This window comes from Rhinolophus ferrumequinum, chromosome 2 (genome assembly GCF_004115265.2).
Source record: "Rhinolophus ferrumequinum isolate MPI-CBG mRhiFer1 chromosome 2, mRhiFer1_v1.p, whole genome shotgun sequence".
Taxonomy (NCBI): Eukaryota; Metazoa; Chordata; class Mammalia; order Chiroptera; family Rhinolophidae; genus Rhinolophus; species Rhinolophus ferrumequinum.
Window position 1 is genome coordinate 94,188,098 of NC_046285.1, and position 72,089 is coordinate 94,260,186.

The following is a 72,089-nucleotide window of genomic DNA, read 5'->3' on the forward strand; positions in this document are numbered from 1 at the left end:
AATCACTACATGTCTCCTTCCTTCTTGGAAATGTTCCTTTTCTGTAATGGGGATGTTCTAAAATGCTCCGCGGAGATCCGTATCCATACTAGCTCGTAAGAGCCAAACAGCAAATGAGATAAGCAGGAATGGTGTATGATCGAAGATGATTTCTTTGCCCCATTTTGTTTTGGAGTGCATTGTTATTCCAAGATTGTCTGAGTTCAGACTCACAGAGAGCAGTAAATCAGGACAAGGGCCATGACCTAGGGCCAGTGCCCCAAGAAGCTGACTGGACTCTGGTCATGGTCACAGAACCCAAAAAGCCACCTCAGCACCTAGCATTCCCAACCAAAAAGTAAGTAAAAGTGTGTTCCTGGACTGCTTTCTCCTGAATGCCCTTGCCCTCGGGTGCTTCATCTGTATAATGAAGAGGGCGGATGATATGATTTAAAGCTTCCTTAATTCTCTAATCTATACGTTATATTATTATTATTATTATTATTATTATTATTATTATTCAGTAACAGGATTCCATTAGCATTGGGGACAACAAATAAAAAAAAAAAAGTACGTTCTACTAAATTTTCAGCAGTTACTTTAGACATCATGGATATCCCAACTCCAGATTTACAAGGAGGTACGTGAGGAACTTGCCTGCAGCATCAACTTTAAAGAGTGGGAGGTGCCATAAGACCCCACAATTTATTTGTTTAATTAAAGTTGGTTGGGGCGACAATTGTTAGTAAAGTTACAAGACTCCGGAATTAAGAAAGAAAAAAAAAATCTAGTGTCACACGTTATTTATTTATTTATTTATTTAGATTTTTATTAATAATATAGCTAATATACAACATTATATCAATTTCAGGTGTACACCATAGTTGTTCAACATTTATAGACCTAAGTGATCACCGTAAATCCAGCGACCAGCTGACACCATCCCACGCTATCACAATATTATTGACTCCATTTCCCATGCTGTACATTATGTCCCTATGACTGACTTGTTTTAGTGTCACATTTAAAAAGATCAAAATCCGTGCAAAATATCGATGATGAACAAAATATCTATAATGTAAATAAAGTTAGGGATTTGATGTTAGGGCGTTTGTCCAAGCTAATATTCTAATACACGTTTATGCAATCCTTCATCCAATGAACCTGTGGTTACTGCAAATATAAGGGTGTTGACAACATGGGCTTTGCCTTGAAAGGGCTTATAATTCAATGTTGAGTGGTGAAGACCGTCCGGTAGGGGAAGAAGCAGACGTGTGCAGTTAATTTTAAGACTCAGCAAAAGTAGGAGAGTATAAAAATATAGGTACCTGTGGGTACTCAGAAGACAAGGTAACTGATTTTGACTGGGAGTGTGTGTGTGTGTAATAGTAGTAGATGGATCTGGGCAGTCTTCACAAAAAATGTGACTTTTTAACTGTGTCAGATTTTGTTAGGAGAGTTGATAGAAAGGCAACCCAGGCTGAAGGCACAGAGACTTGGGGATACAGAGGAAATGCAAGAAGGAAGGCATCTTTCATGGCAGAATCATAGTGTGTATGATCAGAGATGAGAGTTGGACCGTGGCTAGAAAAGTTGGTTGGAATTTGAATGTTCTGAGTACTTATAATTTACTGGATCCAGTCTGACCCTCTAGGGCATAGAATAAAGCTGTGAGTACTCTTTCAAGTGGGCAGTCCTCACAAATGAGAACCCACGGGGTTTCTAAATGAAACTGCAAGTATTCTGGAAGTTGGTAGCTCTGACCTAGTAAACTTAGCCAAGAAGATTTAATTAAACATCCAGGAAAATAGGCTGCCTCCAGAATTTAGCTTTGAACTGACAAAAGTAATTTTTCACTCTCCCACCTATATCACATGCATAGTGAACCAGGACCAAGGTAACACGTTTTTAGAGATTGTCCTCAGTTTTGATGGCTCATGAGTGATATCACTCACTGTGTATCAGGGTTTGAAAGAAGCCAAGATTGACTTATGGTTGAAAAATCATTTTTATGAGAGAAAAGAAAAGTACATCAAAGAATCATCATTGTTTTAAGTTGTACACTCGCTTCTAGAGATGTAGCTAGCGTCTTTGGCCTTGACTTAAAAGCTGTGTTGCTGAGTCTTTTAGGAGGTGGAAGTTAATGGCTTTAGACAGCAGAAATAAATGAGAACCTCAGGAATCCTTCTGGTTTGGCACGATGGAATCCAGTGGCAAGTATCTAAAATGAGCAATAACCTCATGAAAATGCAAGCAAGATTTCACAGTATGTCCTTCCCTGATCTTACCTGATCTTAAGCATAACCATAATGCTTGTGATCTCTCTCTCTCTCTCCGTCTCTCTCTCTCTCTCTTTGTCTCTCTCTCTCCCTCCTTCTCTCTCTGTCTCTCTGTCTCTCTCTCTCTCCCTTTCTCTCTCTTACACACACACACATACAAATTCTTCTTCATCTCTAAGATACTGTGTATTGTGGTTCCTTTTCGGTTTTGATGAAATTTCCAGCCATTGTATTATTGGTGATTTCCTTTCTACATTAGGATATTTGTGGTTAGAAAAAAAAGAAAGAAAGAAAAATTCCTTGTTTTCCCTTCAGTCAATTAGAATAGAATTAGGGCTATTTAAAAGGCCACACTGAGAATGTATGTTTTGTCTATATAAAGCCTTTATATACTCTTATTGTTAAACAAAGAAGATTTTTAAAGAAAACAAAATGAAGAAACCCAATATCTATAGCTAGTGACTCATACTGAAAACTGAATTGGGATTATCTGTTGTATTGCTGTGTTCTTGTATTTCCTAGAGTGATTATATTTCTAGAATTCCCTAGAAACTGAAACATGCTCACTTATAGCACTTACTATTAAAAAATAAATGCTATTTGCACCTCAAATAAGATATTGTTTAAAAATGCCCTCGAAGAAACAAAACTTTCATTCTTCTCAATTCTTTTCATTTGGCTATATGGAAAACATTCCACTTAGCTCATTCAGAAAGTGTGCAAACCTGGCTTTGGGCACAATACTAATTTTCTGAAATGGATGGGCTGGTTTCCGTACATTTCTTGCAATCACTTGCATGTGGTTGGAAGACTAACAGTGATTTATAGTAATGGCCTGTCATCAGTCTATGTCATGTTCACCTGGACAAGCCATCAATTGTCCCAAAAATGCCCCCGGCTCATAGCCTACCTGAGGTTATGTGGTTCTTATGTGAGGAAACATACACCAACTGCCAATGCCCGCCCTTCCTCCCCCCACCCCCACCAGTGCCTGCTGCTCCCACTTCCGTAGCAGCAAGGAGAAAAGAGTCGCAGGCACGTTGACTCATGTCTAATTGGAAGGTAAGAAGTAGTCCCTTCACAATGTATGTCACACAGGCAGAGCAGGCAGGCGTGGTCTAATAAATTAGGGTTCTTCAACCACAGCACTACTGACATTTTGGACAGGGTACCATTCTTTGTCTGTTGTAGGGGCTGTCCTGTGCAAAGCAGCATCCTTTAATTCTACCAATTAAATGACAGTCGTATGCCTCCTTCCTGCATTGTGACAATAAAAAAATCCCCAAACATTGCCAAATATCCCCAGGGGGGCAAAATTTCCCCTGAATGAGAACTACTGTACTAGGGAAAAAGTACAAGTAAGCTTGCATAATTGACCTACATTGCATACTGAATGCATGAAGTATATAGCAGTCTATAGCATGACAGGGGATAATAAGACAAGAATTTATTAATATACTTAAAAGTAATGTATATACACACAAAGCATAGACTGACACTTTTAGAAAAATTTCACTGGAGCAGTGAAGTGGTAAAAATAAAGCTCCCTGGTTTTGGTACTTCTGAAACACCTCTGTTGGAAGAAAAGTTAGAGAGTGAGATTGGTAGAAACTTTTTTCTACATTGGTCCCTATTTTGACCAACTCTTTGGTTTTAATTCTACCCCTTTGGTTATGTTAAATAAATATAATTTTTCTTCCCCATGACAGCTTATTAACTATTTGAAAACCTAAACACAATATCATTCTAAAGCCACATTCCAATCTTTTTATCATACAAAATAGGACACAGTTTTAAGTTCCTTCATATTTCCAACTCTTTTCCCTAAAGGAGCTTCAGTCTATTTATATTATTCCTAACTTAGTATTCCCGGGATTGAAATGAGAACTTGAATCAATTAGAAATGCTTTTGTCTACAAGAAAGAGAAAATCCAGTAGGGATTTAAACCTTTTTTTTTTTAAAATAAAAAACATTCTCACAAAACAAGAATTTCACAGATGATTGTTGTAGCATTGGATCAGCTACTCAGGGACCTCGTGTCTAGCTCATCATCCACCTTACCACTGCTAATAGAGAGCAAGGAGGGAGGGTGGAATGGATGTCAGCATCAGCAGTGTCTGCAACATAAGCTATCAGTGCTGAATAGCCAGAGAATCACTGTATATATATGCAGAGTGTATGTAACTCTCAATATACTGGAAGAGCCTTGCTTCTTCTTTGGCAGCTATGTTACATGACTGACACTGTATTTAACTGCCTTATAGAAAAGCATTCTATCACAATGTAATTTCTTTGTCACCTGTGTGTGCATCTCCCTGGCCTTAAATTTCTGATTACCGGGACTATGTATTATTTGCTATTGCATCCTAAGATTATTACAGGCCATATTCATAGGTGATCAGTAAATATATCTGTAAATTATCAATGTATATGAATATGTTCTAATCTTAACAGCAAAATCGTCACTTGCAAGAAGTTGTTTATTGGAAAATTTCCATTTACAATATATTTATTTTTCTTTCTGTTACATTGGAAATTCTTCTGGAAGCCTATTAATTCTCTAGAAATTGATTATAGTATTTCGTGTGCATTTATTAAGTGAACCCAGCTTTAATTGGATTCTTAAAGTGGTAGTTGGCCCAAGAAATTTTAAGTTTTCATACAAAATAGATTTTTCTAAAAAAGATAAATGGAAGATCAAAGGAAAAGTACTCTAGAGAAGAAATGTTCTCAGGATAGCCAGGAAAAATCTATTTTGGAGAGATTCTGTTTTTTCCAATGACCCCAAAATTTAAAAAAAAGAAATCTTCAATGACAGTCCTGGATTTCATATCAAATTCTGTCACTGAGCTCATATAATAAGTTTAAAAAAAACGGACTCCAGAAACACTACTGATATTAAAATGTTTTTAGTTTTTCAATAGGAGAAAGATGCAACCCGTAAGCTGTCTTTTCTATCGGGTCTAGGCCCATTTTCAGCAGATGCCTTTTAAAGTCTGTGTTGACGGATTTATACTGATTCATTGAGAATTTCTGGCTGGCCCTCTGCAGAACCAATAGCAGAGGAATGAGTAGGATGTAGGAGTGAGGTTTATCACTTTAAAAGAGCTGGAAGTTGATCGTGGCTACATTAAAACAAGCCAAACTAAGGAGCTGGACACATTTACTAAACAGCACATTTCCGAAGTTGTCATCTTCCTAATTAGAGGGGTTTTAGCTGCTGATGAAATGACCTGCAGATGACTGAACAATTTATTATGCTATGTACACCAGATTTAGCTTAACAGATTTTGGAAAATAAATATGTCCAACTCCACGTGTACAACTGATACAGAACACTTTCTCTACAATATTACATTTGTTTCCTTAAGTTAGACACCCCTGGCCCACAGAATGACAACAATGACTTTTTAGACATGTTGAAATGTTTTTCCAGGGAAAGGCATACAATTGGGGAAACAAAACAAAACAAAAATCAATAAAAATCCATTCATCTTTCCCACCCAACGAGAAAGATTCCCCAGAGTCAAGGCTGGTGAGCCAAGTTAATTAGGATTGTGTGACTTATGCTTGTTTTATACTCAAATAAATATCAAGGGTAATGATTTCCACTTGATTGTTAACTGTTATGCCTTTATGTTTCTAAACATTGTTGTTTTTGAAATGAAAACCTCAATTTATTTGCATGTAGAAATGGCATGGGTTGCAAAAAAAAAAAAATAATAACTTTACAATGTTGATAACCAAACTACAAAGAATGGCATTCTATATAATCTTTTAGCTTCTGGAAGAATCAAGGAAGGATCTTTGAGCGTTGCTGATTCTCACATTCTGAAAATTTTAATTTGTTGTGTTAAAAAAGGGATGTTCTGGGACTTCCAAGTCTCAGCCAGAAGTAACCTTGCAGATTCCACTTGGTTCTCTGGAAACACCTACTCTTGGAACTCAGAGCTACCTCGTATAATAAGAAGACTGACTACGTCTTCCTGAAGAGACCATAGGAAAAGGCTTGAGACTACATGAAAAGGGAGGGGCGCACCTAGACTGACGCTCGAGCTGTCCCTGCCAAGACACTAGACATGGGAGTGAATCTGTCTCGGATCCTTACTCAGGCCAGCCACCGGATGAAACTCACCAAATGACCCCAGTCAATGTGTGGAGCAGGCATACAAGGTTGGACAATCAAGTTCGCGAATACATCCTGAAAAAGTGCTACATACCTCATCGCTGAATATCACTACAGTCACCTTCAAAGTACTCCCCTTAGGAAGCTAAGCACCGATACCAGCGCCTAGTCCACCCTTCAAAGCAATTTTGGAATTCTTTTTCTGGAATAGTCATCAGAGCTGTGGTCGTATTACCTTTGATGTCCTGAATGTCATCCAAATGTCTTCCTTTCACCATTTCCTGTATCTTCGGGTAAAGAAAGAAGTCATTGGGGGCCAGATCAGGTGAGTAGGGAGGGTATTCCAATACACTTATTTGTTTACTAGCTAAAAACTGCCTTACAGGACAGTGCCATGTGAGCTGGTGCATTGTTGTGATGCAAGAGCCATGGATTGTTAGTGAAAAGTTCAGGTTGTTTTTGTTTAACTTTTTCACGCAGCCTTTTCAGCACTTCCAAATAGTAAACTTGGTTATCTGTTTGTCCAGTTGGTACAAATTCATAATGAATAATCCTTTTGATATAAAAAAAGTTTAGCAACATCACTGCAACAAGTTCACGAACTTAATTGTAAACATCGTATGGTCCAAATGAGCCCTGACTCCTGCAATCACGAGGTTCAATAAACTGTCACCTTAAACCGCTAACTTTTGGGATGCTTTGTTAAGAGCAATGCGTAACCAGAACACCTTTGTTAAATGTTTAACTTATTTGACCAAAATCTATATTCATTTATTTATTGCCAATGAAGGATTTCTTCGCTGCATTTTGGAAAACATTGTTCCAGGAAATAGATTCTCCCACCCAGCAACTCCTATCCCTTTGGTCCCTGTTTTCAACCTTGTTTTTACTTACTCTTATCACAGTGGCTACAGATTCTCACTTCACACCAAGCTTTTGGCTAATCCTGTCTTTGAGTCAAAGTGTATATATGGACCTCTTCTCAGGCAGCCCAAGTGACTCCCTATCCAAGCTAGCTTAGATGAGGATCTTATTTCAAGCCTTTTTGTCAGTTCTAGTAACTCTGATTCTGTGTTTTTCTTATGCCTGACCCCCCCATTGTACTGTAGCCCCAATAACTGGATCTTAACCTGGTTCATTCTGCTTAAGGGTCTAACTTGATAACCTTTTTAATGTTCCACTGGGGATTGAGATCCTCCCTTGTTTTCATTTTCTGTATGCACTGTAACACGTTGCCACGCATTTGTCAACTTAAAACAACACCAAATTATTACCTCACAGTTCTATAGATGTCTAGGCTCAGCCTGGCTCAGCTGGGCCTCTGCTCTGAGTATCACCAGGTTGGAATCAAGGTGTCAACAGGGCTGCATCCCTTTCTGGAGGCTGTGAGGATGATCTGATTCCAAGTCTTCACGTTGTTGCCAGAATCCAGATTCTTACAGTTGGAGAATTCAGGTCTGTTTTCTTGCTGGCTGTTGGCTGGGGATTGCTCTCAGATTCTAGACAGTGCCTGCATTTTTTGATTTGTGGCTCCATTTCTCCATCTGCAAAGCCAGCAGTGGAGTACAGTTTCATGCTTGGAACTGCTCTGACTTCCCCTTCTGCCTTTCTCTTCTGTTTTAAGAGATTATGTGATTCCATTGCTCCCACCCCTCCGCAGTTAATCCAGGATAATACACCTTCACACACAGACACACACAGACACGAACACAGCTGTGAGAGACTGATATACCACGGTTTTGAAACCTTACTGAGCTGTTTGAACAGTACTGCTGATGTAAGCCCATGGTGGCAAGTTCGTGAACTTAATTGTCAGACCTCGTATTCCTATTTTAAGGTTTATTGGTTAGTGACATTAATTCCCTTTGCAAAATACTTTCATAGCAGCACCTGGATTATCATTTGAGTGAATAATGAAGGGATGAGAATTATGGAGGGACATCTTTAGAATTCTGCCTTCCACAACATGTCATCCCAGGAACTGAAGGTCTGTCTTGGAATGAAGGAGCTGAGTTCTCATTACCACCCATCTATCCTAGTTTCCCTGCTTTCCTGGCCTAACCCTGGCTTGTGCTTTGTCTCAAATGTCAGTGTTATGTGTTTAAAATATTCTGGGAAATTTATAATGGGAAATAAAGTTCTTACCCAACAGAACCAGTATTGACTGATGTCAGCAGGGTCTAGAATTACCCTGTACATTCTCCATTCTTGGCCACACAATGGAGGGTGAGCCCTGATGGAACCACTGCACTTATCGGCCTGCCTTTCTTTATATGTCCCCTATTGATCATGTAGGAGTATGTTAGTCTTTGTGATGAAGTGGCATGCAATTTAGTCATTTGTGTAAATTATGATGAAAATATATTCTGTGTAGCTATTAGATTTATTGGTTTTGAATCTCTTGGTTGACAAACATCGAAAAGGGCAAATGGATTTAAATGACAGTAGAAAACTTGCTTTTCCTTGCTGTAACTGCAGTTCAGAAGGTAGTTTAATGTCCAGATTTGTAAACAGACCACTAGGAAGGCCGTATGTCTCCTTTTCAGTGATGGCGCATAAGCATGTAGGCAGTGACTTGCTTAAGTTCTGTCATCAAATTATAGGCAGAATTAAGGGTATAAATGCAAACACCAAGGTACTCTATTTAGTTTTTATTTTCATACTTCTATGTCTCATTTATCAATAAAGTTCCTAATTTACGTAATTTCTCTCCACTTTGAATCTCATAGCCCTTTGCCCAGACCTTCCTTTTCTATGCTGCTTTTCATAAAGTTATATCTTAATGTCTTCTGGACCAGTATCCCACTGTTACCCCAAATAAAGACTGAGCTCTGTTTCCCTGGAGAGTTTAACAAAGTAGTTCCTGGAAGTTAGCATGGATTCAGTAAATAATTATAGGCTTGATCTATCTTAGGTATCTTTTCCTTTCTTGTGTGTTTTGACTGAAGTTTCTTTACAGTTACATTCTCAGAAAAGTCCAGCTCTTTCAGAATTGCTGAAATACAAAAGTTGAATTCCCCATTATGGCTAAGACCTTTATTAACAGGTAACTAAAATATTTCCATTACCACATTAGTCCCCTTGCAAAGACACCATTGACCATTTTCTGAACCCCTTAATGACGATTATCTGTCTGGATTGCCATCAATTCATTCATTCATTCATTCATTCAACAAGTTCTAACTGAGTACTTATTATTTGCCATTTCCTAGCAGCCAGTAATATGGCAATGGAAAAAAGAGAGTGTGCCCTCAAAATGTGTCCATTTGTATCCATATATTCATATATGTATATGATAATAGATATATACAAATGAGTATATAATGAAATTTCAAGTGTTGATAAGTGCCATGAGGAGCAGTGGAGGAGGAATGGTTCTATTTGATTCGGGGTAGTTAGAGATGGCCTCTCTGAGAGATAACATTTAAGCAGAGGCTTGAAGGGAGAGAAGAAGAAAATGTCTATCTGGGGAAGAATGTTCCAGGCAAAGGGTTTGTGCTTAGCGCAGTGAAGAAGAGCAGGGAGATAAAGCAGCTGAAGCAGTGGACCAGAGGAAGGGAAACAGGAGAGGAAGCTGGAGAAGGGGTGGGATCCTGATTCCAGGGGGCTTGGAAGGCCATGGAAAAAACACTCTGTTTTATTTAAGATAGGAAGGCATCGGAGAAATTTTCACAAAGGAGTTCGATGATCTGACGTTTCCCTGAGCAGTCTGACTGCTGAAGACACCGGAGGAGCTATTAGAAGGCATTTGCTGTTGTCCAGGGTAGAAAGGTCGGTGGCTTGGGCTAGGGTGGTAGCAGTGTAGGAACTAAGAACGGTTGTTCTTAGCATAATCTTGAAGGAGGGGATGTCTATTGCTTGTTCCTGAATGCTAACATTCTGTCTGACCTGCCCACCGTGGGTTCTGGCTCCAGGTACTTGCGGGATCCACCTATGTCGGTTCTTTTGTCTTTCTTATCTTCTGCCTGATCCTAGTCTGCTCTAAAGTCTAACCTCCCATCTTCAAATCTGCATAAAACTATACAACTAAGACCCAGGGAATAAGAGAAAACACCTGTGAACAGACAAAGAGATAGCAAAAGGGTTGGAGAGTAAAGAAACAATCTGAGTACATTCTTTGCAATGTCCAGTCGGTACCGGATTTATTTAAAGGATAAATACTTAAGTGGTTCTCAACACTTTGGCAGATGAAGAATTCTTTTAACCTAAAACTAGTTTAGCTACTGTTTCTGGAATGAGTCTACTTATAAGCAATTAAGAAACACACTTTCCTACTTTCCAAGATTTAGATGCGCTTAATGATAAATAACAACAGTAAAATGTCTATAACTCCAAGTCAACGTAATCTCCAATGAAAGCCGAAATAGAAAGACAAAACGCTGGGCATCTAGAATTGGAAAGATCAAATAGTATGACTTCATGTTAAAATGGGGTCCTAGGACTGCTTATCTTCCTCCATCCTGGGAACTACCCCAGAGGGTTAATTATTCTGGGATTTGCTTCTCTACCTATGAAATGGCCATAGAGGAAAGCTGAGAAAAACAACCCCTTCACTTGTGTCTATATTAAGATCCATAATCATTCATCTGTGGGAAAACATGAATTTAATTGAACAGATAAAACAATAATATATTAAGAAACACCCCACAGGATCTAGGAATTAAAGACAGTTCGGACTTTTCAAACATCTATACCTCCATTTCTAACCATCTTTGTTCATTCTATGTCTAAACTAAAAGCTCCCCCCAACACCCCAAGATAATTTTTATGTCTTTGACCTTGTCTGAACCAGCTCATTATTAGCCGTGAAGGAGTTTGTAAGGTTAAATACCATAGGTTTTTTTTTCCTTTTTTTTATCCTCTCAAGAAATTTACTAGTTTTCTAAATCAAATTCTTTCTCCTTAAACAACAGTCCTTTGTATACTTTCAGTGCTTGCCTGATTCTCCAGAGTTTCCTTGCCATTTTTATTGGAATTTAAGGACGTCTCTTGCTTTTACACAGGGGGCCCACACATTAAGGCACCTAAACACTTCCCCTCATTTCTCCAATCTCACAGGCCTCCATCCACTCTACAGTGCTTCCCTCAGACTCATGGTCCATAAGAATTTAAGGCTCAGTGTTTAAAGAAGCCAATAATTGATAATAAATATCTAAAGTGCTTATAACAGTGCCTGGCACTTGGCCACCTCTAGGTGACCGTTAACAGTTATTACGATGTGACAGTCACCTGTAATACTGGAATCTCAAGACCAAGGTCGAAAGGATTATGGAGAGAAACATGTGGGAGAAAGTTTGTGAGGTGTTTACCACAGGTACTGACCCAGAGAGATGTTTGACAAATCTTAGCCATGTATGATGGCTTTTTATATACAATGTTTTTAAAAGTATATGTGTTGCAAATTATTTCTTTGAAAAGTAAACATCCTACTAAGAAGAACATTTAAAGTACACAACTATGAAATATTACTTGATACGAAAGACAAATTCAATGTTTGCAATGTATGCTAACCAGTAATGATTTCAGGTTTAGAAGGAATTGATATCTTATGAACCTTAATACCATAAATTTGTTAGCAAATAAATAGGCTTTTGCTAGTGAATGTCAATTCTTTTTGAATTTCCATGCATTATCATCTTAACTCTTTAATGTTATATCTAAAAAAAACATGTATCTTTAGAAAAGTAAACATGAAACAGGTAGATTATGTTGCTTGCTGTTTCTAATTTAATACCAGAATTTTGACACTAGACAGACTTAGGGGTAGCAATCTGCTAAGAAAACTTGAAGCAGTAGTTCCATGGTACTCTAAGACAGAGAAAGCATTAATTGTTTATGCCAAAGTGGATGAAGGATGGTAGAAATTACATGGAGCTTCGAGTTTCCTTAAAACCTGATTTGGTCCTACTGCTGTTATGAGAATATTTAAATTAAGTGGACAATAGTTTTCAACTCTAAAACATATTATATGCAGTACATACTTTAACCTAGTTTACAATTACATTTATTATGCCCACTGAAACCACAAAGCCAATGTTTAATTTTACAGTTTAAAGTCACACATAGGGAAATGCTTTACAAAATAGGATATTGTTTCTCAATGAAAAATATTACAATAAAGATCCCAAATGACTCAGTTCAAGTGGTTTACCTGAATAACAGAACTATTGTGGAATGCAGGCAAGAAAACACACTAACACTTTCAATCGTTGATTCAGGTTTGAAATTTGCCAAAGCTGAAGAGACATTTTAAACGAGACCCATCTTAGTCTTCCAAGATTTTTGGTTTTTCAACTGCATTATTTTTACTGAAAAAATATCATCACTTCTGGAAAATTGAGAGTAGAAAGAAGCTTACGAGTACATTTTACATCTTGCATTATAAGCAACATGTAAATCTTTAATATTTTACTCAACCTTGAAAGCCAATTTGCTTAGTTTGCTGCAATCTATTTACAAAGCATGTGCATGATTTTCTCTGACAAATATGTCGTACTAAAATGTAAGCAGTATTTGTCACTTCCTACATTTATGTCATGCCTAAGTGTGTAATGCATAACCACCATCCGGAAACAGTAATATATTTCTTAATCAAAAGTCTAACCTCACAAAGTCACACGCAGTGTAATCTTCTATTCTCAATATGCTCTCAGTATGGGGTGAAGTGCTTCTAATACATTGTGAATTGTTAAAGCAAAGGCAGATATAGAAGCCAAATGTTTACTAAGGACATAAAATATAGCAAAGCGTAAACAAAGTCAGGCCAAATACACACAAAATTTTGTTTGTATGTAAGAACCAAACAAGTGTGTTTGAAAGGAATGTTTGAAAGGAATGCTGATGTCTTAGTAAGTGATGAAACGTGACTCATATAAAAATATGCTACTCCAGCCTGACACTCTTCAAGTTTTGATGTCACCTTAAATATCCTCGATGTACATACAGCTTATGTCACCGAACACTACTGATCAAAATGACCATTAGATGCTATTTCCCTAACCTTGAGTATCAAGTCGTGCCCAGCCTTGACAAAAAACAAAACAAACCAAACAAGAAAAGAAGAAAACAACTTGAGTTTTTTCTTGCAAATTGAAAAATCATGTAGAATAAAATAGTAACTCAGAAATACCACATTTGACAGTTGATCACTGAAGATGATAGCACCTCAATAAAAATTAGTTGTTCATTGGATGTACCAAAGGAAAATGAAAAAAAAAAAAGAATGCTCTGTTTTATTTACAAATCACAGTTTTCCTCACAGTGTTAGACTTGAGGGCACTCTGATGTGGCAGTGCCTTGTAGGATAATGAGCCATTATTGTTTTTTCCATTTGATCTATGGCCATCCACGTGGACCAGCTGGTGATGCTAGGGGGGTGAGGACCACAGAGAGCAGACTTATTGCTAAAGTGCTAATATATTAGGAGTGTGCAATTAACTGGATTGACTAATACATACATTTCAGTCCTATTCGCTCTTAAAATCAACATCTTCTAACAACATATTCCTTTATTTTTTCCACAAACTCTACATTGCAAGTTATAGTATCATGGCACCAGAAAGACATTTGTCAGATTAAGTGCTTTTCTGATCTGAATACCATGTCTATTTCCATTTTTTGTTTCACTAATGCACCGATATTGTTTCAATATGTCCCCATACATTAATTGACTAGAACACAATTATTAGAACACAAGCATTATTGATTGATGTGTTTCATAAAACTGTAACTTGAGAAGTCTTTTCTGTAGTTCATGCTAGCAGGGTAGGCTATTAGGAAGATTGCTTTTTTTCCAGTGGACTAGTGAGTTAAATTGATGTACTTGTTTGACAACCTAAAACTACAGATTATTGGCAAATGAGAAAAATAAGAGAAAACATACAAGTTCCTTTTCTGTGTATAAATAATACATCTCCTTGACCCTCTAATTGGTTCTATTACAGTTTTGGATGACCATTTCTGTACTCATGGTTATTCATTTATTTTGTAGCTTTGAAATGTTAAAAAATATCAGACATTTTTATGGCCTCAAGTTTAATTATAAATAGATTGATAATAATTACCAATTGTGCCAATGAGATTTCACACTCAGCCGTAAACTCTTGGCATGATTTGGTCATCATTAATTCAATCTTATTTTACAAACAGTGAACACTAAGTCATGGCACAAGTCCTGTGCTTCTTTGAATCTGGGCTGCTGTTCTCACCTAAACCAGGATAATGACCTTCTTAATAAGGGAGGGATCAATGGGAGAAACATCAGAGCCAGAGATTGATCTGGTCAATTGTGTGTCCTGGGGTGACCAGATGGAAATCTGTCAGAGGCAAGCTAATATGATCAGAGGTGTCCCTGCTAACCCCAAATCCTATTATGATTCCATGAGATTCATTAGTAGTAGTAAAAGGTCACACTTTACCAATGGAGTAAAAGGTCACACTTTATCAATGGAGGTGGCACATTTGTAGAAAGTTATGACTAACATTTGAGTCCTTTAAATCCAACATGTGTACTCTTCTCTGTAGATTCCTATAGACACTAAAGACTACATGATGTTAATTTTTAAAGAGTGTTTCTAAAGCAGCGAAAGACAAAATTTGGTTTTATTGTCATTGATAGCACTTGGAAGTTATGTGTACACGACTTTGATATAATCCATCAACAACTCTTTGTCCAAGTTTATCAGTGAAATGAATGGACCTGATTCTCAACTGTGTCTTAGCTTCAATGGGAAGCTTCCAGGCTATCCATGTACCAAGTTTAAAATGTGGACCTTAGTTGCTTGAATAAGTGTTTTTCTTATTTGTGACTTGGAAAACGTAGTATTAATGGAAACTAAAAGACCTATTAATATAACTACAAATAATGGGCACTACTGATCATGAAAGACTAAATTTAAAATTTCCTTAGAAAGGAAAACTATAGTATCAGAATAAGGATACATGAGGAATATATACATAAACACCTGTTTCACACACAAAGCTTTCTGTAAAAAAATACAAAAGCAACCAGTGCTGCATATTATGTAAACTCACAAAGTGTAATTTATACACAAACATGAAGCATAAATTAAAAAGTAGGACAACAGCAAAACATTTTAAATATAGAATTTGCACATATTTTTGTTAAATAAAGAATAAATAATTTTATCACACAAATTCACATACCTGTTGCAAAAACAATAAATTACTTTTTTTCAGTGCTGCAACTTTTTTGTTTGTTTGTGATTAATCCCTTAATTTTTAGTTTGAAGGGATAAAACTGTTTCCACAGGAAGGCAAAGTAAATTGAATTTGTTGAATAAATTAAAGCTATGCCCTTAAATCTCTAAACAACAAGGCAGGGCTTAATTTGACCTTGTCTGTTCTAGAAGAAATAAATGTTATTTTCTTCTGGATTCTCTGTGTACTTAACGAAACTTAATCTAGAGTGTTTAGTTTTGTGAGTGAGATTAGATTCTTACTAACCTGAGCATTTTCAGAAAATCTCTTTTTTGAGAAAGTAGGACCTAGCATCATGAATCCTAGGCTCTTTATTCAAGATGCCACTATGGGAAGGTGAAAGGAATAGTTCAAAGTCAAACTGGACTGAATTAGATTGTATTATAGAGGATTTTCCCTTTGCTTATCATTCTTTATATCTACCAAACACTCCATTTCTCTAATTTTAGTTTCCAGTCTAAATCATTTTTCTCAAGAGTTTAGACATATATTCCTTACTCAATCTATTGATATGCAGGGGAAAAAAATCCAAAAAACACTAAAGAAAACTCCTTAAAGGCATGGAATAGTGGTTTATTTGTTCTAAGCTCTCTAGGATTGTTTCAATGAAAAGTGTAAAACTTCATTATTTGGGGGAACAATGAATCATTGATAAATCATATTTTAAAAAAATCTATGAATACAGTATAGAGAAGCAGAGTAGGAGACAATCCTGTTCACTCTTCAATTATCTTTTAATGTTGCCGTCAATATACCCACAAAAGATAAAAATAAAGTTTGTCATAATTGAATTAGTTGATTAAAATTATTTTGAAAATTGGAAAAAGTAATGTTGGACTCTCTATTAATTTTCTCTGCATAGTCAAATTCTGAGCGTGATTTAAATTTTGTTTTTCTGACTCATTTGAATGACCTTATTGCCTGCTCTGATATCTAGTTGACCTCCATCACATGCAGGGTACCAACCAGTCTTGTATAGGCCTCATCTGTCTAACTGACCATTTATTAAGAAAAAATGACCACGTTTCAAGCAAAGTCAGTCTATGAAAATCTGAAAGATGATTATCAGTTTTGTAAAATCATTATTTTATCAAATAATTTCTTAAGAAAGTACTTAAAGCAGTGAGACACCCATTCTCCTGGTCCACTGAAATGAATGTGATATAGCAAGATCAATTACATAATTCTTTTATATTAAAAATATCTTATAATAAAAATAAACTCTCATGAGCTTAAGGGGACTCAAACAATGGTCCCCTAACATCCTCATATGCAATTCTTCACCATAGGCACATTTGGTATGATTATTATACAATTTTATAAAGATAAGTGGCTTTGTGATACTTCACAAAGAAAAAGAAATCCCAATGCAATGAAACACCTTGGATTTTTCTGGGGTGGAGGGATACAGTTTACTGTCTAAAAAGCAATTTTTATGCATATGATTATAAATATTTTTCATGTCTAACTATTCAATCTTATAACCTACCTAGACAGGCTATGGAAATAAAAGCAACAAACCTCAAAAATCATCACATTTCATCACTCAAACACTTACTGATACAACCAAATGCTTTCCAATTGGGAAAAATCTTAAGTGCAGTATTCATTTACTTGGATTTTAAAAAATACAAGGAATTATTGCCTATATGATGTGGAAACAGTCTTATTGATATTAACCACTTTTTTTTTTGCACTAGCCACATTAATGATAATCACTTCTAGATGTGGCTAACTACTAAGTGATCTTTAATATTCTTATTAAACTAAGTCGACAAGAAGTACAAAACATTATAGGTTTTACAGAACCCTTCAACAAAACAAACAAGCAAAAACAAACATTTTAGAGGCTTGCTGGTAAGAGGTATACCAGTTTTGAAAGTGTTGAATGTGATTAGAAAACTCTTTGCTGTGTGTATTGCATGTATATTACACATTGTGAGATATAAGATGAGAGCCATAGAAAGGGAAAGCAATTGTGAAAATATAAATTGAAAATATGGTGAAGTATGCTTTTTTCCTTTTAAATTTTAACATGAGGAAACTAATTCTTAGACTCTTGAATACCGATCACACACACACACAGACACACACACACACACACACACACACGCAAACACTACTTCTACAACCTAATTATGCATTAATTTGGCTGGCTGCCTGAAAAAATACAGGCCGTCAAAGGTTTAAGAAGATGGATCTGTGTATGTATTTAAATGACTAAATACGCTGAGATCCTTTTTCTTTTCAGAATTTCTCAGAAGATGCTGGCTGTCAAAATGGTTTTTGACTAAAATTTTATCTCCGTTGTCTGAAAGTATATTAAATCTTCTTAAAACAGCAGCAAGTTCGTAATTTCCAGTAAAATATCCACAGCTTTTTCTGGAAACTGGAAGAAGCTGAAATAGCTGCAGACCTACTTTGGTCAAACACATTTTTTTTATATAGAAATATATATGTATATACACACATATACATATATATATACATATATTTTTTTTAATAGAACCAAGTGATATAAAGTGACATACCAAGTGAGAATATATCTACAAACAGTAAAAATAAGCTACTGTGTATTATGGGTAAAAATGATTATGATGCCTTTGAAGACATTCTGTAAGAGGTAGGTGACAAGGGTGGGGGCTGTTCTGCCATCTTCAAATGTCGCCTGATTCTACATTCATCAGGGTTTTTTCATTCTGCTAGGCCTAGGGGGTGTTCACTAACTGCCAAGTTTTTCTATATTCCAAGGTCACCACTGTCACATGAAATAGTGCACATCTTCCTTTGGTCACGGAGAGCAGATTCTGCCCATAATCGGACTCCTGTCGACGACAACACCGAAGCGTGACTTTCTATGCTTTAGGTAGACCTCTTGTTCACCACAACCAATCAGTGATGAATCATCCAGTTGATCTTTGCATAAGACCAAAACCACAGGCTAACATTTCTTTAGCAAGCATTGCTTAAATGCAGAAGGCCTCTGAGAGAGAAGACATCCCTTCGCTAACTTCCGGTTTCCATCCTGGCACTGCACCGTCCGGGTGTGCCAGCCCGTGTCACAGGTCCTAGAACAGGCGAGCCATGGGCCCGTCACCCACTGCGGCTGTGGCGTGTGTGATCCCACTTTATTGCTAGTGACAGAGTTTCCTTTCTGAGTGGACTTCTTGGGAACAAAAAAACTGTAACGGACATCTAATGCTTTCGTTGGGTCTGTTGCAAGAATCTGCACTATTAGAATTTCCTTCGTGGCTGAATAGCCCATTCCATGCAGGAAGTCATCCCTATGGCTCCAGCCGCTGTAGTTCATGACTGTTCCATTGATGTCGATGATTGTTTCTGAAGTGGAGATCATGTACTTTCCATTGATAAGGTACTCACCATTTTTCTTCTTTAGGGCTAAGTAGGCAGTGAATCTAGTCTGGTCTTTGGCTTTAAACTGTCGGACTTTTATGTGGGTTGCCCCTTCGGGGATCCTCACAACATCAGTGTAACCCTTACTGGAAGCAGGAATTCCCATAGGGGACAAAGGGGAAGAGAGAGAGAGAGAGAGAGACATAGACGTAGGGAAAGAGAGAAGAAAAAATAAGTAAACACTTAATAAATAGGTAAACAAATATAAATTCTTTAAAAATCTTACCTTAGTTTAATACAAAGTTTTAATGTATTTAGGAAATTAGCTCAAAATTGGCTTCAAAAATTAATTTTCTTAAAGCAAAATAGGATTCTGGGTACATTATCATTGTATGCATTTTTATTATGATGTTCAAAATTTGGATGATAGTAGCACCCCACCTTTATTTAAAATTTTATACTAACTTATTTCAAGATTTACAAAAACATTATGCATCAAATCCTATCATCTTTACAAAGCTATTTTATGTTCTGGCACAAAATGGGATATATGTCAACACAAACTAACATAAATCTGCCCTCAATTTCATAAAATGTCTTTACATTAATGTTTCTCAGACTTGTTCTAGTATTAGAATCACTTGGAAATCTTTAAAAAATTTTAATCCCAAGACCCCAGACCAATTAAATCCCCATCTTTCAGGATGGGGCATAGGCCGCACAGCACTTCTGGAGCTCTTCATGTTGTTTCCAACACATAGACTAGTTGGAGGATCACAGATTTAACTATTTGTGGAACTTGAGACAGAGTAGGGCCTCTGCTTCCATTTATACTAGAATGCTGGATTAACTCAGCAGGACAGAAAATGGAGCATAAAGTTCTGATCTGGGTAACCACAGCTTACTATTATCATCAAAGGAAAAAAAAATCTTTAATGCCTTAGCAAATTTCCTGAATGCTTCATATCCACAAAGCATTAGGATAGATTGACTGAGGCTGTATGGTGGGTGTAAAAATAAGATAGGTCTCTCATGATCCATCATTGACTCCGGAAAATGGCAAAGGCATAAATATCTGTAATACCCATAAACCTCCAGAAAATGCAAGGACAGAAATGCTAATTAAGCAGCAGGGGACTATGCCAGGGAGAAGGAGTTATCTTTTGCCAAGATATTTGCCTCTGTAAGTAATTTCATAGTAAGGTCTCCATAATTTTTCCCATCCTCATTATTTAAAAGAAAAAAATAACTTGCTCGTGCAGTTTGACTGATGTGTGTCATCTGTAATTATTTACTTTCAAATTCTTACTCAGGTTTACAGGTTTGGGGCAACTGATTCATATACTGAAAATACAAGTGTGTTTTTCCCACTCAAGCACTTCTTCTGACTTGGAGAGGAGGCTCCTCCCCAGGGAAGCCCCTGTCTATTGGGCATCTGATCTAAACTGACTGCCAGACAAATGTCAGAGCTTCCCACTGTGCTGAAGAGAGAAGATGCACCGCTGGTGATGTTGCTTATCTGTGCAACTTGATCCATTATTTTGACTTTCTATAATGCACTTTGGATTAGACTTCATTACAGGACTTTTCTTTTTCTTTTCTTTTTTTTTTTTTAATATCCAATATCAAACCTACAGTGGCTTCAAACAGAGCCAGGAGGAGTGTTGGAGATGATACTTTATCTTACATAAAAAGCATATAAAGTGGGGGTATATTAAAGTATCTGAACAAGTTTACTCCAGAGCTAATGTAATCGCAGTGCCAGGCTTAAAACACAGGCCTCCTGACATGTCTACACTGTCCATTACCCTGGCAGTCCCCAGCCATGTAAAACTGGGTAAGTTCTGAACATTCAGAGTCCCCATTCCCTCATATATAAAACAAAAGGTTAGAGTTGATCATTTCTAAGGTGTCTTTGAAATATATATAAAATGAAGAATATAATTGGACTTGTAGGGCTTTTGACCTAGATGGTCCAACACAATTAGATGAATAATTATTACATCACTAGCAAATAGAAGTAGCAATGCCTATTTTTATCCACAATGAATTCTTCCGCCATACAATTTTTATCATATCAAAGATACTTTTTACATTAACATGGCATGTAATTAGTTTAATAAATCCTCACTGTTAACTTGGTTCTCGATTACTCTCCAATTAAAGACAACACAGCCCATACATCAAGACTGCAGGTGTGCTGGCCCGATACCACTCAGCTTAAGAGTGTTCTGGTGAAGAAGGAAAACAACACTGCATCCAGCAGACTCTTTTGCTGACTTGGCCACCCTTGCTGATAACATAATATCTTATGCCAGAAATTGGGACTTCATAAACTTACATATTTAAAGCAAGAATATAATAAAGGACTATGAGAAGAAGCAGAAAACAGACTTTATTCTTTATAGAATAGATTTAAACCAGGATAGTAAAAATGGAATTGTTGTCTATACTACAGCAATTAACTTACATTTTGCAATGAGAAACATTTTTTTTTAAGAATAGAGCCCAATGAGAATTTGCTTATTAAATATATATATTTAATATGTTTATTAAATATATATATTTAATATATTTATTAAATATATATATTTAATATATTAATTAAATATATATTTAATATATTTATATATATATTATATAATATATAAATCTATATAATATATAAATCTATATAATATATAATATATATTATATAATATATATATTAATATATATTATATAATATATATTATATAATATTAATATTATTTATATATTATTTAAATATATAATATATAAATATATAATATATAAATATAATATAAATTTATATAACATATATAAATATATATATATATATTTAAGATGGAAATCAGCCATCCTTTCATAAATTATGTTGCAGGAATGATAGATCTGCAAGTCAGTTGACTTTCACCGACTTCTTTTCAGGTTTCATACTAGAAGACCTTGACCTCACGGCCACTGCACTTTACCTGCTGCCAGAGGCTCCATGAGTTTCCACTCGATGACCAGAGCTTTCTTTATCTCCTCTCCTTCTCATATTCGTAATGTGCTACTAGAACCCTGCTAGCCCTCCTCCCACAGATGGCTTGTGATGTAACATGAGTCCTTCTTTATCAATTTTGCAAGTGTCTAAAGCTTTGTTCAGTTTGTATACGGCCAACTGTTCTATCACATTACCTTTTTTTATTGAAGGTTCCAACAATCTTTGTGCAACTGGAGTTGTCTCCTCCACATACTCCACACTTGTCATACTGCAGCTTTGAGCCAATGATGCTATCACAGCCAGTTCGCACACACCTTCCCCGGACGCAGACGGAATTACTATATGGCCTACATTCAGTTCCATCAGTCACCTGAACATGAGAAACATATTAGCAGTGGGAAATACTTGTGCCCAGGTACTTGGCTTCCTAGGTAAAAGAACAAGTTATGATTTGTGAGTTTTGAGTGTGATTGCAATAGATAATACATTGAAAAATAAACAAAGAACCAAAAATAGTTTCCAGGAGTATCTAATTGAAAAATCCTTGACATCTTGGCAGAAATAAGATCTGGGACAAATCTGGGTTATGTACTTTCTCTCTTGAACTTAATTCTGTATGTGTTAGGACACCCAGGGTATTCATTTCCGTATGCATAACATGTTCCCATTGTATAGTCTCGCCTTTTTACACAGATAGAAGTGATCTTTTCACTTAGCGTGTGAGACTGTGTATCACTGTGTGGAGAGCAGAATAAGAGCAAGCTCAAGAGCACAGAGATCTTTCTTTGTTGCATAATTGTTATTATAGCAATAAATTTGAAAATCTAAACCTGACATCCAAAACCTTGTAATGGTTGGAAAGCATTCCCTATTGTGTCGAACCATCAGATGCTGAAATTGAGACAAACAGATTAGTGTAGGAAAAGGAGTCTGGGGAAGTTAGTGAGAAATGCTTGCTGGAAGAGACTGAATATGTCTGAATGAAAGAATTAGTGTATATTCATAAAGCTCGCTATAAAATAGTATGTATATGGAGTATTTGTGGTTTGTGCATGTAAGTGTACATAGAAAACATGTCATATATATAAATAAACAGACGTATTTTGTACTTGCATGTATACAAAACTCTTCATTTATGTGTGTGACTGTGTGTGTGTGTGAGTTAAAGTAGAGTGCACTTCAACAGGTTAACAGCTCTGCAAAGAGTTATATTCCCAGGTGATGTTTTAGTTTTTATTTCTCTGTAACATTTAAAATGAAAATGTATTATTTTGCATTAAAAAATAAAACACTGAAAAAATTACATTAGTTAGACATTAACTTATTTTTTATTAGTGTCATAAATATCTGGAGGCCAGTTACAGAGGTGGTTTTAAATGTAGCCCTTGTTTGCAAATTACATAAACAGTATTTTAAATTGCTGCCTAACATTGATTGTGAGAAATAAAACTGCAATTATATAAAAAAAAATTCTGTGAAAAATAAGGGATAATTTCACACGTGCATAATGTGTACAGCTAGAGGGACACCGATTCACATCAAGGGCGCATCACCATGCTCAACTATCTTCCAAAATGATGTTTAAAGGCTATACAGTTTTCAAATGCATACTGTGCATGATTTATTAAACCAATCATTTATTGTTACACACCTAGATTCTTTCTGATTGTTGCTCTTATCAGCACTACTGGTAAATGAATATTTGGATCCCTCTGCCCCCCCAAAAAGAAAAAAAAATCTTGGTCAGAAACGACCATCTTGAAATATCTCTTCATGAGTCACCTAAGGAGTTCTTTAGTAAACGAGAGAAAAACAGAAAGCTTTCTTGCTTTATAGTCCCCTTTACAAATGTGCCCAAGAAATACTAGCTGTTTTCATGGCTATTTTGAAGTTAAGGTCACATCTCACCTTCCTTGACAGAGAGTTGAACTTTTCAAAACTAGCTTTTGAAACATTTACTTGTTCTGTTTACAAAATCAGTTTTATGCATTGTATAAAGTTTGAAAATATAGAAATGATAGAGATAAAAATAAAACCCTTCCAAATCCAGCCACCGCCAAATAATGACTGTTTGCATTTGGTATCTGCAGGCTTCATTCTACCAAATACTTGCCACAGAGGTTGCCGACTGTTTCCGGACAGAGAGTGTGCACTTACCTTTGGAGAAAACACCACATAGTAGCCGGTGCCCTTAGCTCTGCAGGTCAGTTTGCACACATCCCCTGGCAGGACGCCAGCGTATTTGGGAACCCATTCCACAAATGTTTTAACTCCTTTTGCATCAGACTGATATCCATTTTTGGCCTCACATTGCTCATGACGAAAAGATTTACCTAAAAAACAAACATATCACATTATTACTCTACTGTTCTGAAACTTACATATATTCTTGTGCCTTTAAATAATTCATTTGAAGGAGAAGATGCTACCTTTTCTTTCCAGAGCCTCTTTACACACTACTGTTGAAGGTTTTTTACTATATACGGAATTGAAACCAGCAATGATTTTCTTCCTAGTCCCTGAATACTCACTTGTGTATAGTAATCATTTAAAATCACTCATGCATTTGTTGTTGATTTGCACATTGGTGGAATTGTGCAGTACAAGATTAATAGCTATTTCTCCAACCTTCCCTATTTGTTACTGCCAGAATACAAATTACACGGGACACGCGGTGGTTGCCGACACCTGGGAGCAGCGTACCGTTAGCTGGGCAGGGCATAACACTACAGGAACGATAGATGGCCCTCTTTCCTGTGCAGTAGCGGCCATTGTTTCTGGGGGCTGGGTTATTGCAGTGGCGATAGGCAAACTGTACTCCTCCTCCACATGAGCGAGAACATTGGCCCCAGGACCCCCAGGACCCCCAGTTGCCATGGCTTGATGTCTGAAATAGACAAATAGAAAATATTCTAACTCAGAGGAAAGAAAACATTCAAAATATACATTTGGAAATCACTTGCATTCAGTGACTGGAAACATCATCACAGATATAGAGTTAAATTTTCAACGAATGTAACGTGGTCATAGGTATTGAATGTTCTGGAATGATAATACGTTTCCAATTCTAAGCAATTCATCTTTGCTGCTTCCCCCACCCCTCAACTCCTGCACTAGAGGCTCTAAACGCTTCACCCTATATACTCAGCACGCTGCAAGGATTAACTCCTCATTTCTCTGGACCATTTTAACTTAAATTCTGCCTTCTGATATTGTACTATTCTGTTAACCACTGAGCCATGGTTAGCATTTTGTCCACCCTGATCCTGCATCTTTAACAAAATGTATGATGCTAAAGGATTTGCATGACACCAGGCATTAGTGGGTTATGCTTGTATCTTTTCTCCCTCTTTAACACTAAAGTTCTGTAGTGCCATTGTTAACATCACACATCCTGTCTGTGACAGGCCCTCGGCCAATTTGACCTGGGTTTGGCTTAATTCCTAATGAAATTAGAATCTTCCTCCTCACCCTAGAGGAGATGTGACAGGTACTGAACTGCACACACACGACAGGAATTGAAGAACCCTGCTATGACACCCCAGATGTGTTACTCTGGAGACCCTGCAGTAGGAAGCTGAGAGACTCCAAAAGGAAGACACTTATAAACTCCTTTGCTGGGGGGAATGTGTGAAAGACGTTCTCTGACTGCCTGCGTCAGGGTATCTGAGAAGGCTGGGTTGTGCGATGGCTTAGAAGACACAGGGGACATGCATGTGTCCATGATCTTCTAGCGACTTTTAAAATCTTGTGAGAGTGAACAGAGGCCTCGCTTGGGCCTTAAACATTAAGGTGCAGCTGCTGACCTGCAAGTGGGCTCTAGGGGGAGGGTGAAAGGTTTTCCTTGGAGCAAGTGCAGGTTACTTTAGCTCCTAAAGATAATTAACTTGCTGTGAGGGAGAAAACAGGACCATTGTGGAGCGCACCAAGTATGTAGGGAGACCACACGACAATTCTACCACTTTTGTCTTACTGCATTTAAATATATGTATTCTGGTAGCTTTAGTAAGAGAAGTATGACGGTCAAGTTCCAAAGGGTGGGACCTCCTTGGAGTGTCAAGTAGACAGAACCTGGGCGATATACTTTTTTGTTACAGGACATAACTGGGAGGAGGAACTCTGACCTGCATTTTCTCCAGTTTTTGATGACTGGGAATGGCTCTTGGGGTTAGAGGAGGAAGCAGTAAAATGACCTCTCAAGAAAAAAAAATTTTAACTAGGAAATAAAGCCTTCCACTGACAGTCCCCACACGTGACAGGAATGTACTTCAGGTCTTGGGTCTCCAGGCATTGCGTGACAAGAAAATCACTTACTGAATAATATTTTTTCTTGGTTTTGTCCACACACTTGCCCTGCAGGCAAATCCTTCCTTTCCCACAGGGTGTCCCCTCCACGGCTGGCAGCTTCTTGGTCAGACACACCATCTGGCCCTGGCGTACCACCGCGCACCACAGGCGAGCACAAACGTCCATGCCAGGGCACACTGAGTACTCAGGCCCGAAGGTCAGGTTGCACTGCTGGGTGGCATCGTAGGTCTGTCCTGGGAGTTCTTCAGGGCCCAGGATCTGCTTGCGAGGTAGGTCTAGCAAACAGTTACCTAAAGAAAATAACCAAGATTGACCCCTGTTCTGGGTTTAGGTTGCAAAGTACTAAAACCATGGATCTAAAAATGAAACGCTCCAGCTGGTGTTGAAGCGTGATGCACCCCCAGACCTGCAGTGTGATGCCCTAAAGAAGGGGCTCTGTGGGGGACGAGGCTGGGTGCCTCCTCGTGCTCCCCAACACTCTCCAGGATTTCCAGTGGGTAATGTGCTCTGGGGTATCCATAATGATGGCAGTGGTATGAATAAATAAAAGTATTTTGTAATAATCAGTTGTGAAAATGACCATTGTGCTGAACGATTAAAAGAACCTGGGATAGATCGAGAGGAAATAGATAATGGACATAAAACAACAACAATAAATAAGCATTTACAACATTAAGGAACAGAATTGGAACTCTGTTGATAACCCATTCTCTATTTCAAACTTACCTCTTCCTCATGTGCCCATTGAGGTCCCCTGTCCATTAATTCCACAAATAATAAACAATGATAGTTGCTATTACGCCCAACATATTTGGTTAGTACCTGTAACATTCTAGCAAACGTTGGGGAAAAAAAATGAGTCTGATCAACTCCTCAAGATCTCCCAATAAAGTAAAGGAATAGACTAACTAAATTGCTTTTCTCAGTCTAACAAGAATTTTAATAATGACTTTTCAAGAGTCACAGAATAAAGGAGCTGTAGGAGAAGAAAATTAATCATTGATAATTTGAATCGAGGCCCATCTGTTCCTCTTCTCTTTTTCTACCCTTTGGGTCAGTTACTTATTGCCATTAGTATTTATTGGGTGTCTGGAGTGTGTCTGCCACCAACAAGTTGATGCTCTCATTGCAGAGTAATATGGGGAGTATATAGTGAGGTGGGGATCCATAGAGACGGCACACGCACTGAGGATGCAAATTCAGAACTGGAAACGTGGCTCACCTCCCCGCAAAAAGCTTTCCTAAGAATCCCTGCTCAGTGAGTTAATACCATTAATTTTCACCCAGAATATGGGAGCATGCATATTGTCCATGTGTTTCTGTATTTTTTACTTGATTTTAGGATTTACCTGCTGATTATTAATAGTACTAAAAATAACAAACATTTGTTAGACACTGACACTATTCTCAGTTCTTTAAACGTACTAGCTTATCTAATCCTCACAAGAACTCTACAAAGCAGATTCTATTGTTTGCTTTATTTTACAGGTAAGAAAACTGAGGAACATAAAGATAGCTCACGTAGCTATTTGGGTTTCATGCTCAGAGCTTACCAACCTCATCATATATCATCTTGCCTCTGTTTACCATGCAGATGGATTTCTTGTTTTATTGCTGAAGGGCAAGTGTGTGTAGGAATTTTTTAAATGGTGGATATCATGTCTAAGGGTAGAAACACCCGGTCTAAACTTTAATTCTGGCGAAACTCTAAATGGTTGAGTGTTCTTGGCTAAGTTAGTTAACCTCTCCCTAATTTACTTTCAAGCTCTGAAATGTTATTCTTCTCACTGTGACATCGTAAGGGTAAAATTAGCTAACAAAGATCTAAGAGGCGACCAGAAAAATCCAAAACAATGATAGTTGCTATTATGCCCAACATATGTAACAACCATTTAGATGTATTTGAGTTATTCTTTTATTCAACAAAAGAAAATCATATTTAAATCCTACTTTCCACTGAGAAATTAAATATTCAGCATATTTTAAAATACTGCAAATGTTTTTACAACTACAAAGTTCAACTTTCTTCAAAGTGAATATCTTAGAATTTGTCAATCTGTGATGGAGGCATTATATGAAAATGAATAAAGAGCAAAGTTCCTATTTAACTTCTGAGCCAGAACGTTTGAAGAGGTAAAGCTTCTTAAGGAAAGCCAGGAAAAGCATTAAAAGTAAGTATCCAGCCAAAGAGAACTTTGGGAGAAAAACATCAAGTTAAAAGAAAAACATCAACATCAAGTCAATAGGAAAGAATGATAGTAAAACCTCACACCAAGCTTTGTTTAGAAAACAGAGTAAGATTAGGCACTTCAGAACTCCATGGAAAGAGTTATCTTATTTGCTATATAAAAAAGAGCATTGTGTAAACCAGGGAACACTCAACAGACTGCTCATGTTAGAAGACTGTCAACAATTCTCTGAGACAGCAAGAATGTGTTCCAATTCTTCAAAAGTGCTGTTTTAAGACACTTTTTTATTTTTTTTAAAATGTTACTGAAAAGCACAGACCATAAGACTGAGAAACGAAATATTAGCTGGAAAGTCTTTTCATGTTTGGGTGCATGTGGAATAGGTCTACCTGGTTTATCTCCAGCCAAAATAAGTCACCACCTCTCTATGGATGCAAAGCCACCGACATCCTACTTCACTAGTAGATGATAAGCAAAAAGAAATGTGTAATACAAATAATTTGAAATCAGTTTTGAAAAGGAGATTTCAATAGGTGGACTATCTTTACGAAGCTTAATGCCAAAGCACAAGGTTTTCTTTCTTTTTTTTTTTTAAATAATGAATTTGTTTTGTTATTAAAAATACAGTATCTCAGCTATCTGGTTTTCCCTTAGAGGTCATCTGGAGATGACCTGTTCTTAAAATAAAATGATTTATTTCAGAATTGCCATTAATGTATTACTCCAATGCTCTCAAGGATTTGTTGCTGCATGCGTTTCTTTTTACCGTGAAATATATAGTCTATCGATTTCATCTCTATTTGAATTATGTCCTTTTGCTATAAAATAGATACAGACATCTCTACAAATGGCAGTCTTGTACCACAGAATAACAATTTAAAAAAATCAATAAAGAGCCTTATTCTGAATCTTGCAGTATAAAATATTTAAAATCTAAGTAATAGTGGATTGGATATAGATTTTCCATTTAAAAAATATGTATTTGGGGGGAGGGGTAAAAGAGGAAATTGATCAATCTTTTGTTGTCATTGATGTTGACCTCTAAAAGCATCTGGTCTACTGCTGACTTTTCTTAATCTGTTTTACTTTTATTCTCAACCACTTCTTCATATCAACTTCACATGTTTTTTAATTCACCCTAGTCTGAAATCCTATCTGGGCCTTGCTGCCAACATTTTGTCTGTTTGTTCTGTTCCATCAACTGCCAAGTTGCATTTTCCTTTCTCTCTTTCTTCTCTTTCCCTCCTTTCCTTCCTTCCTTTTGTTTTAACATTTGGTGCATATAAATGGATGGTTTCTAAAAGAAAGACAATACCAATGTGTATATATTGCATGTTTGTTTTTACTGTCCATATTAAGCTAAATGGTACAAGCAAGGTGAAAAATTAAAAAGTAAGATGCAGTGATTTGCGATGGACAAATAAAGGAAAAGATGGTCTTTCCACTGACACAAGGTACACTAAAGGGTGATGGAAAGTATGCCATGCCTCCAGGAAATGGGACTGATAAAACTTTGGTTATTTATATCTGACTACCAGCACTGTTTGCCTTTCATATTAATGATTAATGAAATTATCATGATTGAGGTTGGTTGTTCTTTATTCTTTTAATTTTTTCCCACTATTCCTAGCACTGTAGCTATTTATTTCTGTCTTTCTTCCTTTTCAGTATACAGGTAGGAAATTAAATGTTGGCCCAAATATCCATGGTCTAGGAGAAATCAGTTAATGTTTCTCATGAAACTCATTCAAAGTAGCCTAACCACACTGCAAACTCTCCCCTTTTACATCCTATCATCATCTCCCTGGCTCTGCAACTCTTATTTTAGTCTTTATCTGAATGCCTAACATTAAAAGAGAAACTGATGATGCTAGATATGGAGAACAAACTGACGGTTGCCAGATGGGAGGTGGGGTTGGCAGTTTGGATGAAAAAGGTGAAAGGATTAAGATGTGCAAATTGGCAGTTACAAAATAGTCATGGGGACGTAGGGTATAGCATAACAAATATAGTCGATAATATTGTGATAACTGTGGATGTTTCCAGGTGGATACTAGACTTATGGGACAGGGGGTCACTGCATAAATTATAGAAATGACTAACCACTATGCTATATACCTGAAACTAATATAAAATAATACTGAATGTCAACTATAATTAAATAATTAAAATTTTTTAAAAAAGAGAGAGGAACTGATGCATTATGCGCCCACTGCCAAATAAACTAATGGGGGCATTGACGAAGGCACAATCATTCCTGACCAAAAACAATTCAAGGGGTCTGTTTGTGAAACTGTTAGAAGCATTAGGTCCACTGTTTAGTGGATGTGGTGCCAAGAGGATTAACAGGTTACCATGGACTTAAAAATATGTCTTATTTGCAGACTGTGTTAAAGAGCATATTTATGGTGAAAATCAAGATACTACAATAATGAGCTTTGAATTTGATGAGGACTATCTTAAAACCTGAATGTTAACTCTTGTAGACTTAGTGGGGTGTTCACACTGTAAGGTATATTAGTATCAAATCATTATATTATACATCTGAAACTAATGTAAGTATACCAAGTATACGTAAGTAAAAAAAGAACCTTAAAAATTAAAGAAAGAAAGAAATGAGTAAATAACAGGATATAACTATAGATGCACTAGATATTAAAAACATAATCTGGATTTTATGAACAACCTTATGCCAATACATTTTGATCAAGATTCAGAAAAAAACAACCTGAATGTTCAGATCACATGACCAGCTTTATAGTCTATACTTACAAGAGATTCAAAGACCTGACTTTCTAATACAATTTCATCTCCAAAGTTCTTTGTTCCGTAAGTGGCTGTAAACTCAGATCTTGAAATATACTACGTGTTAATTTTTCAAAGCTGTCCATAGATTTTCCTCAGCAGGCTGTGTCACAGGTATTCTTAAATTGTATCTCCTTAGGTGGTGGCCTTTCTCATCCCCTGGCACTGTCAACTTAGGGATACAGCAGACACAGCTATCGTTTTTGGCTTCACAGTTATTAAGCATTTGAGACAAGAAATTCAATAGCCTGCTTTCACTGCACAATTTTTCTGCCAGTGCTTACCTTTATTTTTGAGGATCATACTCCTAGCCAGCTTGCCTAGAGCTAACTTGAATAAACACTGCAGAATGTCTTCAAGTATCTTGGCCAGGCTGGCAGGGGCTGAGGGTCCCCATGAGACATGGCTTCTCCTTTTCTGAATCACAAATCTGCAGGCACAGTTATTTTAGAGAGTGCACACTGACTTTTCAGCCATAACCTAATTGCTCCATATTTCTTGTTGGAACTAAATCAGGAAACACTCAGTATTAATGGATTTAAATTTGGCACTGGTTGAGTGCTGCAAATGTCGGGCTACTTATGGCTAATAATTTTAAAAACAAATCAAATGATTTGAATTTAATTGTACTCTAAGACCTCATTTCTCCAGCATTGCTGGAGGTGGGAGAGAGATGGATGAGCTATTATCCATAAATAGGTTTTTCCAGATAATGAATTCTTTAGGTACCATCTAAAAATTGTATAAATTTTGTGAGATTATCTACTTAAAAATAGCAATTACTTTATTGGCTTTATATTAGTATCACAATTTAATCTTCCTAAATGAAGCAAAATCACTTTTTTGTGAGCATTGATTTTTGTATCATGCTGAATTATAGAGGTACCTTCACGAATCATGCTGGTGTGATAGGTTTTTTTACCTTTTGGAAAATGGTGTCAGACCTCTGAGCTTTTAATGTTTTAAGGTTACCTCTTACAGTTTTTCTGGTTTCTCCCTTATTGTCAATTGATATCATTTTTTTTTCTCCCATTTCACCTGTCTAATGAAAGGTACCCCCTCCATAACTATATTATTGTTTGAAATTGTTAATGGCCTAGAAAATTAGAAGAGAATGATAGTAGAACTGTTTCTACTAAATATGAATAAGTGGGCTATGAATGGAAGCCTGTGTCGCTCCCTATGAGTAATGTGAAAGGTTTTTATGACATGGTTTCATGATATCAGTTTAGTTTTCTAACAAACGTGTATTTTTTGTTTGTTTTTCCATTGTCTGGGACTTTGACTTTCTTCTTGAGCTTCTCTTAAGTTCTGAAGTGGAAATGTCAGAACCTCAACCATCTCAAAACACTTAAACTGACTTAAGTCAGTTTCTCTGATGGCAATTTAAAAGTTATTAAATTATTTGAATTCACATTTAAGTGACAGAGAGCACTGCTGTTTCCACTGTTCTAATCCTGTACCTGCGCATGCTATTTTGAAATGAACATACTAAGTTTTGCCCTTGTATCATAGGATCTTCTTTCTTTGGTTCTCCTCATTCTGAAGTTATTTTATTCAGTGTAGGATAAAATCAAACTTTTTTTGTTTGGTTAAAACACAAGACTCCCTATCTAACATATTCAAAAGTGAAAAAGTTTAGGTTTGATGAAATGGATTTATTAATGGATAAACTATGAAAATGAGCTGTCCAAAGAATTTTGATAATTGAATTTATTTATTTAATATATAGAAATGGGAAATTCAGATAAGATTTTATCAGTGTATGTGAATAGGATCTATTTCTATTAGAAGTATGTTCTTAGGATTGTTGCCATTGGGGAGGGGGTTTGGGGAGAAGAGTGACAAAGGGAAGGCATTCAGATGTGCAAATCGGCAACTATAAAAACAGTCATGGGAATATAAAGTGCAGCATAGAGACTACAGTCAACAATATTGTAATAACTATGTACGGTGTCAGATGGTAAGTAGACGTAGCTGAGGATCACGTTGTAAGTTACATACATGTCTCATCACTTTGTTGTATAGCAGAAACTGATATAACACTGTATGTCAACTGCGATTGAAAAAAAAATTTAAAGCATGATCTTGGTTGTCATCTACCATGAGGTCTTTTGGAAAAGACAGAGAAATTTATAAAATATGTAAATAGGTTGCAAAAAATTTTAAAAACTGAGCATGGACTCTTTTAAATACAGAAATAATGTTAAGAAATGAAAACAATACTGAGAGTATATTTACTGCACAGAAAGTAAGATCATGAATTCCATAAACATGAAATAAATGAATCATTCTAAAATTATGGCAAAAAGAAATAAAATTCTGCACAGCATTGTAATTAACTGACCTAATACTAGCACAGGAAAAAAAATTGGTCCCATTTTAGCCATAAGCATTTGCTGCCTTAGCAACTAAATCCATTCATTTAGTGATTCAAAGTTGAGCTCAACCTTTTGGAATGTGTAACGTGTGATGCTGAAATAAAATGTTAATGTGATTTCATTTTCAGAAAGCCTGCACAACAACAAAAAAAAGCAAAACAAAAACCAGTAGAAGTAATATCGTGGAATGGAGATTAAGATTCCACCCAAGAGGAACTTTATTCGATATCGACTTGACCAGTGTAGACAGGCAAATGATTCAGTAAACATTCATTTGGGGATTTGGTCAGCATTGAATCCACATTGTAAACTAAGCTGAATAGAAAATTACTACTTTATTGTTAGTCTAAAGGAAAAGCTTAATACATTGATTCTTAGTCTTATTTCTAAATCTTTGAGATATCAGGATGTCCTTTTAATCAATGAAGAACATGCCTTTTGTATTAAGGGAAATTTTAAACCAAACTAGGACTATTTTTAGGAATAGGACATTTTAAAAATCCCAGTTAGATAACACATTACCACTAACAGACCAAAAAAATGTGTTACTGAACAGATTCTGCCTACAAGATCCCAAAAAACTATGTAGCAGAATTTCTTTTTGTGTGAAATGAATTGAACTTTTCAATTGTTTTAATATTATGTAGCCAAAGTTCAAGATGGGCAGTTCACTGAGAAATTACAAAAATATCAAGCCATAAACTTTGTGGAAGAAAAAAACGGTTATCACACATTCTCTTGATCCAACTTTGAACCGTATATCATGAGATCAATGTATGGACAATTATGATCAAGAATTTCTGTCGTATTCAATTCAACCAAATTGTAAGAGAAAGAAAAACAAGAAACGAGAATATGTCCATTTTTGTAATATGAGAAACTTGAGCTAAGTGGTTTCTGAAGTTCTCTTCCAAGTCTAATGAGTCTATTCTCCTGTGTTTCTAGTATTTTAAAGTAATAAGAAGTGCGAGGAAATTTGCAACTGCTTGTTTCAAAGATTACTACTTCAGGGTGAGAATTTATTATTTCTAACAACTGTGACTCCCTTAGTATTTTTATATAATCACAGCACTCATCCAGGGTTTAATAAAATATGCTGCGCTCTTGAACTGTATTTAAATGAGAAAGCCAAAGATTTTCTTTTGAAGTTCTTAAAGTGTTTGCTCATCATTCTGATTGATTTTCTATTTTAGTTCTGCAGTTTTTACTCCTCTTTCAGGAGAATCTGCTGTCAGGATGACTTCTTCATGTGAATGCAAATCTCAAGAGCTTCCTTTCCTGGCTTTATGTTGCCATAAAGAGAATCTGACAGAATTGTCACCTACATCTTAACCACACCCCTATCATAGGCATGTAACAAATAATGCTGAGAGTCATATTAATAGCAGGGAAACAAGATGTCTGCCAGCATTCTCACAGGAAGCTAGTGGTGAAAGAGAGAATAAAAGCCAGGCTTTCAGGGCACTAGCTAGGCATTCTGTGTGGTCTCCCACACTGTTTCTCTTTTGAACTTCTCAATTCAAAAGCAAAAATACCATAGCTATAATGCCACCAAGGATGTTGGCATTACACAACAACAGAAAGTCTACTTGCTCCTTTTCTTCCTTCCTTTTCTTTCTTCCTCTCTTTCTTTCTTTCTTTCTTTCTTTCTTTCTTTCTTTCTTTCTTTCTTTCTTTCTTTCTTTCTTCTTTCTTTCTTTCTTTCTCTCTCTTTCTCTCTCTCTCTCTCTCTCTCTCTCTCTCTCTCTCTCTCTCTCTCTCTCCCTTTCTCTCTCTCTCCATCCCTCTCTCCTTCTTTCTTTTTTTTTACACTATCTAAATAACCATTGTCTTAGAAAGCAAGGTGAATGGCATGAGGATATAACGAAATCAAACTTGTACTAATCACACATTTTCTTTCTGAGCCTATGTTGTCCTTAAAAACACATACCATGGCCATCATCCAGGAATTCTGTGATGGTGGCTGAAGCACATTTGGACCAGGGCTTGGACGCATCAATGCTGGTCAGGATGGAAGACATTAAGCGCTTATCTTCTGTGGAACCAAAATTCTCTTCACAGAACTTGGAATCATCATGAGACAGGCCAAGTAGATGTCCTAAGGGAGAAGGTATAGGAAGTGCAAATAATGAGTGGTTTTGCATTTCCACTTTTCTGTGACAATCATACTAGCACTTGTTTTTTTTTTCATTCAATAGTATATGAGTTTATTTTAACTGTCTTCTCACGCAGAGACTAGGCCCCCAGGGAAATTAAAGCTGCATGTAGTTGGAAGAGGTCCCTTTTGGTGAACATTTAGAGGAAACCTGAAAAATTACACTAAGGAGTGGATGTTCCCATAATCCATCTGGATCACATATGCTCAATGATATGTAGAAACAAGGCCTTATTTAGAATCTAGAATTTGCAAGGCAGCTATAGGGTTATGTCATAGCTCTCACTACATAGTCTTATGATTACTTGTCTAATTTTCCACTTTATCTGATCAACCATAATCCCCATGAGATCAGAGAACATTTCGCCCCATTGATGGTTGAAACTTCTGTGTTTAACTCAATGTTCTACAGATTGCAAATACTTAGTAGCTAACTTCTATTTTCTTGGCTAAGTAAATAGGTAGCTATAGAAGAGATGACTGGGGGTTAGGGTGGGAAAGAAAAAGGAGGCAATTTAGTAACTTGCCGGTTCCATGCAAATGTAAGCTTGTTTCTTCCTTTCATTTCTTTTTGTTATTTAGTCAGTTGTGAATGTTACTACGCTAACAAATGAATGGCAGACTTTAAAAATATACCCATTTCCATTTTAAAAATGTCTAAAATACCAAGATGCCCATCATGGAATGTTAGAGCTTGAAGAGAATGCAAAAAAAGTAGGAAGGTAAGTGAGTGTCCAAAACCACTCAGCTAGATGGTGTTCGTGCTTACCCCCCAACCACGTTCTCTGCGATCCCTGCCACTGCCATCTGCATTCTACAACGTAGATACTACATCCCAGAGTACAGAGCAACATTCTCATAAATCAACTAAAATCGTTTTTATTACGTAAGATTAATTTTCACATAGTCAACGAAAAAAAATGACATTTTCCAACAAATCTAAAATGCTATTAAAAATAACTCTAGGATAGCAGTTTGTAGAAACTCCAAAAGGTAGGCAAGAAATTCTGCTAGTAGTACCTTTTTTTGCAAAACTTTATAGACTCATACACACATCACTACAAAAGAATGTAGAAAATCCTACAGAAAAGTGATCACAGCATTCTCTATGGGTTTCTGAAGGCCAAAGGCAGGAACTTTTGCCATTCTGCCAAAAAAGTCCACTGTGCATCAGTAAAACCCAACAGAGATGAAATCTTTCACACTGTATTCCAACTGCTTTTGGCCAACTTGTTAAATCACCAACACCTCATAACAAAATTGTGCGTTGAGCAGCTGGTTGCTGTTGTGGCTGAAATGAGGTGGCTAAGGCTTGGTGACCGTCAAAGTCTCCACGTTTTATGCTATTTAGGCAGTTACTTACTTCAACAGCATTTACTAGGCTAGTACGTTTTCTTTGGGAAAGACCCCCCCACCAGCACTCACACTTTATTTGGTCAGTAGCATAAATGTGCATCACAGTCTGTAAAGTATGTCCCAGATCACATGCAAAGGGATATTGGCAGGGGCTCACCCACTTTCGGAGTGGTATGTTGAGTTTTTCAGGGAACCAGAGAGCTCACAGAAAAACTGAGCCTTTCATACATGTCCTATTCAAAATGGCTTAAAGTTACTTAGTCCATCAAACACGTGTTGAGAATGCACTCTGTGCTTCTTGCACTTTTCCAAGGTAGAATCTTGATCAGCTGATATTGGGATTTGTGTGGAAATTTCACACTTGAGTTTTTTCCACTGGCATAGAAGAGCGCGAGGGAAAGTGGCCTAAGGTGACCTCTGCAGCATCATATTTATTTGCATCCAAGTTTTATATTTAAAAACATGTGATTTGTGCATTCTATTCCATAAGATAAGTCTTATTTATTTAATGGACTAATAGTCTTTTTCCTCCAAATCTATATAAATACTGCTTTTCATATGAATTTTTATTATTGCATTAAGGAATTGTCACTTCATTTGGAGGGTAGATTTTAGATATCTGATTTGAAATTCAGGTCATGTGGCAAACACCAAATTCACTTGGAGAGGCCCAAGAGAATACCTCACTTTTTCTTTCATACAGCCTCGTGTGGCATATAGTTTTCAAGATTTCAATTATATAAGCAAAGCAGTTTACCTAAAAATAGTTTGGTATAATTTTATGAATTTTTCGGCATGCTCTTTGACATAATAGTGTGAATTTTATGTTCCCTAAACTTACTGATTTATCAGTGTAACTTAATTTCTGCTGAAGATACATGTAAGACATTCTTATGTGGCCATCAGAAAAGATTACCATTCTGAGCATGAATGACTTTTGCTTCCACTTCAGCAAGAGCTAAAAGGGGATGTGAATTTTGTAAGATTGCCAAGAGTCAGTCAGGAGTGGACTTCTGGAGGGCCCACTGAGAGAGACGAACCCTTCAGTGTACAGGTGAATGTTCTTCTGTCCTCCATGGAAGAAGTCTGTCAGCTGGCTGGAACAGGTATGCTCTCTCAAGAGCAATGAGAGTCACAGGCAATGTGAAAAACATTTAGGCACCCAACGAAACAGGCAGGCACTTCCACAGAAGCTGGAACCAGGGCACTGAAAGAGACCCATGTGACTTCCCTGAAGGAGCCAGACAGGAATTGAAATGGGACATCAATGTGAGGGATGCTTGGATGCTCTTCAGGAAAGACGTGACACACATAGTAAAGGCCGTGAGCAGGAAAAGAAGTGGTATTTGCAAATGTGATTCCCCAATCACTATGCTAAGACATCTAACGTCATCTGAAATTTGCCATTATCTTTGAGCCCTGAAATGATAAGGTACATATAAAATCATAAGCTATTTTAAAGGGACACTCATAGTAAAGACTACACACTAGAACATTAAAAGCTGATTAACAGAGACAAATCCAGAATATAGGAAATTTAAAATGTAATGTCCCATCTGACAACAATATATTTCATGTTGTAAAGGAGAATCAGAATTTATCACATCCTCCTTTTCCAGTGAAAGTTTGTTCATAAATCACCCACAGAGAGCCTTAAAATTACAGGTGTGGATTGGACATTAAGCATTTATCCCACAAATTGCCCTTAGCAGGATTAGCGCAACTAGGATTTACACATGTGCCCCAGAGAACAAAATATCAAATGAAGAATATAAAAAAAAGTTGGAGAAAATGTTTACAACTCCTAAAGAAACTCATTGCTGTTTTCATCAAAAATGTATATCATGATGAGTTTTTAGAGCAATGCAGAGCCATGTTATTTGAGGGGCGAAGTCTTGAAGGAGGCCAGGGGATGGAAGCCAGAAACCCATCAAAAGGGAATTCTTACTCTCGGAAAGACAGAGATACTCCTTTCTCCAATCAAAGCATAGGGGGAAAAATAAAAGGTGAAGAAGTTTCAAAGCAATTTTGAAGAGTAAAATAGGCGCTCTGAGGAAGCTCAACTAAGCTCCAATAAAACAGAACATGATAACTCCTAGTGAGAGACCCAAGGCAGAAGTAGATTCAGGGTGACAATTCACTGTCAGGGTTTCAAGTAGAGGTCCCTAAGTCTTGATTTAAGGAAGAATTAGTGTTTGTATTTGCAACCACTTATAATCAGAAGACATGCGACAGACTGAAGAGCAGTTTGTTTGCTTTAACTAAGTTAAGCAATCTTATTTACATTCATTACTAGTTTTCTTAGTGAATCTTTAGTTCTTGATTGATGTAACTGGCAACTTCTCACCTAAAATCCCATGTCAATTAAGGACCAAATACACTTGTGTTGTGGGTGTGCTTGTTAATGCACTTCTATATACTAAATAAGAGAAAAACAAAGAAGTCAGTGAAATTTAGAAAACATAACTGTCTAATTCAGTTTTTTCCCAGGTAATGTGGACCTCAGAACTGTATCTTGCTATTTAAAGTCATTAGTAAAAATCAAGGTGTAAATTGTAAGTGCTTTTGTAGAAATTACTGATTTCTTCTTAATAGATGGTAATTCATATTATAAATGCAACAGTCCATGCTAGTGAGTGCCCATAACGCAAAGCAACATGAGGAAGGAGTTTATTTCAATTAGGTTGAGGAAATGAATTTCGTGATAAATTATATCACAGCAAAGTCTACAGGGTAAGAGTCCAAGTTATATTTTTAGATTAGAAATAATCTGATTATTTTTCTAGTATAATAATCGTCTTTTTAAATTGGCAAATGGGTGTCATTTTATTAAATAAGTCTCACCTTTAATATTCACAATATAGATTTAAAATCATCTTGCCTCCCTAAATTCACAAATGCAGCTGTTATTTGAAAATCTGAGATAATGTACACCCGGGTGAAGACATATTACTTTAAAGGAAAATGTTGGTTCAGCTTCTTATTAAACTCAGGTATTACTGTACAACCAGGGCTGACTTACAACATTAACCTCGGGAAGGAAATTGGTTGTTTTTCTAAACTTTGGTCTGCAAATTAAACAGAATTTCAAGCTCTTGTCTCCTGACCCCATACTGACCAATGGACAAGGGGACACAACACCACATCCTGAAAAAAAAATGTCACAAGAAGCTCTGTAATGTGTTTACTTAAGAAAGCATGTCTCAGATGAAGCATCTGTTTCTTAATGAGGTCATGTTTTTATTTTACCTAATTTTCCAGCTGGGATTATTGAGGTGCAAGAAAGTCTTGCCGGGGGGGTGAAAAAGTAAGTCAGTAGCTCACATTGAAGATCCCAGGGTTTGAAAAGTGAGTCAATAGCTCACATGGGGTCAGAATCTAGAATTCTTGAAGAAAGGAACCAGAAGCTCCAATAACTGGTCCATTCCTGCCTATTCAAAGACAAATTCTTGTGTAAAAGTGATAAAACTCTTAAACTTCCAGTTCAATACATCGAAGATAAATGGTAAATGTTGTATCAATTATGGGATTTGGATGGAAGAAAAGTTAATTTTTTTCACCTTATAACTCGCTGTGTCACTATCCTTTTGAATCAAATTCAAGATATCGCCTTCAAATGGAACACTGGTGGTTGCCAGATGAGAGGGAGACTGGGGGCTTGGTGAAGGGGGTGAAGGGATTAGGAAGTATAACTTGGTGGTTGTAAAGTAGCCATGGGGATATGGAGGGCAGCATGGGAGAGCATGGTTAATGGTGGGTGCTGGACTTGTAGGGGGCACTGCTTTGTGGATTGTATAGATGTGTGACCACTGTACTGTGCACCTAAAACTAGTATAAAATAATGTTGAATGTCAGCGGTGGTTGAAAAAAAAAAATGGAATACTAACAAGCCATTAGAGGATAGCATCAGAATCTTGGGCTCTGGAGCCAAATGAATTGGGTTCGAATGTTAGCCCAGCAGTATCCTAGTTGAACTTTGACATGTTTAGAAATTTCTCTGTGTGTCAATTTCCTCCTTTCTTGGGTGATGCATTAAAAGTACTTATCTCATGACATTTTGTGAGGATTAAATGGTATAAAAGAGGCAAGCTTAGAATATAAGCTTGCCAAATAGCCAATGCCCAGGGATTGTTAGCTAACTTTGTTGCTCTCACTGATATCCCAGATTTGTTGTACTTTTACTTACAGGTATTCTTTTCTTCAGTAGTTTTGAAACATTTCAATATTCCTAGACACTCTTGGTTTGGGAGAAAAGGGGGACTCTTCTAATCATAAGAAGAAAAAAAATCATGCATTAAAGGGTGTTATATATTTACTTTTTATGACACCTTCAACTGGTTGGGTTGCCATGCATGTGACAGATGAGGTATAGGCCTCCCCTAAAGAAATATGCATTGGGATTTGATTACAAACAATCAAACAAACAAACACCTGACACTCAACACTCAAGCTCTCAATTCTGCTAGACATCTAGCCAAGGCCTATCCCCACCTTTCATCTGGGGCCCAACAAAGACATAGTGTGGCGTTGCTCCAAACGAGATAGAAAAAATGCTCAGTTTATGTTGATTAAAGCTATGGGTGTGGAAGTCAATCCCAAGTTTAATCCTAGCTTTCTTTCACTTCACATCTCACAGCCAGTCCTGACATCTGATTCTGTGCACTTGGCTTTGGTCTCTGGTGTTTCCAGGGCCTCTGCAGCTTTTCAAAACAGGGCCTTGTTTAATCTAATCATCCATGGGAACATGGTCACACATACATCAGCACAACCAGAGAACCTGCTCTAACCACAGCAAAACACAGGCGGTCAGCCGTAGTGTCTCAACCACTTCCTAAGTCTCCAGCTGAATATTTGGCTTTGACTTTTTCAGTTGCCTGACTTTAGCTTAGGAAGCATTTTGGAATCTGTTCATGGTGAAGAGATTCACTTAGCACGTTTTATAATTAACTACCATACAGCAAAGCTTCGGCAAGTTTGCAAATCATGGATTTCATTAGTCTAAATAAAATCAGATTGCTCCCCCTGGCATGTTAGAAGCTGGCCCAACATCAATAAAATTATTATTTTGAAGAGCCATGTGTGCAGCAGGTGAAATCTTTATTATTTCAAGCCAATAATCAAAGTTTGACAAGTTAAAAACGTAAACTCAAAATGTCAACTTACATTCACTTGAAACTTTCTACCGTTCACATTTTGATTATAAAGTGGCATAAACCCATTCTTGCCTCCACTCAAGGCACAGGGATGGCACCCGTATTCTTGATAGTTTGAAGCAACTTTCATAAACATCCTCACAATTTAGTCAATGTTTATGTGCACATAACATAGAAAGGAGGACAAGAAATGATTACTGCCTATGGAGTGGCTATATGTATCAAAATCTGTTTTCCAGAAGCCCGTTTTGGCATCAGTTGCCTATGTATCTAGCTCTTTTTTAGAACAAAGTAGCAAGAAAAGAGAAATGTTCCAGTTTATATGTGGTACAGGACAAGAGTCACGTTCTGAATGGTTCCCTTAACCCACTTCATTCTGATTTGAACACCATGGATAGAAAAGGTGCCAGATGGGACTTTTTCTTATTTGTTAATTCTCAGTACAGGACATTTATGAGATGGAGGAGGTAGAAGAACAAAGGAAATGTTGATTCAAATACAAGGACTGTGTTTTCACTATGTATAAAAAGAGGAAGCACAGGGACATCCCCAGAGAAACTTTAAGTGGCTTAATGGAAGTGTGATTCTTGACCAAATATATTCTTTACAGTTTATAGAAGAAATGAAGTAGAAAAATTATGGAAACAGCCTGGAAATTTTCTCCACAACTTAGGTTTTGAGCACAGAAACATATGTACGGTCTGTGTGCATGAAGCAAATTGTACATTTTGGAAAGGGCTCAAACAAATTCAAAACCCTCCAGGAAAACCGAGGTTTCACGGCATCATATTCATCACCATACATGGCCTGGATATATCACCTCCAAATCTGGAAAGTAGGAAGCATCTAATAAAGGGGAGGGGAGGAAACCGCATGAGAAGAATGGAGCAGAATTAGAATCTGGGGCATGGTTAACTTGCTTTACAGCTTCACGCAACAATCTAAAAATAAAGCACTGGAAACAGCTCTTCAAGAGGCATTACCAAGAATACAATGGCTGCAGAGGCCAGACTCTAATCATACACAGATGATTCGGAAATATTTTGTGAGGTTATCTTCTCTAAACTTTGTAAGGCTCATACTTTATAACACGTGTTCACAATTTTTAGGCAAAAAGGAAAATTAAAGAATAATAAAGCAATTAGAAAATAAAGTGAATGAAAGCCAGATCCATTTACGAGGGGAATTAAATCCATCTTCCTCTATCCACAGACCTCAAATTTCTCAGATTAGGCCATATGTAATGCAAAAAGGAAAATTAAATAGGCAGACTTTGAATGGAGAATGAATTATAGAGGCTTCTAAAGAAGGAAATAGATATGACTCAATCAAGAAATTAAAGGGGACTCAAGGTTGTAGTCATATAACAAAGATTCAGTTTTGATTTTTCACACAGAAACCCATATTTCTCCTATACTGTTGATTTGTAAAACTATGTCCAGTTTCCTTGCACTATTAAGACAAGTTCTTATGCTACGTGCATATCTAGTTTTAATAAAACATTTGTCATCAGCATCTGTCTTCTTGCCTCTCTGACTGCTGCATCTGCCTGTGTAATCCAACCCTTGGTTTAGGGATTCAGGAGGGCTGGGAAGGTGATGCTGAAAGGTTTTTCATTCCAGCCCAGTTGGGAGTCAACGTAGCCCCTAAATAGCTGCGTTTACTGCCACAGTGGTTCACTGTACATGGCAGCCTCCCACAGGCTATCGATGTGCGAAAATGGACCACTGCCAGGATTGAAGGAAGAAATAGCCCTTCTTCCAAGGAATTTGTAAACTCTTCAATTGAAGATCAGGATTTTAGGACTCATAAGATTATGGATGGGTGATGCCACAATTCAGCTCTGTTCCTCATTTCTCACCATTTCTCTACCTAGTCTAAGATGAACCAGCCGCTGCCTTCTCAGGGATTTAGAATCTTTTAGGACTTCTCTCTGAATAGTCGTGATTGATTACTGGTGTACTTTTAAAATATTCTCTGTTTAATTGTCATCCTTTTCAGTATTTGGACTCATCTCTCTTAGTTTCAGCTGCAGAATTGGAAGGTTGCCTTGGGCAGTTCTCACATTTCTCCAGCTTAGTCATTCATGAATATACATAGATAGGTAATAAATATTGATTAAGGATCTATATTAGGCTATAGTTTCAATTGGTTACTTTAACAGGAGTGAATGAGAGACAAATGAAGACACAACCACATCCCTGAAGATGAAATGACATATGGGTCTTCAAAACACTTTCAACTTTTCTACAGTAGCACATCAGAGAGCCATGCCTCATTATCAGTCCACCTTACAGGGAAGAAAAGGATTCTTAGAGCATCTAAATCATTTGTCTGATGTAAAACACAGAATATGGAGACACAGCTGGGACTTCATCTCCGATCTGTGGCTCCTTAAGCTAATAATGCTCAATTAATGAGGTGTTAAATTGAATTTTTATCAGAGATGCTGTTGAATAATTAGTTATATAACATAAATACTTTGTGTTTTTCTGCTTAGATAGTAAGAAAGACATCAGTTAAGAAAATTAATTTCATGATTAATACCTAAGAATTAAAATTTAACTACAATGTAACTACTGATTTCTATTTTACTGCTGTAATATACTAATTTACGCAATTACACCTTTGATTTGAACTCCACAAAGAAAACATAGCAGGTAGAAATTGGCACCTTGTGAAATCTGCTCTGCCTACTAGGAATGTGAAAAAAGTGTTTTAATGTCTATTTAAAAATTAGGGTTTTAGCTTAAAAAATGAAATCTATTAATAAAATACAGCAAATAATGATCAAAACACAATAATTATCAAACCACACTTTGCCCCCCTAAAGATGATGCGAATAGGTGATACATACATTTAAAACGTAAATGAACTATTTAATTAAAAAGCAAAACAGATGTCTAGGTGAATTTAACAGATGGTATCTATAATCTCCTCCATTTGGCTCTAAAAATAACTCCACGAAATAGGCATTGTTATTCCTATATTTCATATATGAAAACTGAAGCTTAGAGAGTTTAAGTATTAAGACCAATGTGACACAGGTAGGAAGTACTTCAGCAAGAATCGAGCCCAGACACGTCTAATTCTAACATCTAATCCTAAATATTAAACTAACTTCTCATCTACCTAGTGGTCTACCTAGGTCACTTATTAGGAAACACGTATTCCTAATTGCTGGGATATTTCAACAATTAACTCAGTCCTAAACTTCTAATGTTAGGATTTAGATGGGTTTCTTATGAGAAACACATCAGTTAAGTAACAGTTTCAAACAAACCCTGTTGACTGCGAGGCCTGGTTTCATTTGCTTTGCTATTAAAAACTAGACAGGCATGTTGACCGTAAGCTATTGATTACTGATGACAGGAGCCAGCAGTGTATCACTCCCATGAAATACAACATGATAAATTCCTGTGCAAACTGCTTAGCCCTGGATGAGTCAATAGAGCCTTGAGTAACTTCTAAGAGGAACATCTCTGCATTCCAGAGTCAACTGTGAGAATTTTCCCCTAAGAGTCATTTAAGGATGCTTAAAAGACAGCCGCAGGAGCGAATTTTTTGTAGGCTTTTAAAGGACACTGTCATAAAGGAAACATCTACTAGACGCCTGACTTTGCCGTCCCTCTCCTTTAATTAGTTAAGCTTAAAAGGGCAAATATTAGGTTGGTGCAAAAGTAATTGCAGTTTACAAGGTTAAAAATAATGGCAAAAACTGCAATTACTTTTGCACCAACCTAATATAAACACATTCACTCCCCAACGGTGTATCTGAACCGGGAGGAATCTGGAATTAATTGCCAAATGCTTTGGTTCCTGTTGCAGCTGTTACAAGTGTTTGATTTGGCGAGGGAAGAGAAAAGGCACTGCGTACCAATTTCGTGAGCCACAGTGAAAGCTGCGTGGAGGCCATCGTCTTCAATCACAGCACAGCTGCGCTCCGGAGAACATATGGTCCCAACGTCTGCCATTCCCAGGGTGTCACATGAATGATGCCCACATAAATCCTTCCCGGGAGAAAGAAAGAAATCATTAAAATCAATTGAAAACCAGAAGGAGCCACCTTGTAGAGCCACTTGCTCACTGCAAAAGGCAACACGGGGGTATGTTTATGGTATCACCTGTTCAGCTCTGGAAATGTTCCAAAGACAAATTAATGGCATCAACTTTTCTAAGCTTCTCTGCATCCCAGAAGCATAGAAGGATGATGGGACTCGATTACATTTAAAAAGATGCCATAGGATTGTAGCTTGTTCACTACAATAGCCTCAGAGCCTGAACAAAGCTGTATGTATCCCATATATGCAGGCACATATGTCAGCATCACTTTCACATATGGTCCGGCTTAGGAAAGTCTTAACATTCTGACCTAAATTCATGCTAACTTTATCAGAAGGCCAGACTAATCTATTTTCCATCACAGGGGCAAACCGAAACCACGTATTTGTGGCAGAAAATGAATGTATCAGTAATTTGGATAGGAAACTAAAATTAAACCCAGGGTAATTCCTCAAAAGATCATCCCTTAATTGTCAAATTGAGTTGTAATTTCATAGGTTGTGTCTTCCTAAATTTATGCACCCCTATCGATAGGATTTAATGTAGTATTTCTCAACCTGATCGATCCTTAGAAAATACACGTAATATATTGTGTTTATATAATTGAGTGTAGGTATTTTTCTGGTGAGAAGTTTTATTTTAAGGGATACTAAAAGAGGAACATGATCATGCCCCACTAATGGTTAAAAATTATAGGTTTACATGAAAGAGATATCAACAAAACAATTTAAAATTGTGAAGCATAAAGAGAAGACATAAGCCACAATTTTTGAAATGGTAGGTTTGTAATGCTGCGATTCGGGTCCCACTCCCCACACAAGAACGCAGGATATGGTGAGGTCAAAAAGGAACAACGGAGCCATAGATAGGGGAGTCATACCACTATATTCTCGATGGCGGCTGGTCAAGACACAAACGCAAACATCCGCCACTACCCCAATGAGGGACGGTCTTCCTGCATCCCAATCTCACTGGCGGCAGGGCGAGATACAGGAAGTAGGATCCACAGGATCCATAATTCGCCATCCGCTCTTGCTAACCTCACTTGCTGGCCGCAATCTGCCATCCGCTTATCTGCCCACCAAACAACCCACTAGCGTAGCCACGGCTGTTACATTAGTGGCTAATGGCTCACTGGTTACAGCTGATGGCCAACTAGCTACAGCTGATGGCCATCTACTACCCGAGCCAGCACCTTTCCACGGGAGGCCAAAGAGCCTGGAAACTGCTCTCTGGGACTCTGTCCCCACAAGGTTTATAATGATAAACTTTCCCTTAAATGCTATTTGAGTATTAATGGACATTAGAATTTCTGGTGTTTAACAACTATTTTCAATGAAAATTGACAGTGTGCACATTTATATCCAAAAAAAGCAAGATGCCATAGTATTCTAGTAAGCCATAAGTGAATAATTGTAGAATGAAAAGATTTTTAAAAAATAATAATTACTATAAAAGATGATGATTTACTAATTGAAATAATATGTGTTTTGTCTATTGAAGCTGGCATCTTTGTATCCCCAACTACACAATGTCTGGCTTATGATAGGAACTTAACAAACATCTGCTTAGTAGAGGTGAATTGTGACATACAGTCAGACGCAGTGTAGACCTCACACACCTTTAATATTCTGTATACTAGCAAGACCTCAACAGACTTCAGGAAACCAGCATAAGATATTATTACCGCATAACCAATTGCACCTACTCATTGTCAAGATCCTTTTCTAACTCTTCCTTATTTTGCTGCATAAAAATTAAACCAAGGGGAAAAATATTTAAAAGATATACCCTATGATCTTTTAAGTACATTTTCAGATCCTTATTGTGTTCTGTGTAGTATGAGACCCCAGCTGTGAAGAATTACACTCTGGCTGCCATATTATTATAGCCTCAGACAGTGGAAATCTCAGCCAAGTAGTCTTGGTGAATCAAGTCACCAAACCAACAATAGCCTACCAAAGTTTCCTGTGTATCCTTATATGTCATCCCGTGGGATCTCAAATTACAGCTGTTGAGAACAAATTAGTAGTTTTTAAAATTGAAATTGGAACACACTTCTGCATAATAATCAGTCTTTGAGATAATAATATAGTACAATACATTTTTTAATCCATTTCCCCCCAATCATTTTAGTAGCTTTAAGACCAAAGACCCAGGTCATGATTTAAGTGAATTGCTAGACACTCTAAGTTATTTCTGCACACACATATTTTTTAAACGAAGATTTATGTTCATCTTCACAATTTGGGGTTTGTTATCTCTGAATAATAAAATCCAGGAATTGTTTCCCTTTCTTACTCCTTACTTTATTAATAAACTTGGATAAAGAGCCACAGTAAATGGAAATGGCCCTCCTGTTCTGAATGAAGTTGAAACTGGATTTTCACCGTGGCTGTATTTACAGTAATCAATTGCTCATTAGAGGCCATGGATCCTCCTTGTCATCCTTGAATTGCATTAAATGCATTTGGCCCTTTGCCATGCAAATGTGCACGTGTGACAAAATTATGCACAAAGCATTATGGTTTTTAACACACTGATTAAACCCCTTGACTACATAGCCACACTGTATATTTCTGTGACTATAATTATATAAACTGGCAACCTTTCCATTGAATTCACACAATTTCAAACACTGCGGCCCAGTTATAGTTTCATCCCCAGGATTAACAATAAATGCCTGTATTTCTTTGCAATCCAATGTTCATTCTGGTGTATTAAACTCAACTTGTGTAACAAATTAAGAATATGGCACATGATAATGATACTCATGTCTATTTTGTGCTGGTGATTTATAACATTTACAGATGCAAGCCTTATTTGAAATTTACAGGAATTATTATTATTATTAATATCATTATTATTTAGAGTAGGATTAAGAATACTATTGGGGCAATAGCATCTATCTATCACCTATCTATCTATCTATCTATCTATCTATCTATCTATCATCATCATCCATCTGGATCTGGAGACAGGGGATACTAAAGAAATGTGAATCACATACAGTATCCACATAAGAGGTAAATAAATTAAAAGTGCTGACAAGAGTTTTTATGCTGGGTAACTGTAAATCTGCAGTATAAGTTACATCTTCGTTATGTTAAAGATGGTTCTTTTCATGCAGGATCAATATCTTACCACTGTGGCGTAGACAGTAATGCAATAGAAGATTTAGTAAAATGTGAAAGTTGCAAGAACATGCAGAGATTTAACCAGTGGTCTTGTGGTGTGGTGGTGGCCAGGAGACATGACTGGGACATTGTATCTAACTTCAAAGTAGAGCCGAGATGGTCGTCAAGAACGATGAAGATTTGACAGAGAAGTCAGTGACATGTGAACATTGACCAAGTTTGGCCATTTAAAGGAATATGAATGTGGCAATACCTGTGATTTATCATGGAATTTGGAAAGACTAATTGTATTCTCGACCTCTTCTTGCAGTTGGAGTTGGGGACAGGGAGCCAGCAAAGTATGCTACCTTGAGAAGCAGATGCCAAGAAAACAGTCTAACTGGGGAATCCTAGGGGTCAATTCTGGGTGGGGAAATGGGCCAAGCAGATGTGAATGTGCAAAGAGGACTGAATGACAGGAGTTGTAGGATTTCTAGCCTTGCCTGGGAGACAGATCTCTGATGCAGCATATATGTGCTGTGGGGAAGGGCTAAAAGGAAACACATGCTGATAAGAGCAGATATTGTGACAACTGTAGTAACAGTAGTCAAGATTAAGAAAGAATACCTCATACAGGAGAATCTGGAGTTAAATAACAGCAACTTCTGTTTCTATAGGTATTCCCACCTGGTAAGGGCAAGCATGAAGCTCAAGGGAAGAGCACAAAAGAGGGTTTAACTAGCCTTGAATGTCTACCTATCTGTCCATCTAATTCTTATGAAGAGTGATTAGTGATAGAAGAATTAATCTGGTGTGGAACATATTTTAGTCATAAGTATTGTACAAACATACATTTACACACTATAATTCATATTTGTCCTGTGGTCCTGATTATTGAGGTGTCATTTGGCTTTCTGGCTTCCTATACAGCAACCCCAGTACTAAAGGTCTTGATCTGGATCTCAGTAGAGACTATAGTAATTGGATCTGTTAGTCCGACGATTACAATAACCTATTTTATACAATCTCTACCCATGCTTCTGGATACAACTAAATAATACCAAGCATACAGAGGCCAGCTGGATTAGGGGCCAAGAGCTCCAAGTGCATTTATTCCTGAAACAATTATTGTGTGCCCACAATCTGCCACACACTGTGCTAAGTACTGTCACTGTGGTAAATAAATAAAATAAGATCCAATCCCGACCCTTAAGAAACATCAGGCTCTACTGAGCAAAACACATATGCTATGAGGGGAGCAGATTGCGATGTGCTGTCATGAACAGATTGTGGAGGGAATGCAGAAGAGGAATGGATGAGCTCTCCTTGGGAAATCAACAGAGGTGGCTGGAAGGAGGTAATTGGATCTTGACGGATGAATAGAAGTCTGACAGTCTTAGAAAAGGGGTATTCTAACAAGGAAAGACTGGTGAATACATAAGAGGGGTGTGTTTGGGGAATGACAAGAAGTTTGTTGTGGCAGTATACAGGATTTGTTAGGTGCAGGCAATCAGGGGAAGCTGGAAAGATACTCTGGGCTCAGAGTTCCAAGACAGGAATTTTTCTCTGAATGTGAGGGAAGAAGAAGGGGGAAAAAAGAGGTGGAGCAAGTTGGAGATTTAGGAGAGTAGATGCTTGGAAGAGGCATTTTGGAAAATGGGAATGGAAACTAATTAGAGATAACAAATGGAAGGTAGATTGCTCTTTAATTCTAATGCCATTCGTAAAAATCATTATGTAAATAAATGATATGCTTTGAGACAAAGTTCCCTCATCATTAACGTCAGGAGTTTGGACCAGGTGATCCCAATAGCTTTCCAACTATTAAATGAAAACACTCCAATTTATAGATGGAGAAACTAAAGCTCAGGGGCAATAAGTGTCCAAAGTCACAAGTTTGAGACTGGGGGCCTGAAATTCCAACCTATATCTAAAAACTCCAGTTCCTGAACTTACTTCACCATGGTACTGTTAAATCATCACCTCTGTTATTCTCGACATTACTCTTATCTTTTACATCCATAAACTGTGCCAGGTTAAGCAAATTCCTTTTTTGCTACAAATATTAATAATACAGCATAGTGTTTATCTCTATGGTGTGCTTGGGATAACTCACTAATTTAGAGGCATACCAAATATACAAAATGCACTAAGAAAGATGTTCCAGAAAACAAGAAAATGGAAGTGCTGGATAGGAAAACGGGTGACATCATTCACTTGCCTCTTTCACGTACCACATCTGATTAGCCACTGTAAGTCACTGACTCCATCTCCCAAATGTCTCATGTAGCTTTCCTCTATTTCTTATTCATTCTATTATTTCTTCCTAACTGGAATGTCACCTGAGGCTTCTAACTGGTCCCTTTGTGTCCTATAACTTCCCTAATTATATGCTGCAATTGGTTACCTTCTTAGAGCCCAGATCTTTTAAGATCCCTCAATTCCTTTATAATTTAAAAGACACACTAACCTTAGCCTGGCATTCAACCTTGTACAATTCAACCAAAGCTTCTTGTTGGCCTCTACTGAACTACCATGGTCCATCCTGTCCATTATTTCCTGTATAGCTCATCAACATTTCTGGCCCCAACCTTAGCCCAAATATTCCTTCTGCTGGAAAGGATTAATTAACTCACATCGATCTCATTTTAACATTTCTTGACTCAGTCCCTGCTTCTCAATTTCTAATTCTAGTGCTTTCCTTGAGACCAACCCAAGTCTCCTCTTGAAGATGACTGAAATAGTTGGCAAAGGCTCCTCCTGGATCCAGGACAACTACTTAGGCCAGCATGCTCATTTCAGAACACACCTCTGGCCACTGCTGTTTTCTTTCAATAGATTCCCACTGAATTTATTTTATAATTTAAACGTTTTAGTATGGCACTATGGACTGACTTGGGTTCTCCACAAAATTCATATGTTGAAGCCTTAATCCCCAAAGTGACTGTATATAGAGATAGGGCCCGTATCTCCATTAAGAAAGGAGGTAATTAAGAATCAAGGTTAAATGATATCATAAGGGTGGGGCCCTGATCTATAAGGTTAGTGTCCTAAAGGAAGAGACACCAGAGCTCTTTCTCACTCTTCCTCTCTCTTTTTCTCAACCTCTCTCTCCAACCATCCCTTCATCCCCGAGTCCACCGAGAAAAGGCCATGTGAGCACACAGCGAGAAGGTGGCAGTCTACAAGCCAGGAAGAGAGTTCTCACCAGAAAGTGAATAGGCTGGAACCTTGATCTGGACTTTCCAGCCTCCAGAACTGTGAGCAAATATATTTCTCTCGTTTAAGCCAACCAGTCTATGGTAGTTTGTTTCGGCAGCCCAAGCAGACTGATACACATGACGTAAAATTTCTTCTCTAATTTGGTTGTTATTATCTTCTCTAGACTAATCTATCATTCTGGCACTCTGGTATTGTCTGTCGTATCTCATCTACCCCCCTCCATTTCACAGAATCCGCATGCTGCCTCTGGACCATTGCACATGATAGCTTGGTGGCTCTGCAAAACCTGTCTTCTCCTTATGGGTCTGACTATCCTACTCTTTCTTCCAAAATGAACTTAAATGGTTTAGACAACCTTCTTATGTACTTGAATGATAACTAATGACCACATCCATCATAAAAGTCATGCTGTACAGCAATTACCCGTTTCCTTGCCTGTTTCTTGGAACAGATTCTTAGAAAAGGGGCCACTTTTTTAAACCCCTGAATCCCTCGCTGCCTATTAGAAACATATTGAATGAGTAAATTAATTATAATTTTAGAGAGCACTAGACTTAGACCAGACCACTTTCTCTCTCTGCCATTTGTCAGCGGTTACTCTGAGAAGATTATCTCTATTTCTCTTTGAATGAATGTCCTTACCTGTCAAATTATGACAAAGGTAATATAGCTGCAGATTGTTGAAAGGATTCACTGTAAAATGGCTTATGATGAGAGATAGTACATTAAAAATGCTCAATAATAATGCTGGTTGATTCCAAATAAAATCTACCCATCCTTCAAGGGCCAATTCAATTCGACATCTGCAGTGAAGCCTGTATAAAGATCCATAGGCGGAATTGGTTGTTCCCTCCCCTGTCCTTTGGCAGACTTTGTTTATAGCTGAGTTACATCATTTATCAGAGTTTCCCTAACATTAGCGTGACTTACACATGTATGAGCTTCCTCTCCCCTGGTGATAAGTCTTGGTGGGCAGGGGCCAAGTATTCTCAGACACCTCAATGAGTGCCACACACATAGAAGGCAAGTGCTGAATGCGAGAAAGACAATAATGAAACGGGTTCTGAGTATTGTGCTATATTGTATCCAGTAGACTTTAGAGTTTTCAGAACATTCCTCACAGTTTCTTTATTTTTAAAATTGCGGTATAATTAATGGACTTATAGCATTATCTGAGTTTCAGGTGTATAACGTAATGATTCGATATATGTATACATCCTGAAATGATTACCAATAGTAAGTCTAGTTAACATAGGTACAGATTTTTTGTCTCGTAATAAAAGCTTTGAGAATCTACGCTCAGCAACTTTCAATTCACCAATCATTGTTTTCAATGTCAACTAGAACTGATTAATCGGCTTCCAGTCTTCCCATTTCTGAGTTATTTCGCCTTTTATTGATTGCAGTTGACCTACAGGATATGAATCCTTGCTAAAGTTCCACTTCTGACTTTAAATGGGATTTGAACTCAAATAAGCAATCAAATTTGTCAATCCAGTCAGCAAGCAAAAAAGAAAAAGCACATCCTTCTCCCTCCTCCAAGCTTCTGATCTCCCTCTAGGGCTCCGTATTGTTGGAACCTAACAAAGAGCCAGCTTCTAAAGGAGAAATGCTATCTGTGGAGTCCCCAAAATGGTAAGGCAGAACTTAACGCGCGGTGTTAGCTGAGAGATGATCGCCTATTAACTGGCACACTGGTAATTAATGTAACGGAATGAGCCTTTTCTATTGCATAGTCTCGTAGCTGGTTCAGTTTCAATCCAATGCTTTCATCCATGAAGGAGTGAAGCTTTTGGTGTTGTGTAGAGTTAAGATGTCGGGATGTTAATCATTGACAATTTTGTTATCAAGCTGGTCGGGCTTTTGTTTCTAAAAGAGCACATGGTCTCCAAAATGCGTGTAAGAGTTTGTCTTTAAAGAAACTACTTTAAAATAAAAGAGCATGCCAGGAACAAGGAAGGAATTCTGGAAAGCAAAATTAAATCCTGGGGAGATTGGATTTCTACTGTTTGATGGCAAAAGTGGTGTGAATTCTAGCATTAAGTGCCATTCCAGAATAAAAATGGCTCTTGTGCCAGAAAACTGACTGGTGCTAAAGTTTCTCTAATTAGAACAGTACTGAGTGCTGAGGTACAGTCCTGACAGTGAAGTGTGTTAGTTTGATAAATGAATTACTAGTATTATTCTGCTGACTCCCAGACACAACGTTCAAGGTGGCCTCAACTAGTAAACAGGAGTGGAAAACATATCCTCACACATTTGCTTCATGCCTGAAAAACAAGCATTGTAGGAGAAAACATCTGGACACACAATTTGAACAGTTCTCAGAGCCCATCAAAACATGGATTTCATGGCTTAGCGTCTGGCTGCTAAGCAACGTATTTCTTACATCAAAACAGAGTTGTAAAAGTAGGATCCTGGTGCCAACTTTGGGTATTTCCCATTGAAAAAAAATAGCCATGAAAGTTTCTCTTTAGGGCTTACAATATCCAATTTCCATGGGACAGAAGAGCTCAGATCATTTCTCGTCTAGCCCTCTTGTTTTCCACATTCTGAAGAATTAGGTGGAGATTAACTTTACATGTTGAAGTAGTCTCAAATGAACACTGCATAAAGTCTTTTAATATTTTTCTCAGCCCTTTAATTAATAGCATTCTTTTAAATTAGGTGCATATATTCATCATACACATGCTTTTCAAATATTTGGTTCTCATCAAGTCCGATGTACATACCAGAGGGCCAGCCACAAACCAAATGAGAATTGCTTTACAAAAAGTGTGCTTCTGCTTGGCGAGGAGACCAGGGAGGAACCATGTAAAATACTTTCCATGTGCACAATAGTTTGAAAAATGGATGTTATTATAATATTTACTAAAATTAAGATAGATTGTTAATGTGTTTCTCCCTTGCTTTTATCTATTTAAAATACACTGATATGGTTCAGAGCTTGGAAACTAGGAATTGTTACCCATCAAAACAAAGAACAAGTCTAGAAAAAACAACAGGCAGATCATTTAGAATCATTGACCAGTTTTCCTTTTTTCTGGGAAGCAACTAGGAAAATTGTGGGGCAGGAGGTAAGAAGCAATGGAGTCTTCTATTAGTTTTTATCTATCTTAAAAATTATGGAATGTGCATTTGTATTCAAAAATGGAAGTGCACTATTAAAATGTACTCTTTGGAGCAGTAAGCCTACAAAAGTATTTTTTCCTCTGTCGTTGGAATAACTTCCTTCCATAAACTCTGTGAAGCCTCCTTCTTGGCAGCCTCTTGTGATGTAGCAAAGCAAGAAATCCAGACATGGAAAATTGCACCCCCCCACCCACCCCCCCCAAAAAAAAAAAAAAAAAACCTTGGAAACCAAATAAGAAAATAATAGTTTTACAGGAGAATTTCACTTCGTATTGAAACCTGCAAATTGAATGTTCTTCTGTTTCATAGATTTATGTTGTGCAGAGAAATTAAAGGATGGCTTCCAAGAGATCACTTAATGAGGGAGAAGATTTTACATGGTACATAGCCTCGTGTCCTTCCCCGTCCTCCCTAAAGAGCTGCCCACTGCATCTTTGTTTGCATGTGGTTTGCATTTATGTCCACCACACGTGTTTCTCCACCCCAAATTTATCAACACGTTTCCTTCATCCCAGGGTGCCTTAGTAAAAACAGGAGAATTAGGTAGTGGAGCTGTGTGATTCTGAAACCTCCTGCAAGCGATCATTGAATTTCCTGTCCTTGCTCAGGTTACTCCATTTCATACCATGATTTTGAATATTTCAAAGTTTCTAATCCTTCATCTGTCCTGGATGGATCTCAAACACTTAAAGAATGAGCTTTCAACATTGATTCTTACCAGGCATCTGAGAGGCATGACTAAAAACTGCCAATCAGAGTAGAGTGGTGAATACTGAGGGGTAGAGCTCTGAGCAATCCAGCCTCAAAACCAGCCCAGACTTTGTGTCTGAATGTCACACTTAGGTGGTGGTCTAATGACTGTGCAAACAGATACTCTGTTCCTCCCAGAACTTCTGGGTCTATAAAGATCAGTTTCTTTCCCTTCCTGTAACCATCTTCTTTAAAAGAGGAAATCCTGGGAAAACATTCTTCCTCATGTCTTGACATTTTGCCCAGATCTTTCCACACTGGGGCTTCAGAAACATTCATCCAAAACCCAGAAATGTAAGCTGGATGTGACCTTCCACTGGCAGCTGCAGAGGAGTGGGCAGTGCCTGTGGTGCCCTGGGCAACTAGGCAAAGAAGTTACTAAGAAACCTCACAAGATTGCCTTCCTCTGTCCTTCTCCCTCTCCCACATTCCTTCCTTCACAGGAAGGAGATTCCACCAAGGTGGACATGTAAGAACTTCATTAGGAAGCCAGAATGAAAAAAAGAAAAAAGAAAAAAAAAAGAGAGTCCTTTCTTCAGGAAGTCTTCCTTCAACTTAATATAAAAGAGGTTTAAGTAAGAAGGTATGGACATTTACGAAGGAAGGTCATAGACAAAAGTGACTACAATGGAGGGACCATCAAGCCCTTTCCATTAAAGACAAAGTTCTATTTTTGGGTTCACTGGAAAGTAGAAGATCCCTGATTCCAAAGACAAACTTGCTTTCCTGTTATCCCCGTTTAGCTATGTACACTTCCCCAAGCGTTCTAGTCCCTTCTTACCATGTGTATGTACCAACAACACCAGATCCCAATCTAGAGATATCCTGCCTGATGGACGAATTATCTAAGTGGGCCTGGTTCTTTAAAGCGGGATTGCTGCTAGGGCTACCCTCAACACAGGACCAGAGTTGGAGGCTGGCTGGGTTTCCTGCAAGAAGCAATGAAGCCGTGTGCATAGTGGCAGGTGATGTGTGGGAAAAGCAAGACCGTCAGTAAGACTGTCGCTTTGACCTACCTCTGTACGCCAGTGCTTGGACCCCCACCCAACTGGACCTACCTCTCGAGTGAACAGGATGGCCGCGTCGTAGTGCTCATCATGGTCATCTCCTAGCTGGTTGTGCTGATGCTGCCACTTGCAAAAGTTCTTGAGAGTGGTGGCCGCGTTCTTGCTCACTTCCAGGCTCTTGTCCCTGTCGCCCAGCACCACCACCTTCACTACGGCCAGACGGATGTGGTTCTCGATGCTGGCGTGACTGTACAGCCGGTTGGCGATGGATGCCAGTGTCAGCAGGTAATGCTGCAGGCCCCGGCCATACATCTGAGCCATGGACGCGTCAGCTACCAGGAGCAGCTCCACCTGGCGGGCCCGGGAGATGGAGCGGCGCCGCCGCCGCCACCACGTCTGTGGTCCCTGGTCCCCATCGTACGAGGGAGCCGACTGGTCCAGGAGCTGCGGGGCAAGCGTCCAGCGTCGGTCCGCGCTGCTATGCGGAGGGGGGCGCTCCCGCGGCCCTGGCGGAGATGCGGGCGTCTCGCAGCTGGCGCGCGGCGGCAGGGCCTCAAAGCTGAAGCCCTCGCGAGTGTAAGCGTGCGGGATCCGAGCCGACCCGTCTCCGTACAGGCGCCCAGCCTCTGCCTCGGCCCAGGGCCCGCGCAGTAGTGGCTTCAGGGTGTAGCGCGCGTGCTTAACCGCGAAGAAGCCGTCGAGACCACCGCAGAGGTCAAAGACAGCCAAGGAGCGGGGGCTGCCGTCCACCGTGCCCCGGTAGAAGCAGTGGCCCCGGTGGCGCCGGGTTGCGCTCCGCCCGCCTCCTGCGGGCACAAAGCCAGCGGCGCCCACCGAATCATCCCGCTCCAGGTCAAGGAGGAATCTCCGGCCCCCGGCGTATACTAGGTAGCCCACCTTGCCGCCGCCCGAGTAGATCTGGTCGATGTTCTGCACGAGCCCGCCGCTCCTGCGCTGAGGCTCCAGGGCGTGCGGATGGCCCGGAGGCTCGGCCCGCTCCTGCGCCTCCTCCGCCTGCGGCCGGTGGGGCTGGGCGGCCCCTGCAGCAGTACGAGGCTGCCCGGCTTTATCCTGGGCAGGTGCGGCGGCGGAGCCGGCGGCAACCAGGGCCAGGCGGAGCGCGCACAGCATCAACAGGGACGCCCACCGGAGCAGCATAGTGCGCTGCCCGCGGGGAGGGGCTGCGCGGCAGGGACTTTATGGGTATTCGTTATTCGCTATGGAAGTTACCGGGGCGGGAGGTAGGGGCACACACACACACACACACACACACACACACACACACACTTGCTTGCAAGTTGAGTTAAGTGTCGGAGGGAGGGGGACCCGGCAGCAGTGCCAGCCCGTCCGAGCCACCGTGCCAGCGTGCGAACTTTTCTTTGTTGGTTTGGAAAATGTTTGGATTCGTGCTCCGGAAAGACGGGGGAAAAAATTGAAAGAGAAAAGCCGGGTTGTGGAGATTCAGCAAGTACAAGAAAAGGGGAAAAAGCCAAATCCACCCCAAATGCAGCCACTATCGCTGCACCAAAAAAAGTAAGGAAGGTGCCGCGCACCAGGCGGGCAGGCAACTGGTGCGCGCTGCCTCCCTCCCCGGTGCTGCCAGGGACCCGCTGGCAGCCGGGGTTACAAGCTCCGGAGCCCACTTCCTTTCTTATTTTGTGGGTTTCCTTGACTCTTCTGGAACCAGTCGAAGGGAAAGAAAGAGAGGGGAAAAACCCCTAAAAATTAAAACAAAAACGCAAGGGTCGGCCTGCAGCGAGCCAGTGAAGCGGCGCGTCCGTGTCCCTTCGGATGCAGTGCGTTCCTGCCCGCGGTCATCCCCAGTCGGCCGCTGCGAGCGCGGAGAGCAGCGCGAGCGCTGTGAAGATGCGAGGAGGTGGAACAATGAATTTATAGCGGCATGCCATCCTGCAATGGCAATTTCAACAATTCGTCACTGCAAGCTGCCTCTTAAAGGGAGAGCTTCCCCCACCACTCCCACCCTTCCCCGTCCGCGCCTAATCAGCTGGGGGAGGGCGGACGAGGGGGGTGATCGAGGAAAGGGAGACCGGGAAGGAGGAAGGGACCCGGCGAGGTGGAAGGAGGGACGAGGGAGGGAGCGAGGGCGAGAGGAAAAAAAAAAAAAAAAGAAAAAGTATTTGGGTAAGAAAAACAGAAGATTTCCTTGGCCTCATTTAAAGCCACAGCGGCTCCGGGTTCGTCTATTTCCCAACGAATCGGGGTTGGCTAACCTCGGCTTACCTCATCTCCTGAAGGGCTGTTTGGTGTGTTTTTAAAGTTACTTAGACATTTCAAGTCTCTCCCTGTCTCCTTGTCTGCAGCTTTTCTTTCCCTAGGTAGGAACTTCCTGCCTCAGTTTTTTCCCCTTTGCATGCGCGTGCACTTCGGCCTCGCAGACCTTGCCACTCCATCCACCAGCAAAATGCTTGCGGCTTCCCGTGCGCCCCCTCGCCCCGCGTCCCTCTCGCCTCCTCCCAGCCGTCCCGGTACCGAATTTCCTCCCTCCCCATTCCTCTCGGTTTGCGCGCTCGGATGGATGCTCGCCGGGTAGGGCTCCGGGTGACTAACTTCTCCCAGCCACCAGCAGAGGGGCCGGGCAGCCAGAGAGCTCAGCAGCTTCCTGGCGCGTCGCGGCGCCCTGAGTGTTTCCGTGCCCCCGGCAGGGCCGCCGCGGGCCTGGGAACTTCGCGCCTTTGTGTTCCAGCCGCGGGCTCCCCCCTTTCTCAAGCATGCTTTGCATGAGTGCCCACAATCTGTCACTTAATCCTGGAAGACTGGATCTTCCTTTGCTTTGCTTTAAGAATGCTGGGCCGGAAAGAGTTAACTCTTGTAAGGAATCGCAGGGTTTTTTTTTTTTGTTTGTTTTTTTGTTTTTTAATAAAGTTTAAAAAATTTGTACCCACACTTTTCTCCCTTTGGCTTAAATAATAAATGATACATACTCATATTTGTATTTACTCGTAACTCTCCTAAAACAACCACTTATCGACCTGACTGTCTAGCATTCTCAGAAATTTCTTTAAGGAGAAAAAGAAGACCAATGAGGGATGGGGAAATCAGGTTGGTGTTTCTTAGTTAGTACAGGAGTGGCATTGTCAGTGCGACTTGGTTTCTACTTCTTCGGTTCCTCCAATTAACAACTCGAATAGGACAGAAGGAAAAACCTAATGACTTTGTAACCACTATCTGGTAATGGTTAGATCTCCTGTGGGAGCAGGAACATCTTGCTCCCCTATGATTCTTCAGGCAAATGAATGACTAGTCAGTGACAAATGAATGCAGTGTAATTAGCACATTTCTGTCCTTCCACGTGTTTAATTTCCAGGGATGCGGAGGCCTCTGTGGTCTCCAAGATGCTGGTGGTTTTCCCAGATTTTGCTAAAAGATAGAATTACTTTTTCAGGGAGGGAATCAGGTGGGTCCTGGACTGACTTGAGGTCTTCAGAGTGGTGATGAACCCCAGGTGGGAAACCTAGAATTGCCCAGCAATGATACCCAACACCCTGTCCTAGAACAGACTCTGGAGTCATCTGGGAGATGTGGGAGTGAAGCATGTTAGGAGATTTAGTTCACATTTATAGCTGAAGTGATCATGGGGGTCCCGGACCAAGATACAACCCCTAGTGGATTCTGAAATACTTCCAGACCTGGGAGGAAATGGCTGTTACTAAAGGCTGTTGCTTTTTAATTCCATAATCTCAGTCCCTCAGTGGTCAGTTGGTTACCCATCGCCAATATTACCAGTTAAATATTTTGAGGAATGAGAGACATTCGGGATCAGGATAGAAAGAAGAACCTAGGTTCCAGCAGTCTTCTCTGACCCTCCACTAGCTTTAACTGTTGTGGTTCTTGTGCCTATAGAAAGATTTTTTTTTTTTTAACCAATTTCAGTGAAAAGTAGTCCAATATTTGACACTAAACACCATGTCTAAAACAACTTTGATTCAGTAATTTTAACCATTTCATAATCATTAATCTCAAAAAGTCATTTTGATAGACAGGCATTTTTGCTGACAGTGGTTTAAATTTATTAATTACAGTTATTTGCATTCATAGTCGGGAGATTTCTTATTCAGCATTTAAGGAAACTCCAACTGAATTTTCTTTTTAGTGGAAGTTTTCCTCCTCTTTCAAAAACACTACATTTCTCACATGAATCATTCCTCTGAATTTTGTGCTTTACTTTAAGCGCAATTAAATAACGACATTTGTGCTCCAATAGATTATTCAAACGTTTGGAAATATATAGAAACCAATAAAGCTCCAAATGTGAATAGCAAGTACTAAATATTTATTAGAACCATATATTTACAAGGAAAGGAATTAATACAGCTTATAAATTAGTAAATTCTTACATATTCAGAACATTTATACTCGTATATAATTTTTATTTTTTGTGAAAGTAACTTGGATACATTAGGAAGTTCATTTGGTGATACTTTTAAAATATTACCCTAGTGGGTTAGAATGAACTGCTGTGTTCCAAAAATAAGCATGTCTGTCAGTCCAAGGAAGAAATTTGCACAGAATAGAAGTTTTTATATATTCAACTGTTTTTTACAGTAGAAAGACAAAATATATTAGCAATCATGTTTAGGTGGACTAATTGCTGCTTTATTATTTCATTATTCCAAGTAGCAGTTTAATTTGTACATATTTCATGAGAAATTCATAGAAGATGTGATCACACCTGATATATAATTTTACATTTTCCAAAACGAAGAGAGACTTTCTACGGCAGACTGTTCCAGTTGGAAGTTATGTTGACGGTCATGTAAAGGCAACTCCTACCATCTACCAAATGAGAAACTGAGAGTTGAGATCAAAGCGACTTGCCTGTGGTTACAAAGTCCACTAGTGGCCAGCTCTCAAGAAAACCTAAATCCTTTATTCTCTTGATTGGTGCCCAATCTACAACACCGCCTAAAATCTAGCCAGTTTAACAAATATGTGTCGAGAGGCCTGCTGCAGAGTGCTCTGTGAGATGCTCTGTAGGCATTAGCAACGATTAATGTTCAAAGAAGCTCACAGTTCAGAGATAGTGCCCATACAAGAGATACTTGGAATAGAAGCTGGAGAATACAATTCCAGAGGGGGAATAGCAAGAGAAAAACTCCTGCAGGTTCTCTGAGTTGTGTTTTTCCAGGACAGCTTCACTCCATAGGATTTGTGTCTCCTTGTAAGCAGTATTTTCTCAAATTGCCATTTGCTGAAGTGTCATTTCCTCCCCCTCCCCCATCTATGATTTTAATGGTAAGAGTGAAGACATAACTGTCAATAAAATATTCCCCTCCAAACAAACACCTGCTCCTTACCTCCCACGTTAGGAGAATTGCAGTCTCTCAACTGTGGGATAGTGTTCCTTTTGCACATCAAGATTTCTACACTAAGCCTTGCAATATTTTGAGCTCATTTAATATCATCTCGCTCAGTGGCAGGATGGTGCATGTGGGGAGTTGAATGTTCCACTACTGCTTGAAGCCTTGTATGCTGACTTAAAGATTCTGGGCCAGCCTTTTCCTCCAGTGCCATTTAGCTTTGCAAATTCTAGTTCTCAAAAGACTTTCTTCAATACCAAAGGTTATTTTAAGTACCTCATATAAGAGCAATCATGCAGTATTTTTTCTTCTGTGACTGACTTATTTCACTTAGCATAATGTCCTCCAGGTTCATCCCCGTCCTTCACATAAAATAGTCAAAATCATAGAAGCAGAGAGTAGAATGATGGTTGCCGCGGCAAGGATGTGCTATTCAATGAGTATAAAGTTTCAGTTATACAAGAAGAATAAGTGGTATAGATCTGCTGTACAGCATCGTGCCTAGAATTAACAGCACTATTTGTTCACTTAAAAAACTATTGAGGGTAGATTTTGTGGTAAATGTTCTTACCACAAAATCAAACCAAACCAAAGATCACACTTTGGGACTAAGGAAAGGAGTGAATTTACTATGCTAGATTTGATATGAATCCTACATTTCTATAGGGTGAAATTCTACTTGAACAGTCCTTCTTCTCTCCTTTTCCAGCCCTTTAGCTCCCTCTCTATCTCCTACATCCCACAACAGGCATCTCGATACGTCAATGCACATGCGCAATGGCGCACGCGTTAGACACACAAAGTGCCTCATAATGCGTGTGGACGCGCTCATATTCACTTCAACTGAGTTTCCCCGCTAGGCTGCACTGACAGGTGGATAGAAAGTCCTAATCGAAGCTGAGATACTAGGATATCACCAACGCCACCTCACTCCTTGCAAAGAAAACTTTCTTGGGACCCTTTTGCAGAGATTTTGTTTTTTCAGGGAGGTTTTCTGCATTCCTGATAAAACTTGAAACATTTGCTCTGCTACCTGCCTAGGACATATTACAGAACAGTCTATCTGTTGTGATGGATAACATATGCTTCAGAATCCGCTTTATTTAATATTATAGGAAAGTAAATTTTTGGAAAAGGTACATTTTCATTTTTCTTATACACAGAAATTTTATACTTATAAAAGTCTTCAAATGAATAATGTACATGTGTATTATTTAAGACATACAGGTGCTATCTGTAAAGTAAAACCGACAAGTCAGTTTTATGCTGACCAGCTGTGAAATGTTGTTTTAGCTTTTCTCACACAATTATGCACATATTACTTGCTTTTATGAGTTACTCGAGTTCTGTTTTTTCCCTTTATTTTCCGGAAATCATCTCAAAATCAAACCTTACTGGAAACACATGGAAAATCAGGAATTTCCAGCCTAGAGTAATTTGAAACATTTGAGGTTTTTATTTTTTCCTACATGATGGCAAATTCTAGCAAAGATTTCAAATTACTGAATGAGTAGTAGTTGCAGTTGTAATTGTTGGAGTAGGAGTTGTTCCATAGCCCTGCAATTAGTTTTTCATTTCTTTTCTTTTTTTAACTAAGTTTACATTGTATTAACACCTTGCTCAGGCTCTGGTATATCACAAACTTCCTTGAATCTATCCAATCTGTCTTCATATAAAATGTATTTGCCTTATTCTTATCAGTAAAGTAAGAGGCTGAAGTTAGGCCCAACAAAGCTGATAAACATCAGTTGGTTCCTGCTTCACTCATTCCTGGCCAGTAAGAAAATGGAGACAATAGCTGCCTAATCCATAAGGTTTCTCCCTATTCATGATGCTGGACTCAACTGCGAATTGCTTATTTGTTTGAGAAAGAGACACACAGCATTCTTTTTCATGACTGCCCATGGATTAATATATACTTTAGCACACATACCTTTCCTAGTCAGGTACTAACAGGTGGAAGAGCAGTTATCTGGGTTATGATCCTACATGAGGATGGAGGTTCAGGTCAAAGCATTGCAGGTTTTACTTACTTTCTTTTATTTAGGAGGTGCCGCTTTTTCATTACCCTTCTTCCCAACCCCCAAATCATGTTGTAAACAGGAAGTGACAATGCGACCATTACTAACAGATTGAATGAAGATTTGATTCTAAGTCCAGGAAGGAACTCCTTCCATAACAACCATTATCAACTTCCTCCCTTTTCTCCTGGCTGGCCAGACCTGGACCTGTTGGAAACTCCACTTTCACCACTAGCTGAAGCATCCCACAGTCCCAACAGGGTTGCTATCTTTGATCTTTGAAGATACCGGCAGATAAGCTTGAGGCAGCAAGGAGAGAAAAGGGTGGGATTTGATTGATTTACGGTTTAAGGAACTAATCTTGTGGCCCACGTTTTCCTGAATACTGTCCAGAAGCCAGACTCCCACTTAAGCACCTCTCTTTTTCTCACTTCAGGAAACTTTTCCAACCCATCTACAGCCTTTCCAGACTACGTTAATGATGAAACAAGATTCTCCTTGCTCTTCAGGCATGGGGGACTTCAAATTCTTTTGAGAACAGAGGTGGATAAGAAAGGATGAGGTTGTGATACTATCACTCATGAGACTCAAACCAAGGTTCAAAATCATCTTCTAAAAGGAGTCCTCACCGGGATCTGCCCACAAAAGTTATCAAGACACTTGATGGCCCATTAGTTTAGGCCCAAATGTTTTAGGTGACTCAGTTGAATAAGAACTGAAATAACTCTTTTAACACCTAACTTTAAAATGAATTAGCAATACTTGGTTGTGAATTACTAAACATATATTTACAATTAACAGTTGTAGCCTATGTTTATGCATCTCAGATCCTTATTTATTTCTGCCAAAGCATTAATCAAATAGGTGATTATTTTACTCATCTATTGGCTTATGACATGCCTTTCTTTTAGAAAAATCAAATGAGGGGAATGGTACAGATTGAAACTAAAGAAGATAGAGGCATTAACAGAAGGGAACTGTCAGATATGACACAGGGAGAGCCTCTCTATGTTTATTCCACAGCTCAACTCTAACCAGAATTTTCAGAGAATCCAAAATAACTTTACAAAAAATGCTGGTAGTCAGAGCATTAAAGGGCAAATTATGCTGCCTGGACTGTCTGCTAACTTCCAGCCAGTTTACCCACCAAAAAATGCAAAACAATGTCTTGAGACTCTGAGGTGTTTTTTTTGTTTTGTTTTGTTTATTTGTTTGTTTTTCCCCCCGCCCCTCTCTATCATAAACCTTGTTTTTGCTTTTGATTATTGACAAGTCTAATAGTTGGGTCCTTTCACAAGTAACCTTTGCATACTGAAGATAATGTTTCGGCATTCTTCTTGGCCTTCCTCTCTTCTTTCCTCACTCTTTCCCTTTTCTTCTCTCTCTCTTTCTTTGATGTCTGTCTTCTCTTCCTCACTAGAATGCATGCTCCATGAAAACGGGAATCATGCTTGTCTTTCTCACCACTGTAACTCCAGTTTGTAGCTCAGTCACTGGTAAATAGAAAGCATGAATAGGTATATATTAACTAAGCAAGACATGCATGTTAACTATTTTTTTAAGCATGTGTGCATGTGTTTGATACGATAATATTTGTCTGTCACCCTTCTTAACCATCCTTTATCTAATAATAAAGCCAGACTTTTTCAGGAAAACCCAATCCACATGTTTGAGTGAAGCTGATCCAATTCCTGTCCCCTTCTCAGAGGTCTGCACACTTGATACAACACCTGGCATCTCCTAGAGTCCCATACATTTGGCCATAGCAGTTGTTTCCAGAAAGAGCTCTTCCTATTGGAGACCCACTTGGGACATTTGACCAAATAAGAAGCTATAAGGACCATTAAAAAGGAAATCTAAGTGCTATAATAAATAACCATAAATTCTTAACTGTGTCACACAATCAGAGTTTATTCTAATTGCTATAATAAACACCTTCAGATTCTCAGTGGCTTTACATAATCAATTTTTATTTTTTGCTTATATAACAGTCCTTTGTTGATTCATAGCAGTCAGGGTGCTGGTCCACTGATTAGTTCTGGAAATCAAGCTTGTTCCAATCTGTGATCCTACCCTATCCTCTACATCTAAGACTGGCTTAGAAGGGAAGAAAGAGAGAGTAAACAAGGCACCCTACAAGTGACATTCTTAATTTCTGCTTGCAGCCTATTGGCAGAACTAGCCATATGGTCCCACCCTGATGTAAGGTATAGGTAGGTAGCTGGAGAATATAGAGCAGCTGTGAGCCCAAGAAGAAGAAAGGGGGAGAAAGCAATCTAGTCAGACTCTGCTGATTGCCATAAATCTTAGAGACGTCACCAAATAGAAAAAAGACTAAGAATGAAATCACATGGTGGTGAGAAAGAGAACGAGTAGAAGTAAGAAAGAGGGAGAAAATAACAATGGTAGTCCCATTTTCAATCACTGGGTTGTTCCTCAAAAACTTTGACATATAGTACACAGGAATTTATAATGTGAAATGCGGTAAGCCTATGCAGTTATCTGGCATTTCTGGTTCTGAGTTTTGCTTGTTTGAATATTCATTATCACATAATGAACAGCTAAGGTAAAGACATTAAACAGAAATTAAAACCACAGCTCTTTGTTTCTTTAAAATAAACTATCCAAAACCACAGAATGTGACCTTATTTGGAAATAGTGTTGTTGCAGATGGAATTAGTTAAGATGAAGTCATACAGGATCAGGAAGGGCCCTAAATTCAATGATGGATGTCCTCATAAGACACAAATCCAGACATACACCCACAGAGGCTGGCACCTGTAAACCAAGGAATGCCAAGGATTGCTGGCAACCACCAGAAACTAGGAAGAGGCAAGAAACGGTTCATCCTTTGCACCTTAAGAGGGACTGTGACCTTGCTGATACTTTGCTTGGGGTCTTCTAGCCTCCAGGATGTGAAAGAATACATTTATGTTGTTTTGAGCCAAAAACAAACACAAAATAAGGAGCAAAACACAAACCAAAACACCCATAACATGAAAACATTTTTGTGTCTTTAAAAGGGACGTTTCTTCAAAGGAGATTAAGTATTATTATTGGTGGTAGAAGTGAAGAGAACATAAATAAGTGTATGACAGTTGCATTTTAAGGCAGAAAATCAACTGGATATATTTAAAAAGGGAACTCAGTAACGGCTCAGATCTATCATATGGACAATTTTACTTATACTGCAAGATGTATAAGAAGAGGAGGTAGATGGGACGGTGACTTCAAGTGGCTCACGCAATGCAGAGTTTACTCACCAATGGGATAAACATTTGGAACAAGCTGCAAGATGGTGAAATGTGTTGTTATGTGCAAAAATCACACAACCGCGAACTTCTATTAAAACGAGGTTGAAGAGAAAGTCAAGAGTGCACACATTTCTCCAGAGCTATAGGTGGTGAAGGCAAGACTTGGCAATTGGACTAAGCACACCTGGAGTAAATGTTGGTTTGAAACTTGCAGAAGCATTTCATTTTTTGACAGATGAAAGTCAACAAATGCATTATTTGACTCATTGCTCCAGTAATATTCTCTGGAAGAGAAGAAACTCATAGAGGAGACATAACATGTTCAATAGAGAAAACTACCTTCCCAAACATTCATTCATCCGTGAGATGGGTAAGCAGACGTGAAGATTTAAAGAGTCCAAGGATAAACTGACTCATCTACTTTTGTGGCAGTGTAGCGTATTTTGGGATTAAGACTCACTTGTTTTCCTTTTCTGTAATTTCCCAACATTAAGGGACTTGAATAAGAACTCCTTGAATGTTGATTGACATTCCAGCGAAAAGAGTATAAGTCATGGCCAAATTCTTTTATTTTTTTCCTTTAAAAGTAGCCACAAATACTTTGTACTAAGATGGTATTTTAAAATGTGTGGGTCGTCAATGTTTTCTTGACATATCTATAGAATAGACTACTTTCTCTGTACTTTTTCCTGTTCATGTTTCTGCTGAAACATAAATGTCCATCCTCTAGAAAGCAAGGAATGTCAAATATTTTAGGGTCTCTTTATCCCTTTACAAATTATTGAGGATGCCAAAAAACTGATTTCTATGGGATTCTCAATATGTGGGTATAGTGATTGCTAATTGCCATAATAGAAAATAGAAGTGAAAAAAAAATATTTGTTGATTCATTTAGTAAAAATAATAACCTATCCCATGCTAATGTAAGTAATATACTTTTTAGGAATTAGAAATCTTGAAAAAAAATAAAAATATTAAATTTTTTAAATTAATCCCATTGTTTTTGTCCCAGGTCTTAATTTATAAAGGTGATTGAGTGACATCACAGAGAGGTCAATGGCACTAGAGAGGGAAAAAAAAAGTTTGATTCACTCAGTTACCCTAGAAAGGACAGGAGCAGCTTGGATCACAGGGCCACAGGGAGAACACCAGGTTTTTGTCAGCAAGAAAAAGCAGAAGCAGCAGCTGGGGAGTGCTTAGGCCATGGCCTTTATTGGGGTTTCTACCGCAAAGAGGCAAGGGAGTGCAGGGTAAGTAGTTTAGGATTGTCTAGTTTGAATAATTTTGGTAAACTTTGGGCTATAGGTGTAGTGCTTAGTTGCCTGGTTACCTGGCCTTGGAATGACAAGGCAAAGGGATATTGTCATCAGTGGTGCATGTACTCAATAGAGGAGGTATGTCTGTGGGTTGGTTAGTTTGTGTATCAAAGTCGTGATCCCCAACTGAATCCTTTTCTTTCTCTATGAACTGACTAGCCCTAGGAAGGGCAGTAGCCTCTCCCCAACCAGAAAGGTTTTTTAAGGTGTCAAAACCTCAGAATACAGGGGGAAAATATATATATATATATATATATAAAAATTTATATATTTAAATTTTTTATATATATAAAAATTTATATATATTTTTATATATATATATATTTTATGTATATATACGTGTATATATATTTTTTGTATATATATGTGTGTATATATATATATAGATATAGATATAGATATAGATAATATACCCATAAACTCTGCATACAGTTGAAGATAATGATTTGCAGGAAGGTACTAAAGAATTCATTTGGAGTGCGTCTGTCTTAGTCCATTTGGGTACTCTAAGAGAATACCATAAACTTGGTGGCTTATATAAACAACAAACATCTATTTCTTCAGGTTCTGGAGGCTGGAAGTCTAAGATCAGGGTGCCAATACTGTCGAAGGAGGGCCCTCTTCTGAGTCACAGACTATTTATTGTGTCCTCATATGGTGGAAAGGGCTCGGGAGCTCTGTGGGGTATTTCTTTTATAAGGACACTGATCCTATTTATTAGGGCTCCATCTTCATTACCTAAGCACTTTTCAAAGGCTCCATCTCCTAGTAATACCATCACATTGGGCATTAGGACTTCAACATATGAATTCGAGAAGGACACATTCATTCAGACCATAGCAGCAGCATAGAGAAACATAAAAGAGCAGGTCAACTATTTAGGCATTAATTGGGAAGGATCCAACAAAACAGGGAATAGAGAGAAAGGGAGAAAAGAAGTATATGAAGAGAAAATATTTGATATTTCCAGAATTCATTAGATCAAAAGTGTACTCTCAGTACCTAAATGAATTAATAAAAAAAATTCTACTTAAACTTGTCATGCTGAATCTTTCTAACATAAAGTATAACTAGTTTATCTTAATGGTCACCAGAGTAGGGGGAAACCCAAGTAAACATTTAGCAAACTTTTTGTCAGTGAAAGATAGGTAAAAAGAAACAGTGGATTAATATTTTTAAAGGACTAAGGGAAAATAATTGTGAGCCTAGAATTTTACTCCCAGCTATATTATTTTCAAAGAAAATAGAGATTTGATAAAAATTTTCCAAGACTAAGGAATTTTACCATCAACCAACAGGCCCTTATATAGGGACGGTTGGTTAAAGGTTAAAAAAATAACATGATGAAAGGTCAACACAGGGGGAAGGCATAGGGTACAGAATAAAATGATGAATACAAGATTGATATAATATGTTGATTAATATTTTGAATTTCAACATAAATGAAAAACTGCACAATTTTTATGCTTTTTCTTAAAACATTTATCTAAAATAAGAAACTGGGGGAGACTATAATGAGCTTTAATATAAGAAATCAAATTGAAAGGGCTCCCAATGGCCAAAGATGGGATAATTTGAGCAACAAAAGAAGTAAAGTATTATTGGATTATAACCCCAAACAAATAATACTTATCCAATACTGTATACTGATATGAATATATCATGGAATAAATAAATAAAAAGAAAAGAGACAAAGCCTCCCATACAGAATTCCACATAATATGTCATACTTTCTCCCTTAAGGAGATGGAGCTTTGCTCTTTATCCTTTCAGTATGGGTTGTGCTTAGTGACTTTCATCCAATGAAAGGGGAAAAACATCTTTAGAGTGGAGAAGTCCTACAAACACTACCTTCCAAGGTGATCAAAGTTAACAATGCCAGTAGTAAGTAAAGTTGATAGCATGTACCCTAGATGTGAGGTGATGAGAATGACATTTCCTCTTTTGTCTCTATAGTCTTACTTCAGAATACCTATAATTTCAATGTAACCATGAGAAAAACACAGTGGGAAAATGGGGGACTAATGTTGCTGAAAGTATAGAAGGAAATGAAAGAAATGGGGGCTATAAAGAGACCAGGAGGCATTTAAGTGAAACAGAAATGTAAGTATAGGGGAAACAAAAGAGAGAATGAAGGCTGAGTCCCTTTTTTATTTTCTTAGAGTAATCCACAATGTTGTGAAGAAGTCAGAGCCATAGGGATATAAATATACTATACTATATAGTACCATACTATACTATACTATACTGTAATATACTATACTATACTATACTGTACTATACTATACTATACTATACTATACTGTACCATATGTCATGCAGCGACTCATGCTGGGTCTCTGGTCCCGCTTCCCATATGAGAACGCAGGACATGGTGAGACCAAAGAGGAACATCCACGGAGCCATAGATGGGGGAGTCATACCACTATAGTCTTGCTGGTAGCTGGGTTGGAGACACAGGAAGCAGGATCCACACGATGTGCAACCTGCCGTCCACTTCTCTGCCAACCAACTAACCTCACATGCTAACTGCAATCCACGCTTGCTAGCTCAGTCACCATCTTCTTGCTAGCTCCCCAATGCTGCTAGTATAGCCA

General features: G+C 38.3%; 1 protein-coding gene across 1 annotated transcript; it reads right to left on the reverse strand.

The window, feature by feature from the left end:
- Positions 1-12,093: 12,093 nt before the first annotated feature.
- ADAMTS5 (ADAM metallopeptidase with thrombospondin type 1 motif 5) lies at positions 12,094-59,024 on the reverse strand. The gene is made up of 8 exons (XM_033089074.1): positions 57,635-59,024; positions 46,172-46,304; positions 35,561-35,728; positions 26,262-26,545; positions 24,651-24,834; positions 24,105-24,280; positions 22,142-22,317; positions 12,094-19,104 (listed from the first exon to the last, which is right to left on the reverse strand). Exons 1-8 carry the CDS (start codon positions 58,739-58,741, stop codon positions 18,546-18,548), a joined length of 2,787 nt encoding a protein of 928 aa, XP_032944965.1. The 5' UTR covers positions 58,742-59,024; the 3' UTR covers positions 12,094-18,545.
- Between the last annotated feature and the right edge of the window lie 13,065 nt (positions 59,025-72,089).

Coding starts and splice junctions, on each gene's coding strand:
- ADAMTS5 (XM_033089074.1), bottom strand. CDS start 58,741: ATGCTGCTCCGGTGGGCGTCCCTGTTGATGCTGTGCGCGCTCCGCCTG. Junction 46,305..57,634: donor CCATCCTGTTCACTCGAGAG/GTAGGTCCAGTT, acceptor TCTCCCGGGAAG/GATTTATGTGGGCATCATTC. Junction 26,546..35,560: donor ATTCCTGGATGATGGCCATG/GTATGTGTTTTT, acceptor TATTTTCTTTAG/GTAACTGTTTGCTAGACCTA.